This window comes from Xyrauchen texanus, chromosome 36, assembly GCF_025860055.1.
Source record: "Xyrauchen texanus isolate HMW12.3.18 chromosome 36, RBS_HiC_50CHRs, whole genome shotgun sequence".
In the NCBI taxonomy this organism is placed as follows: domain Eukaryota; kingdom Metazoa; phylum Chordata; class Actinopteri; order Cypriniformes; family Catostomidae; genus Xyrauchen; species Xyrauchen texanus.
Genome location: NC_068311.1, coordinates 31692423 through 31764511, shown reverse-complemented (window position 1 = coordinate 31764511; position 72089 = coordinate 31692423). Strand labels below are relative to the sequence as shown.

Here is a 72089-nt window from a genome sequence, read left to right as displayed (position 1 = left end):
ACTGGTTGTTGTGATTTTCTACAGTACATTGTTAGTTACTGTGATTTTCTACAGCACTTAACTGGTTATTGTGATTTTCTACATGACATTGTTAGTTACTGTGATTTTCTACAGCAAATAACTGGTTATTGTGATTTTCTACACTACATTGTTAGTTACTGTGATTTTCTGCAGCAAATAAGTGGTTATTTTGATTTCCTACAGTACATGGTTATTTTCTGTGATTTTCTACATGACATTGTTAGTTACTGTGATTTTCCACAGCTCTCAACTGGTGATTGTGATTTTCTACAGTATATTGTTTGTTACTGTGATTTTCTACAGCAATTAACTGGTTATTGTGATTTTCTACAGCTCTTAGCAGGTTTTTATGATTTTCTACACAACATTGGTAATTACTGTGATTTTCTACCGCAAATAACTGGTTATTGTGATTTTCTACAATACATTGTTAGTTACTGTGATTTACTACAGCACTTAAAATTGGTTATTGTGATTTTCTACACAACATTGTTAGTTACTGTGATTTTCCACAGCTCTCAACTGGTGATTTTAATTTTCTACAGTATATTATTAGTTTATGTTATTTTCTACAGCAATTAACTGATTATTGTGATTTTCTACGGCTCTTAACAGGTTATTGTAATTTTCTACATGACATTGTTAGTTACTGTGATTTTCTACAGCACTTAACAGATTATTGTGATTTTCTACATTTCATTGTTAGTATTTTGATTTTCTACAGTACATTGTTAGTTATTGTGATTTTCTACAGCACTTAACTGGTTATTGTGATTTTCTACACAACATTGTTAGTTACTGTGATTTTCTACAGTATATTGCTAGTTATTGTGATTTTCTACAGCTCTTATAAGGTTATTGTAATTTTCTACATTACATCGTTGTATCTGTGATTTTTTACAGCACTTAACAGGTTATTGTGATTTTCTACACAACATTGTTAGTTACTGTGATTTTCTACAGTACATTGTTAGTTATTGTGATTTTCTACAGCACTTAACTGGTTATTGTGATTTTCTACACAACATTGTTAGTTACTGTGATTTTCTACAGTATATTGATAGTTATTGTGATTTTCTACAGCTCATAAAGGTTATTGTAATTTTCTACATGACATTGATGTATCTGTGATTTTCTACAGCACTTAACAGGTTATTGTGATTTTCTACACAACATTGTTAGTTACTGTGATTTTCTACAGCTCTTAACTGGTTATTGTGATTTTCTACACAACATTGTTAGTTACTGTGATTTTCTACAGAAAATAACTGCTTATTGTGATTTTCTACAGTACATTGTTAGTTACTGTGATTTTCTGCAGCAAATAACTGGTTATTTTGATTTTCTATAGTACATTGTTATTTACTGTGATTTTCTACAGCAATTAACTGGTTATTGTGATTTTCTACGGCTCTTAGCAGGTTTTTGTGATTTTCTACACAACATTGGTAATTACTGTGATTTTCTACAGCAAATAACTGGTTATTGTGATTTTCTACATGATATTGTTAGTTACTGTGATTTTCTACAGCACTTAACTGGTTATTGTGATTTTCTACATGACATTGTTAGTTACTGTGATTTTCCACAGCTCTCAACTGGTGATTGTAATTTTCTACAGTATATTATTAGTTACTGTGATTTTCTACAGCAATTAACTGGTTATTGTTATTTTCTACGGCTCTTAACAGGTTATTGTAATTTTCTACACAACATCGATAGTTACTGTGATTTTCTACAGCACTTAACTGGTTATTGTGATTTTCTACATGACATTGTTAGTTACTGTGATTTTCCACAGCTCTCAACTGGTGATTGTGATTTTCTACACTACATTGTTAGTTACTGTGATTTTCTACAGCACTTAACTGGTTATTGTGATTTTCTACATGACATTGTTAGTTACTGTGATTTTCCACTGCTCTCAACTGGTGAATGTGATTTTCAACAGTATATTGTTAGTTACTGTGATTTTCTACAGCACTTAACAGGTTATTGTAATTTTCTACAGTACATTTTTAGTTACTGTGATTTTCCACAGCACTTAACATATTATTGTAATTTTCTAAGGCTCTTAACAGGTTATTGTAATTTTCTACATGACATTGTTTGTTACTGTGATTTTCTACAGCAAATAACTGGTTATTGTGATTTTCTACACTACATTGTTAGTTACTGTTATTTTCTACAGAAAATAACAGCTTATTTTGATTTTCTACTTGACATTGTTAGTTACTGTGATTTACTACAGCAAATAACTGGTTATTGTGATTTTCTACATTAAATTGTTATTTACTGTGATTTTCTACAGCTTTTTACAGGTTATTGTAATTTCTACACAACATTGATAGTTACTGTGATTTTCTACAGCACTTAACTGGTTATTGTGATTTTCTACAGTACATTGTTAGTTACTGTGATTTTCTGCAGCAAATAACTGGTTATTTTGATTTTCTATAGTACATTGTTATTTACTGTGATTTTCTACAGCAATTAACTGGTTATTGTGATTTTCTACGGCTCTTAGCAGGTTTTTGTGATTTTCTACACAACATTGGTAATTACTGTGATTTTCTACAGCAAATAACTGGTTATTGTGATTTTCTACATGACATTGTTAGTTACTGTGATTTTCTACAGCACTTAACTGGTTATTGTGATTTTCTACATGACATTGTTAGTTACTGTGATTTTCCACAGCTCTCAACTGGTGATTGTAATTTTCTACAGTATATTATTAGTTACTGTGATTTTCTACAGCAATTAACTGGTTATTGTTATTTTCTACGGCTCTTAACCGGTTATTGTAATTTTCTACACAACATCGATAGTTACTGTGATTTTCTACAGCACTTAACTGGTTATTGTGATTTTCTACATGACATTGTTAGTTACTGTGATTTTCCACAGCTCTCAACTGGTGATTGTGATTTTCTACACTACATTGTTAGTTACTGTGATTTTCTACAGCACTTAACTGGTTATTGTGATTTTCTACATGACATTGTTAGTTACTGTGATTTTCCACTGCTCTCAACTGGTGATTGTGATTTTCAACAGTATATTGTTAGTTACTGTGATTTTCTACAGCACTTAACAGGTTATTGTAATTTTCTACAGTACATTTTTAGTTACTGTGATTTTCTACAGCACTTAACATATTATTGTAATTTTCTAAGGCTCTTAACAGGTTATTGTAATTTTCTACATGACATTGTTTGTTACTGTGATTTTCTACAGCAAATAACTGGTTATTGTGATTTTCTACACTACATTGTTAGTTACTGTTATTTTCTACAGAAAATAACAGCTTATTTTGATTTTCTACTTGACATTGTTAGTTACTGTGATTTACTACAGCAAATAACTGGTTATTGTGATTTTCTACATTAAATTGTTATTTACTGTGATTTTCTACAGCTTTTTACAGGTTATTGTAATTTTCTACACAACATTGATAGTTACTGTGATTTTCTACAGCACTTAACTGGTTATTGTGATTTTCTACATGACATTGTTAGTTACTGTGATTTTCCACAGCTCTCAACTGGTGATTGTAATTTTCTACAGTACATTTTTAGTTACTGTGATTTTCTACAGCACTTAACATGTAATTGTAATTTTCTAAGGCTCTTAACAGGTTATTGTAATTTTCTACATGACATTGTTTGTTACTGTGATTTTCTACAGCAAATAACTGGTTATTGTGATTTTCTACACTACATTGTTAGTTACTGTGATTTTCTACAAAAAATAACAGCTTATTTTGATTTTCTACTTGACATTGTTAGTTACTGTGATTTTCTACAGCAAGTAACTGGTTATTGTGATTTTCTACAGTACATTGTTAGTTACTGTGATTTTCTACACGACATTGTTAGTTACTGTGATTTTCTACAGCAAATAACTGGTTATTGTGATTTTCTACACTACATTGTTAGTTACTGTGATTTTCTACAGCAAATAACTGGTTATTGTGATTTTCTACACTACATTGTTAGTTACTGTGATTTTCTGCAGCAAATAACTGTTTATTTTGATTTCCTACAGTACATTGTTATTTACTATGATTTTCTACATGACATTGTTAGTTACTGTGATTTTCTACAGCAAATAACTGGTTATTGTGATTTTCTACAATACATTGTTAGTTACTGTGATTTACTACAGCACTTAAAATTGGTTATTGTGATTTTCTACACAACATTGTTAGTTACTGTGATTTTCCACAGCTCTCAACTGGTGATTTTAATTTTCTACAGTATATTATTATTTTATGTTATTTTCTACAGCAATTAACTGATTATTGTGATTTTCTACGGCTCATAAAGGTTATTGTAATTTTCTACATGACATTGATGTATCTGTGATTTTCTACAGCACTTAACAGGTTATTGTGATTTTCTACACAACATTGTTAGTTACTGTGATTTTCTACAGCTCTTAACTGGTTATTGTGATTTTCTACACAACATTTTTAGTTACTGTGATTTTCTACAGAAAATAACTGCTTATTGTGATTTTCTATAGTACATTGTTATTTACTGTGATTTTCTACAGCAATTAACTGGTTATTGTGATTTTCTACAGCTCTTAGCAGGTTTTTGTGATTTTCTACACAACATTGGTAATTACTGTGATTTTCTACAGCAAATAACTGGTTATTGTGATTTTCTACAATACATTGTTAGTTACTGTGATTTTCTACAGCACTTAAAACTGGTTATTGTGATTTTCTACACAACATTGTTAGTTACTGTGATTTTCTACAGCAAATAACTGGTTATTGTGATTTTCTACAGTACATTGTTATTTACTGTGATTTTCTACAGCTTTTTACAGGTTATTGTAATTTTCTACACAATATTGTTAGTTACTGTGATTTTTTACAGCAATTAACTGGTTATTGTGATTTTCTATGGCTCTTAGCATGTTTTTGTGATTTTCTACACAACATTGGTAATTACTGTGAATTTCTACAGCAAATAACTGGTTATTGTGATTTTCTACATGACATTGTTAGTTAATGTGATTTTCTACAGCACTTAACTGGTTATTGTGATTATCTACATGACATTGTTAGTTACTGTGATTTTCCACAGCTCTCAACTGGTGATTGTGATTTTCTACACTACATTGTTAGTTACTGTGATTTTCTACAGCACTTAACTGGTTATTGTGATTTTCTACATGACATTGTTAGTTACTGTGATTTTCCACAGCTCTCAACTGGTGATTGTGATTTTCTACAGTATATTGTTAGTTACTGTGATTTTCTACAGCACTTAACAGGTTATTGTAATTTTCTACAGTACATTTTTAGTTACTGTGATTTTCTACAGCACTTAACATATTATTGTAATTTTCTAAGGCTCTTAACAGGTTATTGTAATTTTCTACATGACATTGTTACTGTGATTTTCTACAGCAAATAACTGGTTATTGTGATTTTCTACACTACATTGTTAGTTACTGTTATTTTCTACAGAAAATAACAGCTTATTTTGATTTTCTACTTGACATTGTTAGTTACTGTGATTTACTACAGCAAATAACTGGTTATTGTGATTTTCTACAGTAAATTGTTATTTACTGTGATTTTCTACAGCTTTTTACAGGTTATTGTAATTTTCTACACAACATTGATAGTTACTGTGATTTTCTACAGCAAATAACTGGTTATTGTGATTTTCTACACTACATTGTTAGTTACTGTGATTTTCTACATAAAGTAACAGCTTATTTTGATTTTCTACTTGACATTGTTAGTTACTGTGATTTTCTACAGCAAATAACTGTTTATTTTGATTTCCTACAGTACATTGTTATTTACTATGATTTTCTACATGACATTGTTAGTTACTGTGATTTTCTACAGCAAATAACTGGTTATTGTGATTTTCTACAGTAAATTGTTATTTACTGTGATTTTCTACAGCTTTTTACAGGTTATTGTAATTTTCTACACAACATTGATAGTTACTGTGATTTTCTACAGCACTTAACTGGTTATTGTGATTTTCTACATGACATTGTTAGTTACTGTGATTTTCCACAGCTCTCAACTGGTGATTGTAATTTTCTACAGTACATTTTTAGTTACTGTGATTTTCTACAGCACTTAACATGTAATTGTAATTTTCTAAGGCTCTTAACAGGTTATAGTAATTTTCTACATGACATTGTTTGTTACTGTCATTTTCTACAGCAAATAACTGGTTATTGTGATTTTCTACACTACATTGTTAGTTGCTGTTATTTTCTACAGAAAATAACAGCTTATTTTGATTTTTTACATGACATTGTTAGTTACTGTGATTTTCTACAGCAAGTAACTGGTTATTGTGATTTTCTACAGTACATTGTTAGTTACTGTGATTTTCTACAGCACTTAACTGGTTATTGTGATTTTTTACACAACATTGTTAGTTACTGTGATTTTCTACAGCAAATAACTGGTTATTGTGATTTTCTACACTACTTTGTTAGTTACTGTGATTTTCTGCAGCAAATAACTGGTTATTTTGATTTCCTACAGTACATTGTTATTTACTGTGATTTTCTACATGACATTGTTAGTTACTGTGATTTTCTACAGCAAATAACTGGTTATTGTGATTTTCTACAGTAAATTGTTATTTACTGTGATTTTCTACAGCTTTTTACAGGTTATTGTAATTTTCTACACAACATTGATAGTTACTGTGATTTTCTACAGCACTTAACTGGTTATTGTGATTTTCTACAGTACATTTTTAGTTACTGTGATTTTCCACAGCTCTCAACTGGTGATTGTGATTTTCTACAGTATATTTTTTGTTACTGTGATTTTCTACAGTAATTAACTGGTTATTGTGATTTTCTACATCTCTTAGCAGGTTTTTGTGATTTTCTATACAACATTGGTAATTACTGTAATTGTCTACAGCAAATAACTGATTATTGTGATTTTCTACAATACATTGTTAGTTACTGTGATTTTCTACAGCACTTAAAATTGGTTATTGTGATTTTCTACACAACATTGTTAGTTACTGTGATTTGCCACAGCAAATAACTGGTTATTGTGATTTTCTACAGTACATTGTTAGTTACTGTGATTTTCTACAGTACATTGTTAATTACTGTGATTTTCTACAGCAAATAACTGGTTATTGTAATTTTGTACAGTACATCTTTAATTACTGTGATTTTCTACAGCCATTAACATGTTATTGTAATTTTCTACACAACATTGTTAGTTACTGTGATTTTTCTACAGCTGGTTATTGTGATTTTCTACAGCTCTTTAAAGGTTATTTTAATTTTCTACACAACATTGTTAGTTACTGTGATTATCTACAGTACATTGTTAGTTACTGTGATTTTCTACAGTACTTAACAGGTTATTGTAATTTTCTACAGTACATTTTTAGTTACTGTGATTTTCTACAGCACTTAACAGGTTATTGTAATTTTCTACATGACATTGTTTGTTACTGTGATTTTCTACAGCAAATAAGTGGTTATTGTGATTTTCCACACTACATTGTTAGTTACTGTTATTTTCTACAGAAAATAACAGCTTATTTTGATTTTCTACATGACATTGTTAGTTACTGTGATTTTCTACAGCAAGTAACTGGTTATTTTCATTTTCTACAGTACATTGTTAATTACTGTTTTTTTCTACAGCAAATAACTGGTTATTGTGATTTTCTACAGTACATTGTTAGTTACTGTGATTTTCTACAGCACTTAACTGGTTATTGTGATTTTCTACATGACATTGTTAGTTACTGTGATTTTCTACAGCAAATAACTGGTTATTGTGATTTTCTACACTACATTGTTAGTTACTGTGATTTTCTGCAGCAAATAAGTGGTTATTTTGATTTCCTACAGTACATGGTTATTTTCTGTGATTTTCTACATGACATTGTTAGTTACTGTGATTTTCCACAGCTCTCAACTGGTGATTGTGATTTTCTACAGTATATTGTTTGTTACTGTGATTTTCTACAGCAATTAACTGGTTATTGTGATTTTCTACAGCTCTTAGCAGGTTTTTATGATTTTCTACACAACATTGGTAATTACTGTGATTTTCTACCGCAAATAACTGGTTATTGTGATTTTCTACAATACATTGTTAGTTACTGTGATTTACTACAGCACTTAAAATTGGTTATTGTGATTTTCTACACAACATTGTTAGTTACTGTGATTTTCCACAGCTCTCAACTGGTGATTTTAATTTTCTACAGTATATTATTAGTTTATGTTATTTTCTACAGCAATTAACTGATTATTGTGATTTTCTACGGCTCTTAACAGGTTATTGTAATTTTCTACATGACATTGTTAGTTACTGTGATTTTCTACAGCACTTAACAGATTATTGTGATTTTCTACATTTCATTGTTAGTATTTTGATTTTCTACAGTACATTGTTAGTTATTGTGATTTTCTACAGCACTTAACAGATTATTGTGATTTTCTACATTTCATTGTTAGTATTTTGATTTTCTACAGTACATTGTTAGTTACTGTGATTTTCTACAGCACTTAACTGGTTATTGTGATTTTCTACACAACATTGTTAGTTACTGTGATTTTCTACAGTATATTGCTAGTTATTGTGATTTTCTACAGCTCTTATAAGGTTATTGTAATTTTCTACATTACATCGTTGTATCTGTGATTTTTTACAGCACTTAACAGGTTATTGTGATTTTCTACACAACATTGTTAGTTACTGTGATTTTCTACAGTACATTGTTAGTTATTGTGATTTTCTACAGCACTTAACTGGTTATTGTGATTTTCTACACAACATTGTTAGTTACTGTGATTTTCTACAGTATATTGATAGTTATTGTGATTTTCTACAGCTCATAAAGGTTATTGTAATTTTCTACATGACATTGATGTATCTGTGATTTTCTACAGCACTTAACAGGTTATTGTGATTTTCTACACAACATTGTTAGTTACTGTGATTTTCTACAGCTCTTAACTGGTTATTGTGATTTTCTACACAACATTGTTAGTTACTGTGATTTTCTACAGAAAATAACTGCTTATTGTGATTTTCTACATTACATTGTTAGTTAATGTGATTTTCTGCAGCAAATAACTGGTTATTTTGATTTTCTATAGTACATTGTTATTTACTGTGATTTTCTACAGCAATTAACTGGTTATTGTGATTTTCTATGGCTCTTAGCAGGTTTTTGTGATTTTCTACACAACATTGGTAATTACTGTGATTTTCTACAGCAAATAACTGGTTATTGTGATTTTCTACAATACATTGTTAGTTACTGTGATTTTCTACAGCACTTAAAACTGGTTATTGTGATTTTCTACACAACATTATTAGTTACTGTGATTTTCTACAGCAAATAACTGGTTATTGTGATTTTCTACAGTACATTGTTATTTACTGTGATTTTCTACAGCTTTTTACAGGTTATTGTAATTTTCTACACAACATTGTTAGTTACTGTGATTTTTTACAGCAATTAACTGGTTATTGTGATTTTCTACGGCTCTTAGCATGTTTTTGTGATTTTCTACACATCATTGGTAATTACTGTGAATTTCTACAGCAAATAACTGGTTATTGTGATTTTCTACATGACATTGTTAGTTACTGTGATTTTCTACAGCACTTAACTGGTTATTGTGATTTTCTACATGACATTGTTAGTTACTGTGATTTTCCACAGCTCTCAACTGGTGATTGTAATTTTCTACAGTATATTATTAGTTACTGTGATTTTCTACAGCAATTAACTGGTTATTGTTATTTTCTACGGCTCTTAACAGGTTATTGTAATTTTCTACACAACATCGATAGTTACTGTGATTTTCTACAGCACTTAACTGGTTATTGTGATTTTCTACATGACATTGTTAGTTACTGTGATTTTCCACAGCTCTCAACTGGTGATTGTGATTTTCTACACTACATTGTTAGTTACTGTGATTTTCTACAGCACTTAACTGGTTATTGTGATTTTCTACATGACATTGTTAGTTACTGTGATTTTCCACAGCTCTCAACTGGTGATTGAGATTTTCAACAGTATATTGTTAGTTACTGTGATTTTCTACAGCAATTAACAGGTTATTGTAATTTTCTACAGTACATTTTTAGTTACTGTGATTTTCTACAGTACTTAACATATTATTGTAATTTTCTAAGGCTCTTAACAGGTTATTGTAATTTTCTACATGACATTGTTTGTTACTGTGATTTTCTACAGCAGATAACTGGTTATTGTGATTTTCTACACTACATTGTTAGTTACTGTTATTTTCTACAGAAAATAACAGCTTATTTTGATTTTCTGCTTGACATTGTTAGTTACTGTGATTTACTACAGCAAATAACTGGTTATTGTGATTTTCTACATTAAATTGTTATTTACTGTTATTTTCTACAGCTTTTTACAGGTTATTGTAATTTTCTACACAACATTGATAGTTACTGTGATTTTCTACAGCACTTAACTGGTGATTGTGATTTTCTACATGACATTGTTAGTTACTGTGATTTTCCACAGCTCTCAACTGGTGATTGTAATTTTCTACAGTACATTTTTAGTTACTGTGATTTTCTACAGCACTTAACATGTAATTGTAATTTTCTAAGGCTCTTAACAGGTTATTGTAATTTTCTACATGACATTGTTTGTTACTGTGATTTTCTACAGCAAATAACTGGTTATTGTGATTTTCTACACTACATTGTTAGTTACTGTGATTTTCTACATAAAATAACAGCTTATTTTGATTTTCTACTTGACATTGTTAGTTACTGTGATTTTCTACAGCAAGTAACTGGTTATTGTGATTTTCTACAGTACATTGTTAGTTACTGTGATTTTCTACACGACATTGTTAGTTACTGTGATTTTCTACAGCAAATAACTGGTTATTGTGATTTTCCACACTACATTGTTAGTTACTGTTATTTTCTACAGAAAATAACAGCTTATTTTGATTTTCTACATGACATTGTTAGTTACTGTGATTTTCTACAGCAAGTAACTGGTTATTTTCATTTTCTACAGTACATTGTTAATTACTGTTTTTTTCTACAGCAAATAACTGGTTATTGTGATTTTCTACAGTACATTGTTAGTTACTGTGATTTTCTACAGCACTTAACTGGTTATTGTGATTTTCTACACGACATTGTTAGTTACTGTGATTTTCTACAGCAAATAACTGGTTATTGTGATTTTCTACACTACATTGTTAGTTACTGTGATTTTCTGCAGCAAATAAGTGGTTATTTTGATTTCCTACAGTACATGGTTATTTTCTGTGATTTTCTACATGACATTGTTAGTTACTGTGATTTTCCACAGCTCTCAACTGGTGATTGTGATTTTCTACAGTATATTGTTTGTTACTGTGATTTTCTACAGCAATTAACTGGTTATTGTGATTTTCTACAGCTCTTAGCAGGTTTTTATGATTTTCTACACAACATTGGTAATTACTGTGATTTTCTACCGCAAATAACTGGTTATTGTGATTTTCTACAATACATTGTTAGTTACTGTGATTTACTACAGCACTTAAAATTGGTTATTGTGATTTTCTACACAACATTGTTAGTTACTGTGATTTTCCACAGCTCTCAACTGGTGATTTTAATTTTCTACAGTATATTATTAGTTTATGTTATTTTCTACAGCAATTAACTGATTATTGTGATTTTCTACGGCTCTTAACAGGTTATTGTAATTTTCTACATGACATTGTTAGTTACTGTGATTTTCTACAGCACTTAACAGATTATTGTGATTTTCTACATTTCATTGTTAGTATTTTGATTTTCTACAGTACATTGTTAGTTATTGTGATTTTCTACAGCACTTAACTGGTTATTGTGATTTTCTACACAACATTGTTAGTTACTGTGATTTTCTACAGTATATTGCTAGTTATTGTGATTTTCTACAGCTCTTACAAGGTTATTGTAATTTTCTACATTACATCGTTGTATCTGTGATTTTTTACAGCACTTAACAGGTTATTGTGATTTTCTACACAACATTGTTAGTTACTGTGATTTTCTACAGTACATTGTTAGTTATTGTGATTTTCTACAGCACTTAACTGGTTATTGTGATTTTCTACACAACATTGTTAGTTACTGTGATTTTCTACAGTATATTGATAGTTATTGTGATTTTCTACAGCTCATAAAGGTTATTGTAATTTTCTACATGACATTGATGTATCTGTGATTTTCTACAGCACTTAACAGGTTATTGTGATTTTCTACACAACATTGTTAGTTACTGTGATTTTCTACAGCTCTTAACTGGTTATTGTGATTTTCTACACAACATTGTTAGTTACTGTGATTTTCTACAGAAAATAACTGCTTATTGTGATTTTCTACAGTACATTGTTAGTTACTGTGATTTTCTGCAGCAAATAACTGGTTATTTTGATTTTCTATAGTACATTGTTATTTACTGTGATTTTCTACAGCAATTAACTGGTTATTGTGATTTTCTATGGCTCTTAGCAGGTTTTTGTGATTTTCTACACAACATTGGTAATTACTGTGATTTTCTACAGCAAATAACTGGTTATTGTGATTTTCTACAATACATTGTTAGTTACTGTGATTTTCTACAGCACTTAAAACTGGTTATTGTGATTTTCTACACAACATTATTAGTTACTGTGATTTTCTACAGCAAATAACTGGTTATTGTGATTTTCTACAGTACATTGTTATTTACTGTGATTTTCTACAGCTTTTTACAGGTTATTGTAATTTTCTACACAACATTGTTAGTTACTGTGATTTTTTACAGCAATTAACTGGTTATTGTGATTTTCTATGGCTCTTAGCATGTTTTTGTGATTTTCTACACATCATTGGTAATTACTGTGAATTTCTACAGCAAATAACTGGTTATTGTGATTTTCTACATGACATTGTTAGTTACTGTGATTTTCTACAGCACTTAACTGGTTATTGTGATTTTCTACATGACATTGTTAGTTACTGTGATTTTCCACAGCTCTCAACTGGTGATTGTAATTTTCTACAGTATATTATTAGTTACTGTGATTTTCTACAGCAATTAACTGGTTATTGTTATTTTCTACGGCTCTTAACAGGTTATTGTAATTTTCTACACAACATCGATAGTTACTGTGATTTTCTACAGCACTTAACTGGTTATTGTGATTTTCTACATGACATTGTTAGTTACTGTGATTTTCCACAGCTCTCAACTGGTGATTGTGATTTTCTACACTACATTGTTAGTTACTGTGATTTTCTACAGCACTTAACTGGTTATTGTGATTTTCTACATGACATTGTTAGTTACTGTGATTTTCCACAGCTCTCAACTGGTGATTGTGATTTTCAACAGTATATTGTTAGTTACTGTGATTTTCTACAGCAATTAACAGGTTATTGTAATTTTCTACAGTACATTTTTAGTTACTGTGATTTTCTACAGTACTTAACATATTATTGTAATTTTCTAAGGCTCTTAACAGGTTATTGTAATTTTCTACATGACATTGTTTGTTACTGTGATTTTCTACAGCAAATAACTGGTTATTGTGATTTTCTACACTACTTTGTTAGTTACTGTTATTTTCTACAGAAAATAACAGCTTATTTTGATTTTCTACTTGACATTGTTAGTTACTGTGATTTACTACAGCAAATAACTGGTTATTGTGATTTTCTACATTAAATTGTTATTTACTGTTATTTTCTACAGCTTTTTACAGGTTATTGTAATTTTCTACACAACATTGATAGTTACTGTGATTTTCTACAGCACTTAACTGGTGATTGTGATTTTCTACATGACATTGTTAGTTACTGTGATTTTCCACAGCTCTCAACTGGTGATTGTAATTTTCTACAGTACATTTTTAGTTACTGTGATTTTCTACAGCACTTAACATGTAATTGTAATTTTCTAAGGCTCTTAACAGGTTATTGTAATTTTCTACATGACATTGTTTGTTACTGTGATTTTCTACAGCAAATAACTGGTTATTGTGATTTTCTACACTACATTGTTAGTTACTGTGATTTTCTACATAAAATAACAGCTTATTTTGATTTTCTACTTGACATTGTTAGTTACTGTGATTTTCTACAGCAAGTAACTGGTTATTGTGATTTTCTACAGTACATTGTTAGTTACTGTGATTTTCTACACGACATTGTTAGTTACTGTGATTTTCTACAGCAAATAACTGGTTATTGTGATTTTCTACACTACATTGTTAGTTACTGTGATTTTCTACAGCAAATAACTGGTTATTGTGATTTTCTACACTACATTGTTAGTTACTGTGATTTTCTGCAGCAAATAACTGTTTATTTTGATTTCCTACAGTACATTGTTATTTACTATGATTTTCTACATGACATTGTTAGTTACTGTGATTTTCTACAGCAAATAAGTGGTTATTGTGATTTTCTACAGTAAATTGTTATTTACTGTGATTTTCTACAGCTTTTTACAGGTTATTGTAATTTTCTACACAACATTGATAGTTACTGTGATTTTCTACAGCACTTAACTGGTTATTGTGATTTTCTACATGACATTGTTAGTTACTGTGATTTTCCACAGCTCTCAACTGGTGATTGTAATTTTCTACAGTACATTTTTAGTTACTGTGATTTTCTACAGCACTTAACATGTAATTGTAATTTTCTAAGGCTCTTAACAGGTTATAGTAATTTTCTACATGACATTGTTTGTTACTGTGATTTTCTACAGCAAATAACTGGTTATTGTGATTTTCTACACTACATTGTTAGTTACTGTGATTTTCTACATAAAATAACAGCTTATTTTGATTTTCTACTTGACATTGTTAGTTACTGTGATTTTCTACAGCAAGTAACTGGTTATTGTGATTTTCTACAGTACATTGTTAGTTACTGTGATTTTCTACACGACATTGTTAGTTACTGTGATTTTCTACAGCAAATAACTGGTTATTGTGATTTTCTACACTACATTGTTAGTTACTGTGATTTTCTACAGCAAATAACTGGTTATTGTGATTTTCTACACTACATTGTTAGTTACTGTGATTTTCTGCAGCAAATAACTGTTTATTTTGATTTCCTACAGTACATTGTTATTTACTATGATTTTCTACATGACATTGTTAGTTACTGTGATTTTCTACAGCAAATAACTGGTTATTGTGATTTTCTACAGTAAATTGTTATTTACTGTGATTTTCTACAGCTTTTTACAGGTTATTGTAATTTTCTACACAACATTGATAGTTACTGTGATTTTCTACAGCACTTAACTGGTTATTGTGATTTTCTACATGACATTGTTAGTTACTGTGATTTTCCACAGCTCTCAACTGGTGATTGTAATTTTCTACAGTACATTTTTAGTTACTGTGATTTTCTACAGCACTTAACATGTAATTGTAATTTTCTAAGGCTCTTAACAGGTTATAGTAATTTTCTACATGACATTGTTTGTTACTGTGATTTTCTACAGCAAATAACTGGTTATTGTGATTTTCTACACTACATTGTTAGTTGCTGTTATTTTCTACAGAAAATAACAGCTTATTTTGATTTTCTACATGACATTGTTAGTTACTGTGATTTTCTACAGCAAGTCACTGGTTATTGTGATTTTCTACAGTACATTGTTAGTTACTGTGATTTTCTACAGCACTTAACTGGTTATTGTGATTTTTTACACGACATTGTTAGTTACTGTGATTTTCTACAGCAAATAACTGGTTATTGTGATTTTCTACACTACATTGTTAGTTACTGTGATTTTCTGCAGCAAATAACTGGTTATTTTGATTTCCTACAGTACATTGTTATTTACTGTGATTTTCTACATGACATTGTTAGTTACTGTGATTTTCTACAGCAAATAACTGGTTATTGTGATTTTCTACAGTAAATTGTTATTTACTGTGATTTTCTACAGCTTTTTACAGGTTATTGTAATTTTCTACACAACATTGATAGTTACTGTGATTTTCTACAGCACTTAACTGGTTATTGTGATTTTCTACATGACATTGTTAGTTACTGTGATTTTCCACAGCTCTCAACTGGTGATTGTAATTTTCTACAGTACATTTTTAGTTACTGTGATTTTCCACAGCTCTCAACTGGTGATTGTGATTTTCTACAGTATATTGTTTGTTACTGTGATTTTCTACAGCAATTAACTGGTTATTGTGATTTTCTACAGCTCTTAGCAGGTTTTTGTGATTTTCTATACAACATTGATAATTACTGTGATTTTCTACAGCAAATAACTGATTATTGTGATTTTCTACAATACATTGTTAGTTACTGTGATTTTCTACAGCACTTAAAATTGGTTATTGTGATTTTCTACACAACATTGTTAGTTACTGTGATTTTCCACAGCAAATAACTGGTTATTGTGATTTTCCACAGTACATTGTTAGTTACTGTGATTTTCTACAGCAAATAACTGGTTATTGTAATTTTGTACAGTACATTTTTAATTACTGTGATTTTCTACAGCCATTAACATGTTATTGTAATTTTCTACACAACATTGTTAGTTACTGTGATTTTTCTACAGCTGGTTATTGTGATTTTCTACAGGACATTGTTAGTTACTGTGATTTTCTACAGCTCTTTAAAGGTTATTGTAATTTTCTACACAACATTGTTAGTTACTGTGATTTTCTACAGTACTTAACAGGTTATTGTAATTTTCTACAGTACATTTTTAGTTACTGTGATTTTCTACAGCACTTAACAGGTTATTGTAATTTTCTACATGACATTGTTTGTTACTGTGATTTTCTACAGCAAATAACTGGTTATTGTGATTTTCTACACTACATTGTTAGTTACTGTTATTTTCTACAGAAAATAACAGCTTATTTTGATTTTCTACTTGACATTGTTAGTTACTGTGATTTTCTACAGCAAGTAACTGGTTATTTTCATTTTCTACAGTACATTGTTAATTACTGTTTTTTCTACAGCAAATAACTGGTTATTCTGATTTTCTACAGTACATTGTTAGTTACTGTGATTTTCTACAGCACTTAACTGGTTATTGTGATTTTCTACACGACATTGTTAGTTACTGTGATTTTCTACAGTAAATAACTGGTTATTGTGATTTTCTACACTACATTGTTAGTTACTGTGATTTTCTGCAGCAAATAAGTGGTTATTTTCATTTCCTACAGTACATGGTTATTTTCTGTGATTTTCTACATGACATTGTTAGTTACTGTGATTTTCCACAGCTCTCAACTGGTGATTGTGATTTTCTACAGTATATTGTTTGTTACTGTGATTTTCTACAGCAATTAACTGGTTATTGTGATTTTCTACAGCTCTTAGCAGGTTTTTATGATTTTCTACACAACATTGGTAATTACTGTGATTTTCTACCGCAAATAACTGGTTATTGTGATTTTCTACAATACATTGTTAGTTACTGTGATTTACTACAGCACTTAAAATTGGTTATTGTGATTTTCTACACAACATTGTTAGTTACTGTGATTTTCCACAGCTCTCAACTGGTGATTTTAATTTTCTACAGTATATTATTAGTTTATGTTATTTTCTACAGCAATTAACTGATTATTGTGATTTTCTACGGCTCTTAACAGGTTATTGTAATTTTCTACATGACATTGTTAGTTACTGTGATTTTCTACAGCAAATAACTGGTTATTGTGATTTTCTACACTACATTGTTAGTTGCTGTTATTTTCTACAGAAAATAACAGCTTATTTTGATTTTCTACATGACATTGTTAGTTACTGTGATTTTCTACAGCAAATAACTGGTTATTGTGATTTTCTACACTACATTGTTAGTTACTGTGATTTTCTACATAAAATAACAGCTTATTTTGATTTTCTACTTGACATTGTTAGTTACTGTGATTTTCCACAGCTCTCAACTGGTGATTTTAATTTTCTACAGTATATTATTAGTTTATGTTATTTTCTACAGCAATTAACTGATTATTGTGATTTTCTACGGCTCTTAACAGGTTATTGTAATTTTCTACATGACATTGTTAGTTACTGTGATTTTCTACAGCAAATAACTGGTTATTGTGATTTTCTACACTACATTGTTAGTTGCTGTTATTTTCTACAGAAAATAACAGCTTATTTTGATTTTCTACATGACATTGTTAGTTACTGTGATTTTCTACAGCAAATAACTGGTTATTGTGATTTTCTACACTACATTGTTAGTTACTGTGATTTTCTACATAAAATAACAGCTTATTTTGATTTTCTACTTGACATTGTTAGTTACTGTGATTTTCTACAGCAAGTAACTGGTTATTGTGATTTTCTACAGTACATTGTTAGTTACTGTGATTTTCTACACGACATTGTTAGTTACTGTGATTTTCTACAGCAAATAACTGGTTATTGTGATTTTCTACACTACATTGTTAGTTACTGTGATTTTCTACAGCAAATAACTGGTTATTGTGATTTTCTACACTACATTGTTAGTTACTGTGATTTTCTGCAGCAAATAACTGTTTATTTTGATTTCCTACAGTACATTGTTATTTACTATGATTTTCTACATGACATTGTTAGTTACTGTGATTTTCTACAGCAAATAACTGGTTATTGTGATTTTCTACAGTAAATTGTTATTTACTGTGATTTTCTACAGCTTTTTACAGGTTATTGTAATTTTCTACACAACATTGATAGTTACTGTGATTTTCTACAGCACTTAACTGGTTATTGTGATTTTCTACATGACATTGTTAGTTACTGTGATTTTCCACAGCTCTCAACTGGTGATTGTAATTTTCTACAGTACATTTTTAGTTACTGTGATTTTCTACAGCACTTAACATGTAATTGTAATTTTCTAAGGCTCTTAACAGGTTATAGTAATTTTCTACATGACATTGTTTGTTACTGTGATTTTCTACAGCAAATAACTGGTTATTGTGATTTTCTACACTACATTGTTAGTTGCTGTTATTTTCTACAGAAAATAACAGCTTATTTTGATTTTCTACATGACATTGTTAGTTACTGTGATTTTCTACAGCAAGTCACTGGTTATTGTGATTTTCTACAGTACATTGTTAGTTACTGTGATTTTCTACAGCACTTAACTGGTTATTGTGATTTTTTACACGACATTGTTAGTTACTGTGATTTTCTACAGCAAATAACTGGTTATTGTGATTTTCTACACTACATTGTTAGTTACTGTGATTTTCTGCAGCAAATAACTGGTTATTTTGATTTCCTACAGTACATTGTTATTTACTGTGATTTTCTACATGACATTGTTAGTTACTGTGATTTTCTACAGCAAATAACTGGTTATTGTGATTTTCTACAGTAAATTGTTATTTACTGTGATTTTCTACAGCTTTTTACAGGTTATTGTAATTTTCTACACAACATTGATAGTTACTGTGATTTTCTACAGCACTTAACTGGTTATTGTGATTTTCTACATGACATTGTTAGTTACTGTGATTTTCCACAGCTCTCAACTGGTGATTGTAATTTTCTACAGTACATTTTTAGTTACTGTGATTTTCCACAGCTCTCAACTGGTGATTGTGATTTTCTACAGTATATTGTTTGTTACTGTGATTTTCTACAGCAATTAACTGGTTATTGTGATTTTCTACAGCTCTTAGCAGGTTTTTGTGATTTTCTATACAACATTGGTAATTACTGTGATTTTCTACAGCAAATAACTGATTATTGTGATTTTCTACAATACATTGTTAGTTACTGTGATTTTCTACAGCACTTAAAATTGGTTATTGTGATTTTCTACACAACATTGTTAGTTACTGTGATTTTCCACAGCAAATAACTGGTTATTGTGATTTTCTACAGTACATTGTTAGTTACTGTGATTTTCTACAGCAAATAACTGGTTATTGTAATTTTGTACAGTACATTTTTAATTACTGTGATTTTCTACAGCCATTAACATGTTATTGTAATTTTCTACACAACATTGTTAGTTACTGTGATTTTTCTACAGCTGGTTATTGTGATTTTCTACAGGACATTGTTAGTTACTGTGATTTTCTACAGCTCTTTAAAGGTTATTGTAATTTTCTACACAACATTGTTAGTTACTGTGATTTTCTACAGTACTTAACAGGTTATTGTAATTTTCTACAGTACATTTTTAGTTACTGTGATTTTCTACAGCACTTAACAGGTTATTGTAATTTTCTACATGACATTGTTTGTTACTGTGATTTTCTACAGCAAATAACTGGTTATTGTGATTTTCTACACTACATTGTTAGTTACTGTTATTTTCTACAGAAAATAACAGCTTATTTTGATTTTCTACTTGACATTGTTAGTTACTGTGATTTTCTACAGCAAGTAACTGGTTATTTTCATTTTCTACAGTACATTGTTAATTACTGTTTTTTCTACAGCAAATAACTGGTTATTCTGATTTTCTACAGTACATTGTTAGTTACTGTGATTTTCTACAGCACTTAACTGGTTATTGTGATTTTCTACACGACATTGTTAGTTACTGTGATTTTCTACAGTAAATAACTGGTTATTGTGATTTTCTACACTACATTGTTAGTTACTGTGATTTTCTGCAGCAAATAAGTGGTTATTTTCATTTCCTACAGTACATGGTTATTTTCTGTGATTTTCTACATGACATTGTTAGTTACTGTGATTTTCCACAGCTCTCAACTGGTGATTGTGATTTTCTACAGTATATTGTTTGTTACTGTGATTTTCTACAGCAATTAACTGGTTATTGTGATTTTCTACAGCTCTTAGCAGGTTTTTATGATTTTCTACACAACATTGGTAATTACTGTGATTTTCTACCGCAAATAACTGGTTATTGTGATTTTCTACAATACATTGTTAGTTACTGTGATTTACTACAGCACTTAAAATTGGTTATTGTGATTTTCTACACAACATTGTTAGTTACTGTGATTTTCCACAGCTCTCAACTGGTGATTTTAATTTTCTACAGTATATTATTAGTTTATGTTATTTTCTACAGCAATTAACTGATTATTGTGATTTTCTACGGCTCTTAACAGGTTATTGTAATTTTCTACATGACATTGTTAGTTACTGTGATTTTCTACAGCACTTAACAGATTATTGTGATTTTCTACATTTCATTGTTAGTATTTTGATTTTCTACAGTACATTGTTAGTTATTGTGATTTTCTACAGCACTTAATTTGTTTTAGTTATTTACTACAGTACATTGTTAGTTACTGTGATTTTCTACATCAATTAACAGATTATTTTGGTTTTCTACAGTACATTGTTAGTTACTGTGATTTTTGTACAGTACATTGTTAGTTATAGTGATTTTCTACAGCACTTAATTTTTATAGTTATTTTCTACAGTACATTGTTAGTTACTGTGATTTTCTACATCAATTAACAGATTATTTTGATTTTCTACAGTACATTGTTAGTTATTGTGATTTTCTACAGTACATTGCTAGTTACTGTGATTTTCTTCAGCACTTTACTGGTTATTGTGATTTTCTACAATACATTGTTATTTTCTGTGATTTTCTACAGTACATTGTTAGTTATTGTGATTTTCTACAGTACATTGCTAGTTACTGTGATATTCTACAGCACTTCTCTGGTTCTGCAGTACATTGTTATTTACTTTAAATTAATAAAAGTAGATGTAAATAATAGGCAAAGGCTTAAAGGAAAATCAAGTTGCAATATTCAAGTATTGTTTTTACTAGTCAAGTATTTAAAGCTGAACTACTACTCCTGGCCACCTCTAAAAGTGGTTTAAATGATCCGATCACGATCCAATCACAATGGCTACATTAATTTAACATGTGTATGAAAAGATACATCTGTAGATTTCTATAACGTGCTCTTTGGTTGTGCAGTTTCTATATTTCTCAAACTGTACCAAAATATGAATGCAAGACAATGGAAATTTTAAATAAAGGTTGGAAGCTCGTCAAGCCGTGAGCTCCCAGCCATGCCCATCTTTCTTCCCGGAAGTGCATGACAAGTTTTCCTTATTTTCTTTTGGTACCCACACTGTCAATAAAAGAGCAATTACCTCTTTCCCTGGGTCATCTAGCCGGTGCGTGCCATTCTCATGGCACCCCGGCACCAAAATCCTACAGTCCCGGTTCCCCAGATGCAGTTACCTTGCCTCCGGACCCTCAACTGCCCAACCCCGGCAGGCCGGCGATGACGAGTTCCGAAGTCGTCTCTACAGGGCCTCCTCCTCAGTCTCTAACCCAAGCCCCTGCCGGGTGCGCAGGGCAAGGTATGTGCTTTGAGTCTTTTCTCAGCACCCAAGCACGGGACATGCTCTTGCTTCCCAACACGTTATTACCTGCACCCCACCGCTGCGAAGCCCCACCCGGTACGTCAAAAACGATCATCTCTCTAGTGCCCCTCGCACGGAGCTTGGATGCATGACTTTCGCTATCCAACCCGTCGCGTTGGCTGGCCAGGACCATCCGACTCAGCTACGTGATTCAATTCGCCAGGCTCCCGCCTCGTTTCAACTTCGATGCGCGGAGAAAAAGCCAGCACCTTACGGGCAGAGATTACAACTCTGCTACTCAAAGATGAGTAGAGCCTGTCCCTCCAGCCAAGATGAAGAAGGGTTTCTACAGACCTTAATTAATCGTACCCAAAAAAAGATGGTGGGTTGCGGCCAATCTTGGACTTGCAATTTCTCAACCGGGCTTTTCACAAACTCCTATTCAAAATGCTCACGCAGCAACAGATTCTAACCTGTGTTCTGTATCAAGATTGGTTCGTGGTGGTAAACCTGAAGGACGCGTACTTCCACGTCTCCATTTTGCCTCGACACCGACCCTTCCTATGGTTCGCGTTCGACGGCCAGGCGTATCAGTGCAATTGCCTGTCCCTCTCCCCTCGTGTCTTCACGAAGGTCGCAGAGGCAGCCCTTGCCCCACTACAGGAAGAGGGCATCCGCATACTCAACTACCTCAACGACTGGCTCATTCTAGCTCACTCTCGAGAGTCACTATGTGCCCACAGGGACCAGGTGCTCAGGGACCTCAGCCATCTAGGGCTTCAAGTCCACTGGGAAAAGAGCAAGCTCACCCCGGTTCAGAGCATCTCTTTTCTTGACATGGAGTTAGACTCAGTCTCAATGACAGCACACCTCACGGACAAGCGCACGCTGTTGGTGCCTCAAGTGCCTCTCTTCGAGGCCGGCACAGTGGTTCCTCTAAAACAGTTCCAGAGGCTCCTGGGGAATATGGCATCCTCAGCCGCAGTCGCGTCGGTCAGGTTGATGCATATTAGACCGCTTCAGCACTGGCTTCAGACTCGAGTACCGAGATTGGCAGTGGAGAGTGGAGGCTCCACCCCCAGTTGGTCCATCTGATTTGGGGCCGGTTCGGCATGGCATATGTAGATCTCTTTGCCTCCCAAGACAATTCCCACTGCCCGCTCTGGTACTCCCTAACAGAGGCCCCTCTTGGGACAGACGCGGTGGAACACAGCTGGCCCCGGGGGCTGTGCAAGTACACATTTCCCCCAGTGAGCCTTCTTGCACTGGTGCTGTGCAAGGTCAGGGAGGACAAGGAACAAGTCACCTTAGTGGCTCCTCAAGTGGCAAGACTTGATTATCAGGTTCCTTAGAGGCACCCGGTGGCTGAATCCTCCCCAGCCAAGCCTGTTCCCCCCCTGGGATCTTTCAGTGGTCCTCTCGGGCCTTCAGAGACCCCCCTTCGAGCCGCTTCACTCAATTGAGCTCAAAGCCCTCTCCTTGAAGACGGCCCTCCTGATAGCATTAGCTTCCATCAAGAGGGTTGGGGACCTGCAAGTGTTCTCTGTCAGCGACACTAGCCTGGAGTTCGGTCCGGCAGATACTCACGTCATCCTAAGACCGCTACCAGGCTATGTGCCCAAGGTTCCTATGACCCTCTTCAGGGACCAGGTCGACACAGCCTTTTCGTTGCTGTGTCCAGTACGTGCTTTGCATATCTATTTGGACTGCACGTAGAGCTTTAGATGTTCTGAGCAGCTCTTTGTCTTCTTCGGTGGACGGCGGAAAGGGAACACTGTCTCCAAACAGAGGTTAGCTCACTGGGTCGTTGATGCTATCTCCCTGGCCTATCAGACACAGGCCGTGCCCTCCACCTTGCGGGTTCGAGCATCTGCAGAGCATTGAGCCTTATACCTTTGCGAGATTCTACAATCTCAGGGTTGAGTCGGTCTCGTCCTGTGTTTTGTCAGGTCCGAGCCGGTAGAACTCGGTAATATGGAACAGCCAACCAGGTGTTCCGCTTGCACCTAGCGCCCTTCACCAAAGTGATCCAGTGCGCTCTCTCTCCCAGGTTAGCCACTAAGCTCTCAGCTCCTGGATGTTCTTCCTTCCTAGCCTTCTGGCCTGCGAATTCAGCAGAGGAATTTGCAGCCAGACCCACTACGAGCCTCAAGTGCTCTGTTCTGGGGTAGGGCTCTGCAGGCCAAATTCCCTCTTCAGGCAACTCTCTGTGATGTATTTTCCATGGTACGGTCCCCCTGTCGGCAGACCCACATCTCCCTTGGGCAGTCCCTCTGTGTTTGTAGAGCTCCTCCCTCACCAGGTAGGACCTACCACTGAGCCACTTCCATGTGTGGCTTGACAACCCATGTGATGTATTGGCCACATGTTACCTCCCCCCAGTCTGGGCAGGATGTGGTCTCCGCAGGGTCTTTTCCCCCTGAAAGAATAGGAATGGAAAAGATTGCCTTCCCTGATGCATTTCATAGCGTTAAGATAATGTTAAGCCCCAGCCGCTTTATGCTCTATGACGAGAAACATAGAGAGAGAAAAGGCAGTGGCTGGCCGGCTTGCTCCCATGATAGTCATGTAGCCTGTTCCCCCCTTAGGGGTGCTGGTAATCTAAGGTCTGTATATGACACCTTTTTCTGGGGGCATTGGGGAGGGTTAAATCATGGTTACTGTTATAACCATGATTTGGTTACTTCTCTCTTGGCTCTCAACGAAGGCGGTCGCATTTTCTCACCCTCTCCCTACCCTTATCTTCCCTGCTTTGCTCCTCTCGTCATATCTAGTCTACTGTCTTGTACTTGAGAGACTCTCTCAGCACTGCTCTTCAAACTAAGTCATCATGGATTTGATCAACTGGTCTCTCAACGCAATTGACACCATCTTCTCGACGAGAAGCTTGGGTTCGGGGGAACCTGTCTGCCCTGACGGAACGTTCGCAGCTGGCTACACGATGGACGCGTGGGAGAGGTGGCGGGTCGTGTGTCTGGCGGCTCTTTCCGTGGAGGACGTTGAAGATATCTACCTATTCGGTACCATGATAACAGGTCTTCTGCTGATTGGATTAGGCATTGCCCTGGTTTATCGAGGAGTTAAGAAGACGGTGACAGCTGTCCAAAGCCTCACAAGGCTGCCCGTCATGATTGAAACAGTGGGCAGAGCTGTCTGCACTCAGACTGGGTCTATGAACCAAAATACGGATAACATCATGGAGAAGCTCACAGCTTTGCAAAGGCAAATGGATCGTTTCAGAGACCAAAATGGACCAGGAGAATAGCCGTGTAAATTAGAATGCGGCTACTCTCCTTAAGACCAAACAATCCCAATCTTATCTGTTTCGCCACCCTCAACCAGCACTGGCCTTGGCCAAGGCCGCTGTTGGAACAACAACTCCCCGGAAGAGCACTGCAGTGAGCCACTCTGCGTTCCTTCCCGACTCCCCAGACACCTGGTGATTGTTGACTATGTCTGGGACCTGATCAAGGTTGTCTCCATGGCAACTTGCTGTGTATCGCTATGACAACCCTGCGGACTGAGGCACCTAGATTAGATGCTGGCATAGCGACTCTCCAGGCCTACACACACATGAACTCTTACACATATATACAGATATGCAATCATCCGCCCGATACCCTATCCTCGCCTTAGCGCTTTGTACCCCCAGTCTGACAGGCGGGTCTGTGACCAGCGCCGAACATGGCTGCAGGTCCGGATGGCTGCTTGCCTGTGCTGGGCCACCTCCACCCCCAATCCCTCCCCTGTTGCAAGTCTTGTTCATGTTGTAGAGTGTACTGATTATGTGCTAATGTTGCTGAGGTGTTTTTTTCCCTGTTCCCACACTGTACTTCTTAAGGAGCATAGTCTGGGGGCTGCCTTTTTTTTCTCCTCTCCTCTCCTCATGTCATGCTGTATTTCTTCTAATTCCCTGTCTTCCTGTCCTGTCTATCCCCTTGTCATATGTATGTTTGTATGGACAGGTCGATGGCCAATTTCACTGGTTTACTATGTGACAATAAAGGACTACTACTACTACTACCCCCGGTCCCCGAGGGAAGGAACGAGACGTTGTGTCCCTCCTGCCACTAGACCTACCACTGTAAATGGCCGTACCTTATTTTCGGCTCCTCAGAGCAAAAACCTGACTGACAAATGCAGGCCCGCTTCCCTTTATACCCGTATGTCCGGGGGCGCGACATGTAAATTCTGTCTGCCAATATCTCATTGGCCTTTTCTTAAGTTCAGAGGTACACGAGGCTCTGAAGAAAGACCCCTTGTGTCACTACATTAGACACAATGTCTCATTCCCTCCATCAGGGAACAGAGAAAACCATGATGTTTTCAAAAGGTAAAAATCAGCCTGTTCTTTTTTTACTTAATAAAATTTTCTTCCTCAAATTCAGTGGTTCAAATTTGGTTGGAAATTCCACCTTCCACATCCGGGAACAGCAGGAAAAGCAGCAGAGTACTGCAATCTCGCAATCTCAACCTGGTGCTATTCGTTCTCACCAGTTGGTGGTGCAATGCAATCGGCTGTTGACTGCTGAAGACCAAAGCTACAGGTAAAGAGAACAGCCTTGTACATTTTGATAGTTTGTTTTTCAATTTGAAAAGAAATGAGCAGAAACAAGAAAATTTAATAATATAATATATTACAATAAAAATAATAAATGAATTAATGAAAAATATATTAGGCCTAAATCAATAAACACCAACACCAATCAATCAATAACGCAAGTGGGTACAAAGTTGCCGCATGATATTAAATTCAGGAGGAATGATATCAATGTTATACTGTATCAAAGGAAATTGTCTATCTTGGCGTGTCTTCCCACATGCCTTCTCTTTACAAACTTCTCATCTTCCTCTCTGACACCGAAGGACGCTGTCATGCGCACATTGTTATGCATTGATGATTAGTTTGGGCACAAAGCACAGATCTCTGCTTAATCAGTTAATGTTTGTATATTTACCCAATGTTAGTGCTTCCGCCCTATTATGCAAATGAAACACAGGTTTGCCTGCCAACACGTAAACCTCTTTATACATTTTATGTAGTCTTCACAGACACCAAAAGCTTGCACCCCAATAGTCGACCCATAGATGATAAATGAAAGCGCAAGTTTGGGAAACGCACAAGAAAAAGATCAAAGTTTTTCCCCATTCTGATGGTTGATGTGAACATTAACTGAAGCTCCTGACCCATATCTGCATGATTTTATGCACTGCTGCCACACGATTGGCTGATTAGATAATCACATGCATGATTGTTGGAGTCAGACGGGATGGTTTGAGTATTTCTGGGATTTTCACACACAACAGTCTCTAGAATTTACTCCGAATGGAAATAAAACTCATCCAGTGAGGGTCAGTTCTGTGTATGAAACACTTGTTGATGAGAGAGATCAACAGAGAATGGTCAGACTGGTTTGAACTGATAAAGTCAACAGTAACTCAGATAACCACTCTGTACAATTGTGCTGAAGAATATCATCTCTGAATGATCAACAACTTGTGGAAGATGGGCTACAGCAGCAGCCACTTTATTAGGACCACAGTGTTCATAATTAAGTGCTCAGTGAGTGCATATACAGTTTATACACTATATATATATATATATATATATATATATATATATATATATATATATATATATATATATACACATATATATATATATATATATACACATACACACAGAATATATATTATATGAAAGACAAGTGTAAAAAAAGTAATAGGGTTTGGAGCACATTATGGTGAATATATAATGACAGAAATTTCATTTTGGGGATCAGCTTGGGGAAAGCAAATGATCTGCAGAAGCTGTGACTTGATTGGACCGTCCAAGTTTAGACATACAAAGGGTTTTAATACTTTTATTTATTTTTACCTACTATTCTGGTTTGTTTTGAAGTTGCTCAGAAAATCTCAAAAATCTGAGGGTTAGGTCTGTTTCAGCTGCACACTGTGGCGCACCTTACATTCAGATCTGTCAGACAGAGATCTGATCACACTTACTCATGCAAAATACCACAAATATATTTTCCACGTCACTTACATTTTCTGTAAGTTACAGAATTGTAGAAACATTGACATATAATTCAAACTTGAAGTGAAGAAAAGGGGAGAAGATTCAAAGTGTATTTCAGTGGAATAATTAATGGGGTATTGTTTATTAAATAGGGTGACCAGATCTCAACCCCACATTGTCTGTTGTGTTCTTCACATTGCGAAAATAAAAATAAATAAATGGAAAAATCAAGATCCTGCAACACAGCACTTTGACAATAGATAACTGTAGCCACACAACCTCAATTCATAATAAATTACTTGCATATGACAAAATACATTTGCATTTTGAATATGATCGTAATCAATCCCTGACTACCTCTAAAATATAGTTGCACACAATCTGATTACAATACATCTAGGTTGCATGTACACCTGCCATTTTATGTGCTATCTGATTCACCAAAAAGGTGTTAATTACAGGTGTAAAGGAGCCCTTTATGTCTGATATCCGAACAAATTTTCACCTCTCAATCTGTCTCTGTGTGTGTCAGTGTTTTGGCAGGGAATTGGTATGGACCAGTAATGAATGGTGACGTGGCTCCCAGCAGCCCAGATCATTCCTGCTACCTGTTGCCTAACTGAAGGAAGTTCTGCGAACTGCACGCGCAGACTTCTGCCACCGATTTTGTCTACAGGTTCCGCCACTTCATCAGCGAGAATCCATGCTACAACTCACCCGGCGCAGATGCCAGCTTCTCGCAGCACATCACTCAACACTTCTTAACCTGCTGGGTCACCGAGCGACACCTCCACCCTGAAGTACAGCATCGTTCCGTTCGTGGGCAGGGCTGCACGTTGCAATTCACCCACTATGTGTCCAGATTGGCAAGTGTCGCCTTGTTCCCCTGCTTAGGGTAACCAAAAGGGTTCCGACATAACGTTGAAGTGAGCAACAGATGGGGAACGTCTAGGTTACGGATGTAGGATGGAAAGAGAGGACACTTCAGAGATGTTGTGTCCTCCCGGCCACATTGCTGAGCCGAGCCACTGTAGTGGCTGGACCATTTCCGGCTCCTCAGAAAATTCCTGAATGAACTAGACGTATTTGCCCGCTTTTATACCTGTATGTCCGGGGTATGCAAATACTGTCTGCCTAATTCCCATTGGCCTTTTTTCATAGATCAGAGGCATATTCAGCGCTCAAGAGAGACCCCTATAGTCGCTTCTTCGACACAACGTCGAAGTGAACGACAGACGGGGAACTGTGTTCTCAGTGGTCATGTGATTCACAGAACAGTGTGTTTATATCAGGGCTGTCGATAATGCTTTAATGCAATTAATCATGACCCGGACCGTAATAAGGAATATTCCAGCCATAAGAGCAATTCAAATTTGTAGTACCGGCTGTTTTCTCCAAGGGGCAGTAAATGAAACTGCAGCTGTACAGAGAACAAACACACTCAGGCTTGCTGGACACTAGCGACAGCACAAGATGATGACATGTTCTTGCATTCAAACACAGCTGGACCGAACGCAACTCTGAAAATGTCTAAAGACGTGTTTTTCTAAGTTTAGCTTGACACAATGACCTAAGGACACTGTGTTTATGATGCAATGCAACCAAAGTATAAGTCTACAAGTGTCCATCTGATGCGGTGTACCTTGACGCTTTCGTAGACATGCTGTTATAATAAATCTCGACTGATTGACAAATTCAGCGGCAAAATGGATTTCTGTGGACTGTAGGCCAATGATAGGCTTCTGTTCAATAATATGGAAATAAACTTAATATTGTCTTCTAAAGCTAATTATAATTTTTTTTTAAAACATATTATATTTATAATTATTAGAATAAAATAATTATTTAATCATGTATGTTAAACTATTTTAGGGCCTTTCTCAGCAAATATAATGAATTTGATGAATTTATCGGCATATCATTAAAAATGGATTGACAGCCCTATTTTAAGTTATTAGTGTTGGTGGTTTTGTTTTGTTGTGTTATAGTCATCCAAACCCAAAGTGAGTGTTCCTCTGTCTGCCATTGTGGAGGTGAGGACCACAATGCCACTAGAGATGCCTGATAAAGACAACACATTTGTGCTCAAGGTACTTTATTATTTTATTTTATACTCTACATAAAGAGTCACTCATCTTCTCAAATACATATCATATACATATTTTCATACATTTATATCAAGATGGTTATTATTAAGATTTTGTTGTTGACTATGTTGTAGAAATTTTGATACTCATTTATCAGTGATAGTCATTGCAAGGGAATGCCCCTGTGTCCGAGGAATACAGAGGGGGAGGATCTGCTTCTGTCAGAAACCTTGGGATAAAAGAGGTATAAAATACATGTCAGCCCTCCCCTTCTCATCTCACTCATGGCACAGATTAACTCCTGTGTAATGACTGGGTCCTTCTTGCAAGAATAAATTCTTTTAAAAGACTGTTTGATTCAGAGTGTCTCTTACGCAGTGATAATGGTTGGTTAATAATTTTTTTGCCACAACAACTACAAAGACCATGCATCCAATCAAACAGTATACATCACAGTATTTTGGTGTAAAGTCATCTGTCACTTGGCAGAAGCTCTTCAAATTAGACAGATGTCAACATGGATAGATTATGTGACATGAAGTCATCCTTAAGATCCATCAATGTCCCAGACTACATTAAATACGTGTTAACACCTAAGTGAATTATTGGCTGTCAAATGTGGTTCCTGAAGCAAAACCAGTTGAGAAGCAGTGAACTAAGAGTCTATGAAGTGTGCTGCACTGTAGAATCATTTGTGTTGGCTAGTTGATATAAAACAGTGCTGTACGATGTATACAGTACATTTGTGGTTTTGTGTATTACAGGTAGAAAATGGTGCTGAATACATCTTGGAGACCATTGACTCCCTGTAGAAGAACTCTTGGGTAGCTGATATCCAAGACTGTCTAGACCTGTAAACTGAGCCATCAACACCTGCACTGAAACTGTGTTCACATGCATTTACTTAGTACTAGGGCTGTCAAGATGAATGTGATAATGCATGCAATTAATTAAACGTGTTCATTTTTAGCTCGTAATTAATTTAATTTAATGCTCTTTAAGCATTTATTCAATCTGCTATCACAATAACCTGATGTTGCCAACCCAACGGCAGCAAACCATCATTCTGTCTTGCTCCCTGGACTCTCTTCCTTTGTGTTTTAGAGCTGCATTTTACATTAATTGTGGTTTAAATTTGCAATTGGTTGTCAGACCTAGTTTTCACATGTGTCATTATTTGAGCTCTGAGGTGTGAATCAGAGTTGTTATGTGTCCTGATATGTTCAGCGTTTGCTCAACAGTGTTTTGATGTCTGTGTTTAAATGTGCACAGGGACAATGGAGACGATATTGAGCTCTCATCAAGTGCTCACAGTCAAGCGCTCAAAGACTTCTCACTGGTGTCGTCGTGTAGCTGTGTGCAACTCTGTGACGGTATGTCATGAACGGGACACAACACATGCCACATTCTGTTTACACATGCTTAAATCCCATCGTTTAAACTCGGTCTGTTCACAAACAGTTCATTTATTTACTGAAGTGACAAATCTCTCCTGAAACATTCAGGTGCTGATATATGCAGATAATGCAGTGACACTGACAGCTTGTCAGTTACTAAGTCTTAATAAACATTGACATTAATATGGCCAATATTAAAACATCAAACACCAAAAGTGTTAAACCATTCATGTTTACCGGCAGGAGAGGCCAAACGGTGATCCATCATGAGTTCAGCAGTGAGCACATGGACTGAATGTGTTATTTTGTGATATTGTGTTCAGTTTCACAGCAGCCGTCTGAGCGCTTGCAGTGCAGGAATGCAGCTGATCACACTACAGCTCACTGTGAAGAGACACCGGTTACAGAACACCCTTTACACATGCCCTTAGAGCAGGGGTGCCCAATACGTCGATCGCGATCTACCAGTCGATTGCAAAGGCAATACTGGTAGATCGCATGAAATTTAAATGTGCTTTAGTTCAATTTTAATTAAAAAAAAATATATATATAATGTCTTTCCTTCTTTTAGTTTCTGTCTGACTTGCACTTGACGAGTAAATTTTGACCAGGCGAGATTTTTGTTTATTCAGTTGCCATGACAACTAGGTTCGGGGCTTCTGAGAACAGAGCACGAAATTGCGAAGCAAGCAGTGTTTGAGACCTGCTACCAGCAGCTACTGCCCGGATTATGCAAAACTGTCTGATTCCATTCAGTGCAAGTCATCAGAATAAGGTAAATGCCCTGGCTATTGTAATCTATTGTGCTGTAGGTGTTTTGGGTTCAGTGTTAAAACTGAATGGTATCAACATTGAACATTATTACATATATTTTTTTTTTATTAATTACAAGATTAATTCCATGTAAGGATACATACAGTAGTCACAACAAGCATTTAAAAAAAATTAAACTGTGTTTTTTTTAGTTGGTAGATCTTATTGAGTTGGCCATTTAAAAGTAGATCATCATGCAAAAAAGTGTGGGCACACCTGCCTTAAAGCAATTCCTGCAGACGCCCGATGCCCACAATATTGCAGGTACACACACTTCTGAGTGTTGTGTCACACACACACACACACTCACACTATCTGTCTGTTAGTTTACTCTGTTCTCATTGCTTGTGTCCTTCAGGAAGTCCAGCTGAAGCTCAAAGAGAAACAGAAGCTTATATCAGTTTGGCAGGTTACCTGTGGTTTCACGGGACATTGACACGGGTGTGTGCGGCGCAACTCGTTCTCACTGGTGGCACTCGCAGTCACGGCCTCTTTGTGATCCGTCAGAGCGAGACACGACCTGGAGAATACGTGCTCACATTTAATTTCCAGGGAAAATGTGTTTTTATTAATTAATTGACACTCAGAGGGGTAGGAAAACAATAATACATAAACATAAAAACATGATCAAAAAAGCAGATTTATAGGAGACACATTTAATGTATTCCTGATTACATCCCCTCAACTTATAGATGACAATTTCTTTGCACACACATTAAACACCATGTATTACATTGTGTCATAAAGCTTAAATTTGGGATAATTCATAAGGTCTTGATGGGTTATCAAGTTATCATAATCTTGATGAGTCATTAGGTCTGAACGGTTGTCAGTGAAGTCTGTTTTTGCTCCGCTTTGTTGATCCTTGCTGTTTTGTTCATATGAGCATGAGCGACATCTCATTGACACATTTGTAGAAACACACAGTTTTTAAAGAGTTATTAACATGGAGGGGATCTCGTAGCAGGTGTTTAACAAGCCACTGCCCCACTGTCGTGTGGGTGAACCAGGGGTGGAACGATGGTTAGGGGAGCAAACCCCGACCACAAATCTACAGTTGAGGACAGGCAGGGTTCAGCAGACCGAACCTCTGGCATTCCCTTGCAGCTCTCGCTAGACAAAAGACGTCTTAAGCATCTAATGTCTGGCAAAGCAAAGATGGTGGGAGTATGGATTGCGTTCCAGACCCTCACCTTAATCTCCTCTTTTGCATGAGCTCATATTGCCAACCCCATCTTCTAGATGGAAAATAATTTCAAGACCACCTGGCTGCACCCCCCACTCAAAGCACTGGCATCTGCTGGATCACATTGTTGTTCGGCTGACAGGATATTCTTTCTACTCACATTTTGTTAGGGTCCAAGTGTTGGACTGACTATCGTATGGTCAAATCCAAGGTCTGCATGGAATTGTAACCTCGTTACCCAAAGAAAGCTCCCAGTACAACACTGAACTGCACTTGACAATACCATTACCAAAGATAAGCTTCTGGCAGACAGGTTAGTCTAGATTTGATTTTTCAGATTCCTGAGAAATCCATGTACTGGTCATTTCTGAGCTCAGAAGTTCATAGTGCAGTTTCAGATGCACTTGGATTTTTAAAGAAATTGCACCAGGTCTGGTTTGACTGTAATTGCCACAAAATGCAAACACTCCTGGAAGTAAAACATAGTGCCTACCAGAGTTTGACATTAACACCCTCTAACCTGCCAAATGCGGGTAGAAATCGGGTTTGGCAGGAAACTCAGTTACTCTTACTCGCCACTATGGCGGGTGGCCGCAGACAAAGCAAATTTAATTGTATTCATCTCGTGTTCAGTGCCTTATAATCAGTAGCCTAAATATGTCTCTCACATCTGACATGCGCATATTCGTGGGGCAAATGAAGCATGCTATCCGCCACAGCACAAATCAGTATGCTCCAGAGATAGAGCCAGAACTCAGCGCAGAGCAAAACTTGTGTGATTCAGTCGAGCTTTAATATCGCGGCAGCCGGCAGAGACCACAAAACTAATGTCACACATTTTAATTCTACTGAGAGAAGTTGAACCTCTCAAACTGACATTAAACAGTACTGACGAGGTAAAGAGACCTAACCTAACCCTAACCCAGAGTGTGATTACAAGGTTGTTTCCATGAATGGAAAAAAGATTAATATATAATATCTAACATCTCTTTTTGTACTCAATGGCATTATTACAGAGAAAGTTGTAGTTAAAGGTTTCTAAATTTCAAGGCTATTAGTCTTTTCAAATACTATAGTTTTAGGTCAAAACTTCAAGAAGTTTTAGGATATAGTTCTTTTTTAAAGAAAGACTATCTAGCTTAACCACGGTAATAATGTGGATCCATGGTCTGATTATTGCTTTATTACAAATGCCACTGTTAATAAATGTTAGACCCAATGATACATTTTCATAAAGGCCAGTACAATTTAGAGTGGTTAAATGGGTCACCATCTGGACTTCCATGGACAAATGGACAAATTATTGACAGTGTTCCTCCTGTTCTATCCTACTACTGTCCTAACTGGCCATGTTTGCCTTCAGATATAAAGGTGATGTCAATCATTAGCCCTTTGTCCTGCTGAACTCATATAATTCTTGTTCAAATAAAATGCCCAAACAAATGCAGTTACCTTTATCACTTTTTGTGGGGCTGGGGATTTTGGCTAGTAAAAATGCTGAGTGGCTAGTGACTTTGGAATAACACTAGCCACAGTGTCCAGTGAGCAAAAAAGTTAATGTCCAGCCCCGGTGCCTACAAAGCTTTCTGGTCCAATCCGTGTCACGCTTGCTGAAAGGCACCTTCACTGCAGCTAGAGCAGAAACCCAGCGTGCTCCCTGGAAAATGCAGGACAAGGTAATGCAAAACCTCCAGATCCTGAACCAATAAGCAGAGCATTTCAAGAGCCTTCTCAATCATAAAAACCTAATTGATCCACAAATCCTCTGGACCTGATGTGGTTTGTAGTGACTGGGGGAATCAATGAAGGATAATCATTGATTCGGCGGGTTCCGAACAAACAAGAACTTACTGTTAAAAACTCCCCTAATTACTGAAATAGCGCCAACCAGTCTCCACAAGCACAATAAATGTATTGACAAAGAGACAAGGAACCATTGACAGAGGGTCCTCGTGGTGCTTTCTAAAAACCCCCGCACATATGAGACTCTATGCTTCACCACGTGAGAAAAGGGCACGTGAAAAGTTGGCAACAGAGAATGTGTGTGTTTTCAGTTTTAAACTTAGAAATGTATTTTCTAGTGAAATATGTTTTAATCCCCGTATGTTTTGTGTGTCTGATGTTAGATCAAACTAGTAAGACTGTCTAGTAGTGTAGTAAAACTAGTTATAGTTAATAAGAGGCCTTATATTTAATAGCCTAACAGTGTAAACCCATTTTTAAGGGTACCAAATATACTTTTCTTGGTATCAAATTAAACCTTACGATTTGTCCTAGCCGAATTCGAATATAAGATCTCCGTAGAATGATATTTCGGCTATGTTTACCATCTTTTGAGTCATTCAGCCCAAAATCTCTTACCGTCATAAACACAGTCATAAAAATGCAAATGAGTGAGACGGGACAAAGGAATCATTCTCCTGCCCAAAGAAAGGAGAATTTTACGACCTCCAAAGGAATGCTCAGACAGGGCTGATCACTTTTTAATCCTATATATTCCATATACATATATATATATATATAATCCATGTGATAAAAATATTGACATGTATCTAATGTGCCATCTCACATTTTCCCTTAAATGTCCTTGATCTATGTTTTCTTGCAAACTCTAATGGGTTAATGTTTCAGACTTTGCATACCATGGTTACCCGAAAGCATATGTGTGGCATATTTGGTCTCTATAACTTGGTATTTCGAAGATTGAAATGACTGTGTACATGATATGTCGATAACAACAACATATTAGTATTACAAGTATATTTCCTAGTTTTCTTTCTTGCACATGCAATGAGAAATGTGAGAACAAAAGAGCAATAAACCAAATTCCCGCCTGGAACCCAAACCCTTCTCATTGGTCGAGCCAATGAGAGGTGGGACATGTTTTCTAAGGGTATAAAATTGCTGCGCCCACTTCCTCTCACTCTCTTAGTCCTCTTATCTCTTAGCTCTCTTATTCCTCTTACTTCCCTTATCTCCTCTTATCTTCGAAAGCTCTTATCTTCTTCCTCTCTCTCTTGCTTCCAACTCCCAACTTACTTCATCTCTCCTTGGACTTCCCCCGGCACCCCTCTCTCTCCTCTTCTGCTGAACATTTGCAACTGCTTGGAACAACCCCTCAACTCTCTCTTCAAGAGAGTCTCAACTCCACGCTCTGGAAACACCGAACCGAAATCCTCCGCCTCAAGAAAGCCCCGAGGACGCGACATCCACGCAGCCTTGCTCAGCCACACATAGGCCCATTTTGCAAGTATCATTTCATCTGAAATCCAAACGCGTTAAAGTGTGTAATTCCATTTGCTGGCTCTTAAGGGTTAACTGTTGTAATAAGTTGCTATCCTTAATAATCTCTTTATTTTCCTTATTGCTTCTGCTCTGTTTATTTTATGTTTATTTTATGTTACATGTTGAGTGTCTGTTTGTCAAGTGTAGTGATATATTCTAGTTCCTTGTATTAAACCCAATTATATGCTTGATTGTCTGTGTGTGTTGATCATAAGACAAAGCCTCTTTAATGTGCGATTTTAAGCTACGAGCTGATATTATCAAAGTAAGTTAACGTGCTTTGATGAGTAAGCTTATAACTAAGAATAAACCTTCAAGGGAATTGATCAGGAATATTTAGCAAAGCTGTTCGCTGGACGAACTGACTGGTTGCGGTAGCCTACGGGTCAATTCCATTGAGGGTTTAATTAAATTAATATAGCCTGTCTGCATATAATGTATATTCCTAATTAATTATAATTTGTGGTGTTTAATTATCTATATATATTTGAAGCAGACTCCTAGACTACTATAAGCCCCTTTTGGGGCATTTTTACAATGTGTATGGGTATCCGGGTCAAATCGTCTGATTAATCATTGATTACGATCATTGAAATTAATTATACATTTCCCCAAACCTGACCTGCATACCCTACATATTAATGGTGGAGAATGATGCGGGCACATTTTAAGCTTTGTTTTGTGAACGAATGCATTGTCAATTTTGTGTATTTTTGTTGTTAATTTTGTACGCGAACGCGCCGAACTGAAAGGCACAAAAAGCCCGTCTCAGTTCAGCACGATTAACAAGTTGCTAAATAATGTCTAAACATTTGGTGCCACTGTTGAGTGATAAAGTAAACTGCAGTTCATAATATTAAAATTGCTTCTGTGAAGACGCGCTATATTTTAATATTACAAACCAGCCCTGTTCAGAACGATGCTCTTCTGTCAGGGCGATAGAAGATTGGGTGAAGCGATGCTCCTTCTCTCACCTTAGTAAGGCCTGAGATTATAAACGTTATAAAAATTACTCCTGGTTTACATTGACGTAGCTAATCAATCGAAAACCTAATACATTTTGAATAAGTGCTATATTTCTAATGTGTATGGGAGCCGAACACAGACGTACAATTCCTGTTGTCCACATTTACTCGTAGTGCAGGAAAAAAGAATCTGCCACGCCATTTATGTAAAGCATAGCACCAGAAAGAAAGAAAAAAACAGACCCGCCGAGGTCTCAATTGAATAATTGTGATTTTGCAGAAAATCACAGCGTAACACGCCCCAGATTTGAGTCACACTGAAATATAGGGTGTTATTTTACTAACAAACAATAGAGGGCAGCCTGTAAAAGCTTGACTAGTTTTCAAGTTACTCCCACCCCATGACGTCATCTTGCGCGTGCGCAAGTACGCCATCGTGTGGGCATTAGCAGACAGGTCATATATATTTATTTAATTTGCTTTTTCAAATTACTCCCACCCCATGACGTCATCTTGCGCGAGCGCAAGTACGCCATCGTGTGGACATTAACAGACAGGTCATATATATTTATTTAATTTAGTTCCCAAATTACTCCCACCCCATGACGTCATTGTGCGTGAGCACAAGTACGCCATCGTGTGGACATTCATTGTAGGTCATTTTTTTTTTTTTCCTCAAACCCTTTCTCCTTGTGAAGATTTACAGGGTGGTTTTGACTGTCAATCCATGTTTGCAGTTACAAGCTTTGCTTGTACTAATATTATTGGATGTTAAACAATTCTTCTACCTCCGAATGTTACACTTAATTGGTTTCAAACAAAATTTGAATTTAAAATTTAAAGTTAAGTCTCATTCCAGTTGGGTCATTTCAGATACCATCACTGATATCTTACAGCAATCTGATTATCATCGGACACAATTCTGATCTCTAACTTTTCTTACACTTAATCAAATTTGGTTTGAAACAAACAAATTTCGAATGTAAATTTGAATTAAGTCTCTCATTTCAATTATTATTAATTAATGTGATTTAATTATTATTAATTATTATTAATATTATTTTTAATTTTTTTTTAATTTAAAAAAAAAATAAAAAAATTTTTCCTTTATTTCTTTTTTTCCTCTCCCTCTTTGATACTTTATTACGACTGTATCCTTACTATCTTAGATGCTACTTGACATCCTTTTACATGCTTATTTAAATTGAGTTTAACAAGTTTAAATTTAATTTAAATTAAGTTTGTCTGTCCATTGTTTACTTCTGTCTTTTCTTGTGGTTGGATTGGTCTGATAATTAACATCATTATCAAATTTCCCCTTTATTTATCATTATTTGGTAAAGCTTTTGCCTGTTATTTCTACGCACATAATTACTCAATTTGGTTTAAACAAGAAAGCCTTAATTCACTTTAAGACTTTCACTGGCTAAATCCTGTTCTGTATTTGCATGTAGAATTCCCTAGTGTGCTGTGGTGATTCGACAGTCATCTCTGGTGGTTCCCAGCAAGCTGGTTTGTCCGACCGGCGTTACCGACGCTGGCTGTATGTGAATCTCGGACTCTTCTGTCTCTTTTCATTGGTGCGGCACGCAACGACATCAGCAATTTGGCACTCCAAAGAGAGTCAACCCCATCAGTCGACACACACGGCAAGTTGGAATAATTACCTAAACCAGGGCCTAAAGAGGGGCCACTCTTACGAGGGTTCTAGGGAAATTCCAATCTTGTTGTGCCGTCTGACAGTTGACACCTTGGTGTTGCCGGTTGTGTTTAAAGTCAAGTTGTTTGAGAGGGCGCACCGTGATAGTAGCAGAGGGTCCGGGGACACTGCGGTCCAGTGTTCGGGACCGTTGGAAAGATTGACCACACGCTGGTCCCCAGCAGAGTGACACCGATTCACCCCAGGCAAACTAAAAGAAGGTAAAATCCATCCACCAGTATAGGCCGCATAATAGTAGACATTCCCCCGGTCATTTAAGCATTCGGCCCATTTCTTTTCTTTCTCTCCCCTAAGTCACACCATCTTCCTAGAGTTTATACCTCGATAGCACCCCACCCTGTTGGTCCTATCATAAACCCTAGCAGGGGTGGTAGACTTAGGCCCTTTTTCTCCTGCCTATCTATTCCTAACATAATTGTGTTCTATTTTATTCTGCTGTTCTGTTCTGTCGTAGTGTGTACTTCCAGTTCACATTAAGACAGAGCCTACAAGAGCCATCAAGGAAAACTGAATAAAGAGACAAACAGGCAGCCCGCATCCTCAGATAACCTTGTGGGCTGCCGCCTTGTCAAATTCTTTATTTAGACCTGCACTGACCCGCGAAATTCGGCCCACTTAACTGTCTAACTGTCTACCCCAGTTAGTCAAAATTACGGCTGATAATAGCCACCTCATTGTAACTCGCTAACCCTACGCGTACTTGCATTGGCCTCTTTGTGTGTGCTGTTCTTTTCTCTCGCCTACAGTAAGCCAGTATGTCCCGTTCAGTCCAGTCCCGCGAGCCCACTGGGATCACCTCAAGGCCTGGTTGAGTGCAATGACGGACACCGCCCTACCCAAGGATGCCAGGGACCTACAGCCCCTAGGTCGAGAGCAACTGGACGCTGAATTGGACAACCTAATGGCCCACGATCCAACACAGAGCTACAACCACAAAGAATGGACCAAGATCATCGGAAGTCTTGCCCACAATCTCATCGCTCAGGCACGGATAAATGAGCAAAGCAACCTCGACCTGGAGCAGGAGGGTCGCAGCTTAAAACTCCAAGCTGAGGAGGCCCATAGGAACCAAGCCAAAACTCAGAATCATCTAGATCAGCTACGCCTCGAGACCAAGGAACAGCAAGAGGAAGTAGAGAGACTTCAAAATGCCCTGGAAAATCTTCTCCTGGATACAGACCAAAGAGAACAGATGGAGAGAACAGCCAGAGAGGAACTCGATGAAAAGCTGCAACAAGGCGAGTCTCTCCTTGCAAGAGCAGAGACTGCACTAAAAGACAGAGATGCTAAAGCCAGAGCCTGTGAAAAACACCTGAACATGGCCCGAGCTGAAATCCATGAACTTATTCAGCACAGAGACCATCTCCAATATGAACTTGACACTGTTCACAGAGAACTGAAACATTCTTACAGACTGCAAAGCGAACAGAAAAGGGAAACGCACACCACAGAGTTTCCCCTGACCAGTAAGACCAAGCTTTTCAGCCAAGAGCTCAGAGCTGAAAAGGGGGGTGAAAGCCCACTGTTCAACATGTCACCAACCAGCCTCCAAGAACCCCCGTCAGCAACAAAAGGGTGGGAGCCCGCACACCAAAGCCTGGTCACTAACCACGGCATGGCTCCCAAAGAACTTGACAAGCTGGCCAGAAACATCCCTACTTTCACCCCAAATCCTGCAGGAGGCCACGACGTGCACGCCTACCTGCAAGACATAGACTTTCACTTGCACACTGTTCCCCACGTGGCCATGCGGGACAGATTGTACCTGCTCAGAATTACGTCTAGCCGTGACGTATGCAGCTTCCTAGACCATCAACCAGAGACTGTCAAAACAAACTACCAACAACTGCGAGACTTGGCCCATAAAGCTTTCATCAAGCAGAAAATTGCTTCTGAAAAGACTGTAAAAATTCCATCCATTTGCCCTGTCACTGATCAGCGCTCTGAGCAAACACTAGAGGGCGCCCAACAGCACCACAGTAACAGACCTTTTAACAACGAGTCAAGACTGTTGCAAGCCGGCAGAGGGCAGCGCAGCTGTGATGGTGCTCGTCCTAAGCACCAGAGCGGGCGCTTTGAAAGATCCTACGGCAGCCCATGGCCCCCCCACAACCAAAAGGGTGGAGCTACGTGGGAAGCCAGCCGAAGGCCCAGAAAGAGCCGAGCTCAATCCACTAAAACGTCCAGCCCAGACAGCCCGCAGCGGAACACCTCGTGGCATGCCTCCGGCAAGTCCGAGCCTACCCCACAGAAAAACAGTGAGGCCACGGCGGAGACCGCAGAGATCCTGAAGGTTCTGAAAGAGCTTCTTCATAGAACACCTCACAAGAAAGACAAAGAAGGCAGGCCAGACACCTCATGACTAAGTGTGAGGCCTGAAACCAACACCCTGCCTGACTGCCCTCCTACTGAACCAAGCACCCAAATCACCGCTCTTCAGAAACAGACTACCGAACCAGCTATCACATCACCAAGTGACAGCGACACCAACTCACTGCAGTTGACAACCACACATCCTGCAGCTGACAACCCAATCCGTCACACCAGTGACCAAGCCCCTAAGATACCAGAAAGTGCTGTTTTGGTTGTGTGTCTATGCACCGAATCACCCGAGACCGACCCTAACTACTTATCGATCACCACGCAAGCCCCAACACCAAAACTCCTGGGGAATCTGATCGAAAAGGGGGTAGCACGAAAACTCTATCTCGCCATCACGTGAGGTGAGACTCGAAGCCCTGGTAGACACTGGAACAGATCTCATTTTGATATCAGCTGAACTTTTTGAAAGACTCAAATTTGAAGCTAAGAGGCAAAATCGAACTCTAAAATCTCAAAATTGGGTGCTAAATGTACAGTCATACAGCCAAGATGACGTCCGGCTTGAACAGGTAGCTCCCATTCACTTGACAATTGGTCCTTTGAGTGGGGTACACCCTGTGTACATCTCGTGGATGAACACATATCCCCTCCTTATCGGAAAAGATCTACTAGACCGCTTCGAGCCCCTGCATGGACTTCAGACAGCTGAAGATGTGGGCTCAAGTGCGAGAACCTCTCCCCCTGCAGTCACTCCGAACACCTGAACAAGACTGTCAGGTCACAAAGGTCACGGGAACTCTCACAGCCAACCACAGTGACACAGCATCAGCACCAGAGCGAGATTCAAGTTCGCTACTCTGCACATTTCAACTCACCCAAGACTTTGACTCCTTCTGCCCCAAGGTCACAGCTGACCTGCACTTGAATTGTGTAACTGCCACTGATATCATACTTGCACTATGGGCAGACAACTCAGCCATCAGCCTCTCATTATACAATGCTCTCATTGAAGACGCACCGGACCTTCCATCTGCCAGCAAGCGCACCCGCTCTCCTTTGAACTCATGCCCATCAACAATGGTGACCGCCAAAAGGATCTGCGCCTTGAACGTGAACTGGAACTACCGGTGTCTGACCCACTACTTCTTGATCCTTCCAGACCTGCCCCATGATGTCCACATTGGAGCAGACATTCTGATTCACCTCAACGCTCATGTAGACATTATTAATGAGGTCTTGTGGGCCCCACTGACTTTACAGCCTCCTGTGATTCCAACCAACACTGCTAACCTCCGGTCAGGGCAGACCATTCCAGAGGTCTGCACCTTGGTCAACGAACAGGAAACTGTAGTACCAGCATACACCAAAGGGTGCGCTGTGGTCAAACCCTAAACCACACGCTGGGTTTCTTTCAACCTTCACCCGAATGCGTTGAACTTGGACTCACGCTGGAAGCGACGCCCCTCACTGAAGTGTCATCCCGTGCTGTTTACATCCTCTTCAACAACTGCATGGCAATGGACATCACAATTCCAAAAGCCTACCGGGCAGGATGGCTAGTGAGCCACGACTTTCATGACTTTGAACTAACAATACCAATTATTGGGCCCATCCCAGCTTCAATGATACCCGAAGGGCACACAGACAACACCGTGCTCACAACCCCCTTCAAGATCATCTCCATAACTTCAGTCATGCCAGTGGACAAAGACCAGGTATGCAGAACAGAACTGACAAAGGACCAACACCTTGCAGTATACACAGTCTCCAAACAGCCTACGTCGATGGATGTTCCTACAACCAAGAGGGCATTCGTCAAGCAGGAGCAGGTGTATTATGGGTAAATGACCTGCCGTGCCCACCACAACCCTTCAAGCTGGGCCCGCAGTCATCACAGTATGCGGAGGTTGCAGCCATTCTCATAACTCTGCAAATCGCATCGACCCATAACATCACAGAACTCCTGATCTGCACAGACTCCAACTACGCCAGACACAGTTTCACATGCCACCTTCCAAACTGGAAACAAAATGGCTTTAAAACTTCGAACGGCAAGCCTATCAAACACCAACACCTGTTCCAAGAATGTGATGACATCACAAGAAATTACAACATAATTGTCTACTGGAAGAAAGTGAAAGGACACTCAGGGCAACCAGGCCTCGACAAAGACTTGAATGACCAAACCGATGCACTTGCCAGGACTGGTGCACTGCACGGTACTCTATGGTCACCTCCAACCCTCCCGACCACCTTGAACATTGCAGTGATAACCCGTAGCAAAAGAACTTTTCCTGCAACAGTACCACCCTCACAGCCTCTAACGCTGGCTCCGCAGATGTCAAACAATGACATAGCGGACATGCAAGCCTCTGACCCATCCATAAAGACTTTCCTAAACCACCTCTCTGACCCCACCAACCACCCTCTACCGCCGTCTGACCTCACTGACAACCCGTGCCTCAGACGATTACATGACATAAAGCACATGCTGCGTGTGATACACAACATCTTGTGGTATGCACCTGATGACATCACAGCGCCACGGCTTGTGGTGCCACAGTGCCTAAGGGGGGTCATGCTAAGTTATGCCCACAACGCACCATGTGCTGGGCACCACGGCGCCAGAGCCACTTATGAGACACTGAAGCAAGTGGCATACTGGCCCCACATGCAGGAACATGTGACAGAATATGTCAGAGAATGCGGGTTTGCTGCCAGTTTCAACTGGCAAACCCAAACCACAGAGCTCCACTGCAACGCAGGAGAGTCACATTCCCATGGTCAGACCTCCAAATCGACTGGGTAGGACCTCTGCCCAGGTCGACGAGGGGCAACAAATACTTCCTCACAGTTGTGTGCCAGTTCACAAATTGGGTAGAGTGTCTTCCAGCACCCAACGAAACTGCCCAGACCACGGCATACCTCCTGATGAACTACATCTTCTCCAGGTTCGGACTGCCCCTGAGAGTCAACTCAGACAGAGGCATTCACTTTACGGCCGAAATTCAGACTGCGATACCACAGCTAAAAGAGCAACTCACCACACAAAGTGCATCCCTGCAGACCATCGGCAAGACCTTGAGAGGAACTGTGGTAATTCTCAACACTCACAGCGTTATGCTGAACCAGACAGTGAACTCCATGAAACAGCTGTTTACTGTCTTCCAGAACGACTTTGCTCAAACGCAGCTGGTCACAGCCCTGGTGACAGACATGCTGCGGGAGGTGAGCTCCTCCATTGACAGCCTAGCCATGGGTAGCATTCCACCGTACCTGATACCCTTAAGCCTTGTACAAACCGTGCTGGCTTCCGCCATCACCACGACAACTGACCCGTTACAACTACACCTTGCCTACTCTCTGGGTAGCACCATCCCACTCTACATCGACCCCGAGCAGAGGGAAGTGGGTTTTCTCCTGAACCTACCCATCATAGAGTCAAGCCAAATCTACCGGCTCAAGGACATTGTCAACATCGGGTATTGGAAAAGTAACACACACATCAAGATCCACACCCCAGACGTGGTGGCCTACCACGACAGCGACCCACGGCTGTACCTGGCCCCAAAACTGCACATGTGCACGTTGACCAAAGACATTCACTACCTCTGCCCCAGTAAACCCTTCCTCAGAGACAACACTGACGGAATCTGTGGGCTGCAACACCTGGGCAGCGATACCCGCTGCCCCGCCGATGCCAAGCCTCGCACTCAAGTCACCGAGACCCAAGCCGAGATCGTAGGCGACAGGTGGCTCGTTAACACTCCGGTGCGCACAGCTACACTCACCTTGCCCAACCAGAGCATGTGGATTCAAGTCCCGAAAGGTGCCATCCTCCACCTCGATGACCTGGCACTATACCATCTCCCAGGTGAAGAGTACGAAACAGAACTGGAAATCCCATTTTTTTTTTCCAGAATCAAAACCTCACCCTAGATCCAGAACTTGAACTATGGATCGAAAGGGAGGGCTCCCAGTTAATTGACATTGCTCCTATCGACACAGCCCTCCAAGCCTTGTCTCGAATGCCCATCTTGACCACCTCACCTGTTGCCCGAGCCTGGACCGCAGCGGACACTGCGCTGTGCATCTCTATGGGAATCAGCCACCTCCTGACACTTGGCCCGGCCTTCATCCTGTACCGGGGGCCCAACAAGATGCAAAACATCCACAGCCAAGGTCACGAAAGCCATGTCCGTAGGTTTCCGACGGAACCCCCGGAAAGAGGGGACCACGACAGAGACCACCTTGAACCTCATCGAATTGAACCCTCCGTCCGAATAACCACCTGCTACAAAACCCTCATGATTCACCTGCCATCCGCCATTGTGATGATTGTCGCCCGATGATGTCTCCAACAGGGACATCACCTGGCGAAAAGGGGGGACTGTAGTGACTGGAGGAATCAATGAAGGATAATCATTGATTCGGCGGGTTCCGAGCAAACAAGAACTTACTGTTAAAAACTCCCCTAATTACTGAAATAGCGCCAACCAGTCTCCACAAGCACAATAAATGTATTGACAAAGAGACAAGGAACCATTGACAGAGGGTCCTCGTGGTGCTTTCTAAAAACCCCCGCACATGTGAGACTCTATGCTTCACCACATGAGAAAAGGGCACGTGAAAAGTTGGCAACAGAGAATGTGTGTGTTTTCAGTTTTAAACTTTGAAATGTATTTTCTAGTGAAATATGTTTTAATCCCCGTATGTTTTGTGTGTCTGATGTTAGATCAAACTAGTAAGACTGTCTAGTAGTGTAGTAAAACTAGTTATAGTTAATAAGAGGCCTTATATTTAATAGCCTAACAGTGTAAACCCATTTTTAAGGGTACCAAATATACTTTTCTTGGTATCAAATTAAACCTTACGATTTGTCCTAGCCGAATTCGAATATAAGATCTCCGTAGAATGATATTTCGGCTATGTTTACCATCTTTTGAGTCATTCAGCCCAAAATCTCTTACCGTCATAAACACAGTCATAAACATGCAAATGAGTGAGACGGGACAAAGGAATCATTCTCCTGCCCAAAGAAAGTAGAATTTTACGACCTCCAAAGGAATGCTCAGACAGGGCTGATTCTCACTCAGTTCTTACTGAGAAGGAGAAATGAACACTTTTTAATCCTATATATTCCATATACATATATATATATATAATCCATGTGATAAAAATATTGACATGTATCTAATGTGCCATCTCACATTTTCCCTTAAATGTCCTTGATCTATGTTTTCTTGCAAACTCTAATGGGTTAATGTTTCAGACTTTGCATACCATGGTTACCCGAAAGCATATGTGTGGCATATTTGGTCTCTATAACTTGGTATTTCGAAGATTGAAATGACTGTGTACATGATATGTCGATAACAACAACATATTAGTATTACAAGTATATTTCCTAGTTTTCTTTCTTGCACATGCAATGAGAAATGTGAGAACAAAAGAGCAATAAACCAAATTCCGCCTGGAACCCAAACCCTTCTCATTGGTCGAGCCAATGAGAGGTGGGACATGTTTTCTAAGGGTATAAAATTGCTGCGCCCACTTCCTCTCACTCTTTTAGTCCTCTTATCTCTTAGCTCTCTTATTCCTCTTACTTCCCTTATCTCCTCTTATCTTCGAAAGCTCTTATCTTCTTCCTCTCTCTCTTGCTTCCAACTCCCAACTTACTTCATCTCTCCTTGGACTTCCCCCGGCACCCCTCTCTCTCCTCTTCTGCTGAACATTTGCAACTGCTTGGAACAACCCCTCAACTCTCTCTTCAAGAGAGTCTCAACTCCACGCTCTGGAAACACCGAACCGAAATCCTCCGCCTCAAGAAAGCCCCGAGGACGCGACATCCACGCAGCCTTGCTCAGCCACACATAGGCCCATTTTGCAAGTATCATTTCATCTGAAATCCAAAAGCGTTAAAGTGTGTAATTCCATTTTCTGGCTCTTAAGGGTTAACTGTTGTAATAAGTTGCTATCCTTAATAATCTCTTTATTTTCCTTATTGCTTCTACTCTGTTTATTTTATGTTTATTTTATGTTACATGTTGAGTGTCTGTTTGTCAAGTGTAGTGATATATTCTAGTTCCTTGTATTAAACCCAATTATATGCTTGATTGTCTGTGTGTGTTGATCATAAGACAAAGCCTCTTTAATGTGTGATTTTAAGCTACGAGCTGATATTATCAAAGTAAGTTAACGTGCTTTGATGAGTAAGCTTATAACTAAGAATAAACCTTCAAGGGAATTGATCAGAAATATTTAGCAAAGCTGTTCGCTGGATGAACTGACTGGTTGCGGTAGCCTACGGGTCAATTCCATTGAGGGTTTAATTAAATTAATATAGCCTGTCTGCATATAATGTATATTCCTAATTAATTATAATTCGTGGTGTTTAATTATCTATATATATTTGAAGCAGACTCCTAGACTACTATAAGCCCCTTTTGGGGCGTTTTTACAATGTGTATGGGTATCCGGGTCAAATCGTCTGATTAATCATTGATTACGATCATTGAAATTAATTATACATTTCCCCAAACCTGACCTGCATACCCTACAGGTTCCTGCTGAGATATTTAAATATGGTGGATCTCCTCACATAGCACCTTCACCTCTTCATCGTATCAGTCTGGCAGTCGAACTCTTCCTCAGGAGAAGAAAGATGCCGATATTGTAGTGATCTACAAACAGCCAGGGATTCTGCCTCCTCTCTGTTGCAGAAAAGGTGACACTCAATAGGTTAATAGAGCACAACTCACTATGCATCCTTCCAGAAACACAATGTGGTCTCAGGTAAGGAAGATGCTCCGGTGACATGATCATTGTCATACAGCAGCTACAGGAATAAAGTAGAGAGCAGCAAAAAGACCTTTACATGGCCATTATTGACCTATCAAAAGCCTTTAGAAAAAATATCAAAATAACGTTGAGTTCAGAAAGTGAAAGAATGTTCATCATAGTAGTGTATTTAAAGTAATTATGCACAAGTCAGCCAATCAGATTGGAGCTTGAAGTTTTGAGAAAACTCTTTGTGTATGCAGTCAGTGTGTGTCTGACTTTGAACAGACCGTCTTCAAACTAGCAGTAAATTCAGCAGCTGTGAAGATCAACACATTCACATAAATCCATTCAGTGATGTTATCTAATTGAATAAATACACTTTATGATGCCTCACAACACTTTCCAAACAACAACCCATAGACTTGCATTAAAGGATGTACACTCAACGATGTGCAAAACAATACACGAAAATCTATTTTTACATTCGATTCAATTTCATTGTTTCATTGTGTGTTAATTGTAATTTTATATTTGTGGAATAATTAATGCTTCTCAACAACTTCTCTGGTGATGTAATGTGGAATAATGAAGGCCTCTTTTATGTATCTCTTGTTGGGGGTAGCTACAGCTGCTCCCTGCTCTAAAGATGTTCTAAGGAATGTGTTTTTGTCTCACGTTTCGCACGTAGCTCAAACATGTATGTCACCCCCATATAAGGTAAAGAACTATTTCATTGGTGAGGGTCCAGTGGAATGTGGTTTTCTGGACCATAAAACAGAGTGTTGGGACAATAAACGTTGAAGAAGGATTTGATAGCATTGGTTCTCTGTGTCAGTAATTTCTTCCCTCAGCTGAGCCGTATCGAGACGGGGATTGCAGATCAACAAATAAATTAAATACATTGGATGACAAAATTATCTAACAGTTTGGGGGCTCGTCCGGGATCTCTCCAGACAGGTAAGACTGATTTAAGTATCAGGTATTCCTGTCTGATGAGAGATTGAATAAAATTGAATAAAACTTAGTTTAATTTGGCTCGATATTAACTCCGTTAATAACTCTGCTCGGGGGCCCCTTCAGAGGGATGAATTTGCCTTATTATAAATAGGAAGGAGGGTTTTTGTTCTATTATAAATAGGAAAAACCCCACGACCAGCAGCAGCAGTTTTAAGGATATCCTTATTCTGGTATGAATAGGAAGAGGACGGTAATTGTCCTAAGGAAAAGACGGAGAGAATTTGATCTGCATTATTGATCTGCAGGAACCGTGTCGATCGGGAAATTGTTTGTATTATTATTATTATTATTAAAAGGGTGACATTATGGGACAGGAAATAAGCCGCCCGTTATCTAAGTAAAATCCAAATAATGGATGTTTTGAAATAAATAATATTATAATACTGAGCCATCAGCAATTTGGCTGGGTGGTCAGAGAAAGGAAAAAGGAGGAAAAAAGAAAAACGTAGTTAGATCAATTCAGAAGTAAATCCAAAATCTATGGTTAAAAAGGGTGAACGGACCCTCAGTGAGATTATAAATATATAGTAATAGTATATATAGAATCATACGATGAGTGGAAGAAAATAAAACTATTCTGGGACATAGGTCCTGAACAAAAAGAGACTAATTAAATGCATGCAGCGGTCTCTGTTTCAAAACAAGCCACCTAAACATGATATTATAGTGAACAAAGCTTTAACCCCTAGCTAACCAAAGACACCATGCACTGTTGTATCCCGATTTAACACAATTTAAAGGGTAACTCATTCAGCTGCAGCCATGGACGTATTCGATTCAGATTCAAAGAAAAATACGAGCAAAGATACAACAGCTGCATTTCTTTAATCAAGTGCCCAAACGGATATAAAATCGTTTCAATAACATTGTCAGAGACGCTGAATAAATGCAAAGAATTACTATATAAAACCGCATACCTTTATCATCGAAACTGGCGCATCTAAAAGATCATTTACAGCGCATTGCTATGAGGGCTCTATTACAGGACGCACTCTGAACTCTGTGGGAATGAATGGCATTCCTGTAAAGTGTAATATGACACCAAAATTCCCCGTAACATCTCCAGATAACACAAACTTGTTTAAAATGCATGATTTTGCCTGACTCGCCTGTAATCCGATGCATAAAATTGGGAAAAATAACTTTTGATTCTAACTAATTACAATTACTGTTTCCCTCAGTATATTTTCAGTCTGTGTATACAGGACATTACGGAGAAGTTTGCAGCTCAACGTCTGACAACACTTCTGCTGCTAAACAGGAAATGCTCAACGTAGACCCAGCGCTATGGGCCGCCCACAAAGATGAGGCGGGCTTTATTGATGTAAGACCATATGTTGCCAAACTCTCTTTAACTTACCAGTATAGCAAACTGCAAACAGTATCCATTTTTCAAAGAAAAGAACAAGGCATTGGCCCAATAATATAGCAATGCCTGTCACAAGGTATTTTGAAACACATTCACTCATCATAAAAATCATCAATTAATCCTATGAAGAAAGCTAATAATACATGGAAATTAACACAAGATTTGAAAATTAATGACATTGTGACCAGTGGTGCCGGATGTGTGCACTACTATTAACTAAATTCCAGCAGACCACACTCATTTTATTATTAGTAATTTGTGTTAATTCAGTGTCAGTTATGCCAATTACACAGCCGCTGTTCACATTCACATATGGAGGCCAATAGTAACAGAATTTAGAGACTCGCCTGCTGTGTTCTCTGCTGTAGTACACGCTACTTTGAAGGACACCAAGCTGCCACCTGTCTATTGCAGTATGCTGACGACATCCTGCTTTCCGGCCCGGACATCATGTCATGCACAGCCACTTCAACTACAGTGTGCAATATATTAGTGAAGGCTGGCTTCAAGACATCAAAAGAAAAAATGCAATGGGTGAAACTGAACTTTCAATCTGGGTCATGAACTACAGAAAGGAACAATATGTCTCTCCACAGACAGAGTGAAGATGATTAATACCTTCCAACACCCTAAAACATAGACTCAAATGCAAAGCTTATTGGGCTTAGTAAACTATTGTCGAGCATGGGTGCCAAACTGCTCGGTATATGACAAAATCCTGAGAGAAGCAACACTCTCAAGGGCTGAGGAACCTATCAAATGGACTGCTGAAATGAACATTACTACCAACTCATGATGAACCCTTTCATCTGTACGTGCACGAGGCGACAGGCACAGCAGCAGCGATCCTCGCTCAGTCCCATGGCGGAACATATAGACCAGTGGCGTACTTGTCAAAAAAATTTTAGAGGCAGTTGCCAAAACCTCCCTGCATGTTTGTGAGCAGTGACTGCTGAGGCGTTGATGGTACAACATGCAGAACGCATTGTACTCTCACATCCATTAGTTGTGCACACCTCTCACCAGATAGGAACAATCCTGCACAACATTACCACGTGACAGCATAACATTGATCGGGGTATCAATTACTAACTAAAGGTGAATTTTCTGACGACACATATAATTGATTCAATCGCCTAAAACATGTACTTTATACAGGCCGGATGTTTCATCATCCGCCCTGGAGGAGGGGAACCATTGGAACGTTGATGGGTCCTGTTTGGTTAAGCTGTAATGGAACTTCCAAATCGAATTATTGAAGATTATTCGCTCCCATATAAATCTACACAAGCTGCTGAGTTGTTTGCGTTGATCAGAGCATGCCATTTGGCTAAAGGTAAATCAATCGATATATACACAGACTCGAAGTATGCTGATGAGGTAGCAAAGTGGGCTGCAAGGGAAGTTGTGGTAAGCCTAGAGCTGAATCAAGCTGAAGAGACTTTTTCCATGATACAATCAACACTGTGGTAAAAGACAATGACATTAAATTGTTATAGGTAAATCCATCTGAATCTGACAACATTGGGCCTCAGATTAAGTGAAATCAAACTTATTGCATAAATGGGGTACAAAATGCAGTAAAATGTATGTCTTGTGTCTTAATGTGCGCACAGAACAACAGACACAAGCCTACGAAGCACGACTCAATACCACACTCGGAACTGCAATTCTAAATGGACAGAAGCTTTCCTGTGAGGTAAAATTATAAAATGGTGAAAATTTGGCAAAATAAATAATACAGAGATTCGGCTGACTGAGCTCAGAATGTCACCGTCCTCTGTTGTTAATCCCTGCATTTGAAATACTAATGGGTAAGCCTTTCCCGACCCCTTGGGGTCAAAGGCAGCTTAGCTTTCTCTCCACAGGTGACACGGAGGTGGTGATTGCAGAATATCTGGATTCCCTCATTAAATATTAAATGGCATAAATGATGATATCTCTCTCCCTCTGCCTGCAGAAAGCCCTATTCATTTGTTCCAAATCAGCAGGTTCTGGTGAAGTGTCTGAAACCAATGAAGTTAGGTGAACCAAAGTGGGCCAATCTGTACTGCCGGTGACCAGAACGGGGGTGCTAACTGACCTTCAACCACAGTGGATCCACGCAAGCCGTGTGAAGCTTGCTCCAGAGGAGGGCCTTACTGATTCGAGGTGAACGGTGAAAGCACTGGAGGAGCTGAACACGCAGCGCCAGTGCCCAACCGGGAATCTGTGAATTAGGAGGACCTGAGGAGGGACCCGGAACAGTCAACATGAAGACATTCCTACTGACACTTTGCATATGGCAGGTGTTCGTGCTTGCCTATGACCATTCAGTATCAACACAACAGCAAGGAGTCGCAAGTGTAATTCCAGTTCCTAGAAATAATGTATGATAGTTTATGTTTTATGGTAATGTTACAGGAAGAGGTTTCTGTTATGAAGGTACGGGTAAACACCCGGAAACGAAGGTACATAGAATGTGATGCCTCAAGTGACCCTGAAGTATATCTAGACAGTGTTGGACAGCCAAGAGGTATTAAATGTTTGGATTAATTCTTGGCTAAAGATGGAGGAGGAATATGTAAAATATTTGGTGACAAATGCTATACATACATCCTGGGTCACATTGATGATGATGGTGAATTCATGAAGGTATGAAAGGAAATGGATAAGTTGAATAAAGGATTAGCTGCTGATAACATCAGGGAAGATGGGGAAATTTTCAATGTGTTTGGGTGATTCGCACCCTGGATGTTTTCCATTATATCGATTGCCATATGCATTCTACTTATGTTATTATTTGGCCCATGTTTGCTACAATTACTAATGCAAAAGATGAATGTAATGATAAACAGGCATAATATCGCCATGCTGCATTATATGCGTGTACCTAACACTGAAGTTGGTTGAGAAGGCTATGTGATCCTTTCAGGATCAAAGTGGGCATTGTGGAATAATTAATGCTTCTCAACAACTTCTCTGGTGATGTAATGTGGAATAATGAAGGCCTCTTTTATGTATCTCTTGTTGGGGGTAGCTACAGCTGCTCCCTGCTCTAAAGATGTTCTAAGGAATGTGTTTTTGTCTCACGTTTCGCACGTAGCTCAAACATGTATGTCACCCCCATATAAGGTAAAGAACTATTTCATTGGTGAGGGTCCAGTGGAATGTGGTTTTCTGGACCATAAAACAGAGTGTTGGGACAATAAACGTTGAAGAAGGATTTGATAGCATTGGTTCTCTGTGTCAGTTCTTTCTTCCCTCAGCTGAGCCGTATCGAGACGGGGATTGCAGATCAACAAATAAATTAAATACATTGGATGACAAAATTATCTAACAATATTGAAATGCATCAATTAGTCTTGAGGACAGTGTGTTATTTCCTCTTTAACAGTGGTGTGTGTGTGTGTGTGTGCAGAGCCGGCCCAAGGCATAAGCGAACTAAGCGGCTGCTTAGGGCCCCGGTGGCCACCAGGGGGCCCCCAAGAGCACATGAAATGACTCTTTTTTTTTGTTTTTTTTGTGATTATACTGTCAATTGACAATGGTAATTATACAAAAACGCAATATTAAATGCAATATTATGTTAACGGGCTGCAGGATGCAAGCACATTCAGACAGCAAAACAGCAATGTCACAAAAAAGGAAATATCCTCTGGTGCAAAGAAGAAAACAGAGGAAGAGAAAAACAGCAAGATAAAGATATGTTAAGTAGCTGGCTAAGTTACGAGCTAACATCAGCTGGCTAGTTAGTTAACATAGCATATGTAGCATATATTCTCTTTTAGGAAAGTTTGATTAAACATCCGTAAATAGCCTTGACATCTTAATATATTATTAGTACAACATATTACTTTCCTGGGTATATATTCTTTGTAATAAAAATAAGCTTCTGTTCCATAAACTTGGTACTGATAACAACTTAACATTATTTACATTAGTCTACCATTTTGGGGTCTTTGCTATTATATTCCAATATCATTATGCCTCAGTTAGCTGTTATAGATTAAGAGTTGTTGTTTAGGTGTACAGATGGCTTGCTGCTGTGTATAATAATTTGTGTTGAGAAAATAACATATTTTGTCAAATATTCTGTCAAATATGTACTCTTATGAAACTTCCCTAGGAGCACTGTTGAAATAGTTTGGACGTGGGACACAACCAACGCCACCTGCCCCAAGTGCCAGTGCTACAGCTGATGATGATTTTTCAACAATCCCAGATCATTATATTTATATGGATAAACCATGCCTTTGTTTTTGACAGACTAATATGCATTACCTTCTAATATGACATCTAACATGGCTAGCTTTTATTTTTATTTTCATCTTTCATCAGATCCATCCTCGGCAGGCGAGGAGCACTTCCCAGCACGTACATCCACTGATGTGGTCATCTATCCTGTCCGACTCAGAAAGGACTGATATGGTAAGCAGAGGGCCACTGCCTATAAAGGAAAACTTCACATTCCCTGAAAAACCTGATGGCCGAAGCTTCCACTACACCTACAGAAAGTCAATTAATGGGGAAATAATGTAAGTGGAGCTGCTCACTTATTCAAAAATAAATGATGCAGTCTACAGCTTCTGCTGCAAATTGTTCTCTAGGAAGTCCACAAAACTGGTAACAGAGGATCAACAGGATTGGGTAAATATAGGTGTGCTACTGATGAGATTTCCTGCTCAGCTTCTGTTCGGACGCTCTTGCTTACTGCTCCGCGCTTTTGCTCTATCGCTTTTATATTTTCATATTTTATCTCCTTTTATCAACTAATTTTAACTAATTTTAACTTAAACAAATGAGCACAGTGCTCAAAAGCTTGGATTACTACAAAAAAAAAAAAAAAAAAAGCAGAATTCTTTTATCCGACCAGCCTCCCACTGAAAGTTTTCATTCCAGGGAAGGGAAAACACAACTGCCTACATTCAAAAGGATAAGAGAAAATGCCTCTTCTGGAATCTACTTGCTGCGCTAACTGCCACAGACTTTTACAAAGGATTGCAGTTCTTGAAACAAAGTTATTTACAGGACCACCAAACCAGACGGAACACACAACAGAGCTTCGTCATGGACGCCCTCAGCATACAGCCGGTGAGTCCCATGAATCTAGTGCTCCTCGACAGGCCATACTGAGTGTAGAGAAACAAACCGATCGACTTACAAATCGATGGCAAAAACAGGGAGCGAGACCAAAAGGCACTCGAGACATCAGATTGTCACGAGAATCTCATATTGCCGCAGTAGCATCCTCTACCCCAGATACGGCTCTGACAAGGAATGCAAACACTGGTTTCCTACCACCGCCTATACATCTTGAGAACAGATTTGAAGTATTAATGAATGAGGAATCCCCAAATGTGATGAATGTGATCGAACACAGACTGAATCAGCCAGTAGCTAACATTGATGTGAACTGGCGCTCAAGGTCGAGCAGACAGCGGCATTCAGCTCAGAGCGCAGCCGGGCCCAGGACTCTGATAGTGGGTGACTCCATAATCAGAAACTTTAGCAGCAGGGATACAACTACATGCTGCCTTCCACAAGCAACAACCTCGGCTGTAAACAGGGAACTTCAGAACATTCTGATGAAACATAAGACTGCAAATCGACTCATCATTCATGTGGGGAAGAATGATATTCATAAAGAGCAGTCAGAACTCCTTAAAAAGGATTTCAATGAACTTTTTGAAACACTTAAAAGACTGAAAGTTCAAACATTCATCAGTGGACCACTTCCAGCAAGAGGAACAAACAGGTTTTCACGGTTGCTTGGGCTTAATACATGGCTGCAAAAACCTGCAATATAAAAGGAGTGAACTTCATTGACAACTTCAATCTTTTCTGGAGTCAGAGGCAACTGTTTCGACAGGATGGCCACCACCCAAACAAACTTGGTTCAAGAGTGCTAAAGGACAATATCTACTTCTCCCTCAATCATCCTTCTGCAGTGTGTGCCAATCCACTCAATCTGAATGGCACACACACACCTGGACACAGTATGAATGATCACAGGACTTCACTTCAGCACCTGAATGGACATGCAGTTGACAAATCACACAAGGACAATGATAACACCACTCAGCCACAACAATTTCTGCTCATGGACACAATCTCATCTGAGCCCTGCCCACAAAGTTCACCACAGACAGACTGTGACATATTAGAACTGCTCCAAGATTCAGCACCCAAGGACGACTTTCTGGAAAACATCCAGGGAAACCAGGACAGCATATTACAGCCCCTCTCACCAGACACGTTATCCCTCTCTCCAGCATCTCCACATCTGTGTTTCTCAGAGAAAATGGAAGAACTGGTGTATGTCAGGCCCCTCAACCACCTGCGGGCCCAGCTCGCCCTCCCCCTCCTCCTGTGAGAGCTCTTTGACCTCTGCCACAACGCCAGGGCTCACACCCTCCTCCATCTGCTCGAGGTGAACCAAAAACAACTGATACCAGCTCTCAGTGATATGTGTTGGGTCCCCGCTATGATAACAGTAACTTTCTCAAATGTTTACAAAACAAGCGGGAACCCAGTGTGCCTGTATCTTTCTCTATTGCTGTTCGATTACATCATAGAAAGTATAAGGCCTTCAAAAGCCGTACAGCAAACCCATCTAATCTGGTGCCTATTACATGCCAAACTAAGATTGCTGTGGGGACAAAAACTGTTAAGTTAGCACTTTTAAACATCCGCTCACTTAAAAATAAATCACTTCTAGTCAACGACTTAATAAGCACATACAACCTGGATTTTATGTTTCTAAATGAAACTTGGCTAGAAGACAGCTGTAGTGCAACAGTCCTTAATGAAACATCCCCTCCTAACTTTACTTATTTGAGTGTCTGCAGAGAAGGTAGACGAGGTGGGGGTTTAGCTGCTCTTTTTAAAGATGTCTATCAATGTAAGCAAACATCATTTGGGAATTACCCGTCTTTCGAATATCTGGGTAGTGTGTTAAAAGGTGCTCCACGCATTTTACTTAGCATTATTTACAGGCCTCCAAAATACTCTCCAGCCTTCGCTGAGGACTTTACAGAACTGTTATCAACAATTACCTCAGAGTTTGACTGTTTTGCCATTGCTGGAGACTTTAACATTCACATAGATAATGCAGAAAACAATATGACAAAAGAAATCAAAACTGTTTTAAAAACTTTTGATCTGACTCAGCATGTACATGGACCCACACACAATCATGGACACACTCTAGATTTACTTATCAGTAAGGGTCTAAACATTTCATCGATTGTTATTAAGGATGTAGCACTATCTGATCATTTCTGTGTTTTCTTTGATATATTGATCTCTCCTGCCATTGAAGCTAGATCTGTGTCTGTCAAGAAGAGATGCTTAAATGAGAACACTAGTGTACTATTTATGAAGGCTATATCTTTAACACCAAGTATATCTGCTGACTCTGTTGATATTCTTCTTGATTCTTTTAACTCAAAAGTTAAAAGTGTAATTGATGATATTGCTCCTGTGAAAGTCAGGAAGAAGAGTGGAAGACAAAAAGCACCTTGGAGAAACTCAACAACAGTGCAAAATATGAAAAGACAATGCAGAAAAGCAGAGCGCATGTGGCGGAAGACAAAACTTGTAGTCCATTATAACATCTACAAAGACAGCATCCATGCTTTTAATATGGAACTAGGCAAAGCTAGACAGAATTTCTTCTCGAATATTATAAACAGCAACTTAAACAACACACGCACTCTTTTTGCGACTGTAGAGAGACTGACAAACCCCCCAAGCCAGATTCCCAGTGAAATGCTCTCAGACAGCAAGTGCAGTGAGTTTGCTTCTTTCTTCTCTGAAAAATCAATAATATCAGAAAGGTGATCAGCACATCCTTGAGTTGTGCTGGGGTCAGACAAATCAAACCACAACCTGAGAAAGTAGTTACTATGTCTGATCTCAAAGAAATTGATGGCAAAATTTTGGAAGAAACCGTACAGCACCTTAAAACATCAACCTACGCCCTTGATGCACTTCCCACATCTTTTTTCAAAAGTGTGTTCAACTGTTTAGAAGCAGATCTCCTAGAAGTGATAAACTCCTCACTTGTCTCTGGGAGTTTTCCAAACTCCTGAAAACTGCAGTTGTCAAGCCCCTCTTGAAAAAGAGCAATCTGGATAAGACCATATTAAGCAACTATAGACCGATCTCAAATCTTCCTTTCATAGGCAAGATCATTGAAAAAGTTGTCTTCAATCAGCTGAACAAATTCTTGAACTCAAATGGATACTTTGACAATTTTCAGTCTGGTTTCCGATCGCATCACAGCACAGAGACAGCGCTCATAAAGATAATAAACGATATTCGCTTAAATACTGATACAGGCAAATTATCAGTACTGGTACTACTCGACCTCAGTGCTGCATTTGACACTGTTGATCACAACATACTTCTTGACAGGCTGGAAAACTGGGTGGGGCTTTCTGGGATGGTCCTAAAATGGTTCAGGTCATACTTAGAAGGGAGAGGTTATTATGTGAGTATAGGAGACCATAAGTCTGAGTGGACGTCCATGACATGCGGAGTCCCTCAAGGCTCAATTCTTGCGCCACTCCTGTTCAACCTGTATATGCTCCCAATGAGCCAAATAATGAGAAAGAACCAAATTGCTTACCACAGCTATGCAGACGACACACAGATCTACTTAGCCCTATCACCTAACGATTACAGCCCCATTGACTCCCTGTGCCAATGCATTGATGAAGTTAACAGTTGGATGTGCCAAAACTTTCTTCAGTTAAACAAAGACAAAACTGAAGTCATTGTGTTTGGAAACAAAGATGACGTTCTCAAGGTGAATGCATACCTTGACGCTTAGGGGTCAAACAACTAAAAATCAAGTCAGGAATCTTGGTGTGTCTCTAGAGTCAGACCTTAGTTTCAGTAGTCATGTCAAAGCAATAACTAAATCAGCATACTATCATCTGAAAAATATTGCAAGAATTAGATGCTTTGTTTCCAGTCAAGACCTAGAGAAACTTGTGCATGCTTTCATCACCAGCAGGGTGGATTATTGTAATGGACTCCTCACTGGCCTTCCCAAAAGACCATAAGACAGTTGCAGCTCATACAGAACGCTGCTGCCAGGATTCTGAGCAGAACCAGAAAATATGAACATATCACACCAGTCCTCAGGTCTTTACACTGGCTCCCAGTTACATTTAGGATTGATTTTAAAGTATTATTACTGGTATATAAATCACTCAATGGGCTAGAACCTCAATATATTGCAGATATGCTCACTGAATATAAACCCAACAGATCACTCAGATCATTAGGATCACATCAGCTAGAAATACCAAGGGTTCACTCTAAGCAAGGAGAGTCTGCTTTTAGCTTTTATGCCAGCCGCAGCTGGAACCAGCTTCCAGAAGAGATCAGATGTGCTCCTACAGTAGTCACATTCAAATCCAGACTCGAAACACATCTGTTTAGCTGTGCATTTACTGAATGAGCACTGTGCCACTGTGTGTCCGACTGTTTGTACTGTATTTTATTTTATTCTAAACTGTTTCAATTATTCTTATTTTTTTATTCTTATTTTAATCTCTTCTATGTAAAGCACTTTGAATTACCATTGTGTATGAAATGTGCTATATAAATAAACTTGCCTTGCCTTGCCTTACTGTTACAATTAAAACCGAAGAAGGGTAAAATCATGCCAGGCAGACATTGGTATGTTGTAAGCAACACAGCTACAACTCATACAATTGATTAGGGGTGTGTTAGATTTATAGTGTGTGAATAATCAAGCATTGACAATATTCAATCATATTGGCGGCACCGAGGGGCCCCAAATCAAATTCTGCTTAGGGCCCCATAAAGGCTTGGGCCGGCCCTGTGTGTGTGTGTGTGTGTGTGTGTGTGTGTGTGTGTGTGTGTGTGTGTGTGTGTGTGTGTGTGTGTGTGTGTGTGTGCAGATGTTTCGTCTCATGTGTCGCCACCCCGCCTGCGGGATGTTGCCGTGGTCTGAAGTCACTGTATCCTCAGACATGACCCTGTCGTCCAGTGCGTCATCATCACCGATGGCTCCGCCCCCACCAGACTGCACAGCCGCAGCAACATCACAGAGAGACTGCTCGAACCCGCCGCCAATAGCGCAGATGATTACCATGACAACGACGGCTCGCGGCGGAATCGTGCAGTGGAGAACCAGTACTCCTTCTACTGACGTCACAGCTGTCAATCAAACTGTCCATGGAGCCCAGTGATTATTAGTCTTATGAAACACATTGTGCGGTTTGTTTCTTGTTTATTTAAAGCGTCACATCAAACTCTGAACTAGTAGCAGAAACGGCACACTTTGACTGTTTTTAATTCCTTTGTGTTGTTGTTATGAGTGTAGGAATGCAGGAGAAGGCAGACGGGAGGTTTGGATCTAAACGCGGCTTTTATTGCAAACAATAATCAGGCAAACACAGGAACAAAAGAAAAGTCCACGATGGGAAAATTAAACTAAAACACGAAATAACATCCAGAAGTACACGGGTAGAGAACATCCACGAAGGGCAGGGAAACCTCGAACAAACATCCACGAAGGGCAAGGTAACCACGAACAAACATTCAGATGAACAGGAGCAAACATGAACAGACATCAGCAAACATTAGAAAACATCAAGGAACATGAACGATCGACCAACAAAAGGAGAAACAGCAGGGTTTAAATAAACAGACACGATAATGACAAAATAATAATCAGGTGTGGACAATAACTCAGTGCTGGCAGTGATGAGGGCCGGGAAAGATGGGAAATGTAGTTTTTTGACAAAGACTAGTGAAAACACGGGGCAGATAACAAGGAATCGTGACCTAAAATGTGGTTCGTGACAAGTGAAACAAGAAACACGGGGCAGACAACAAGGGATCGTGACAGTTGTATGTGATTTGATGCGCGTGAATATGCTTTAATGTTAATGTTTAATAAAACATCCCATGAAATTTCTTGTTTTTTAACATATTTGCACATAAAACTTCAATTATATTTATTGCCTAATTTAACAAGTCATCTATCAACAAAAATAATTCATAAAACGTCTAAAAAAAAGTCAAATTCTGCTTTGTAAAAAGTAAGTGCACTCAGCAGATTTGCGGAACCAGAGGAACTTGTTATTTGCTCAGAAGTTTCTCCTAACAATCTGAGCACAGTTTGAGACATTTTTGAGATCTCTTGTGAAACTCTAGAGGACACACATGTGAGATCGCCTGGAGACTTTTTCTCAATAGAAACATCTTGAGAAGCAGGAGACTTCAGCAAATGTCTTGGTTTGCCCTCCATTTAGCCTCATTGCAGTCTAAGAAACTGTTGAGATATTGAGATTAATATTTTTTTTTATCAATCTGTCCATCTTGTGGTGGTTTGAGGTTCTCCAGCTCTCATTCTCACAAATGTCTCACAGATGTCTTCATGTTCTCACGTGTCTCTGGTACAGCGGTTGAAATGACTGATGACAAACACTTTCACCGCCGTCAATGTACAGTTTTTGAGCAGAATTGTTCCATCTTTTCAGATCTCATCATTCCTGTTGTCCTGATCCAGACGTTTGCTGGTAAACTTTATGGATGTGGATTCATGATGAAAAGTGAAATCTTCCTCACCTCGTGTGATCGACCAGTAGATCTGACAGACGTTGGTCCTGAAGCATCTTGTGCTGCTCTGGATTATTGTCAATGGTCTGACATGAGGAAATGATGTCGTGGACAGTATTGTTATTGACTGCACTTTCAAGCACTTCTTTCTCTAAAAGCTCTTCTGCGTCATGCACACCTGAAGAACAAAGATCAGACCTGACCGCACCTGTCTGATGTGTCTACTAACACTTCATTAGACATTTCAGATGTAAATGATTTAAGGGGTGTAATAACTTGTCATGTGGTACATTTATTGAAGCCCTTAATCTTGATCTTCATCCTTCATAAAAATCAACACATTCACAACATTTTACTATTAACGGTCAACATCACTGACAGATTATGTTTGTCAAGACTGTTGTGATAGGATGGACAGGAAGTGAGGTGGAGCATGTTTCCTGTGCTGCTGTGTGATGCTCATCATCTGCTCATGTGTGTTAAGATGCTCAGTTGGTTCTCTGTCGGTCATTTGGACGTTGCTTTTGTCTCGTGGTATTTTGAGGACATTTCTCAGAAGCTCATAACCCAAATGAATAAAATGACCTTTTTAGTATTCGCACAGTTTATATACAGTGACAATATGTATTGTGTCTGCTTCATTATATCACATTTATGATGTCCTTTCCTCAACATGTTTCATCTCTCTGAATGATATCCAGATGTACACATGAACATCTCATTCACAGCCTGTCACATGTGTTTGCGGTGTTGAATAAAATGTATTTTTGATGCCTCCCTTCCATAAGCTTTTACAGCTCATTAAAGTCTGGAATGACTTGGTAAATAACTAGTTGAATATCTCTGATTCTGTAATGATTTATTCATTTAGCAGATTATGTGGTTTAAACTATGTCATATGTGTGTTCAGGGAGTTATTTTGTGTTGAGTATCTTGTGTACATTCATTAATACATTTGACCATTGTGACCCTCTTTTTACATAAGTTACGTGCAAATTCACATCATAACTACATAAACTGTATTTAATGATGAATTCCACATAGTTCCATTCCAAATAAATTGGTTAACTATTCTAACCAAGTTTCTAAAAAATGATTTATTAATGCAAACTGGGATACACTGGAAAATGAATAAATATTTAGGCAAAATGCAAATTTTCACCATATTAATACGACCCGCTAAAGAGATAGGGAGATTGTATAATTAGTTAATTTTGTGCCATAATTAAACAAACAAATGCAGCATTTTGCAAACAAACTCAATCTGCTTTGCAAAGGAAAACTCGACTCGCAAACAAACAGAAAGCAATGTGCAAATACAAAGGTCAATTTGAGTGAAAATGAGCAGAGGAGTAACAAATATGTATAGTGTTTTACAAATATAAATAAACGAGCCAAGATCATATTTTACAAATAAATACAAACCATCCTACAAATTGCTTGTAACCTTTGAACAAATACCAAACCTATTGAATACAAATGCATACCTGTCTGTTACGACTGTGCAGATGGCTTTTTATGAGATCCCTCGGCTCGATTTTCTCACAAATGCGTCCAGGCAGATTTTCTCACAAATGCAGTAGATCCTCTTCCAAAACAGTAGATGGTGCTAAGCTATGCGATTAATTTAGAGTTAGTCTCCCGGGAGAAGGACTGGTTTGGAAACGCGTGCTTGACTTTGCCTACTACAGCTGTGGAAAATGAGCGGTGAACAGGTGAGTTTCTGTCTCTATAATTAACCTTTTGCGGTTTTCACAATGCCATCCCGACTTGAATATAAAAAAAATAGTAATTTAAAGATATTACTGTAACCGATCAGTGCAAAATCAGTGACAAACATGGCTGAAAACATTTAAGATAAGGAGGTTTTTCTCCATAAAAATGGATCTATCCATCCCTTATATCCACTTAGGGTCACAGGGATATAAAAATGATATACTTTTATATTATTATGATGATGAAATTGTTGTTGCAGAGAACATTTTATATAATGCAGGGGTATCAGTATTTCATGTCAATACAAAAATGTAACAATATTGTGGATAGCAGCAATATGAAGTAAGAGACACACACACATATATATAAATATATACATAATTTAAAATATGTAGACAGGAACCGAGTGCAAGCTAATTTCTGTATTTTAGCTAAGCAGAATGCTTATCACCCTTTCCATGTGAATGGGAGGAGGACCGACCAAGTACAGCCTAAGTTTACCTGAAATATAGCACTTTAATAAGCAGTATTGATGTTTTGCCATATGTGTTAAAAGTAATAATAACAAAATACCATTTTAACTCTATTTTGGATTTGTTCAAAGTATTGTCAGTGCATTGTACTGCAAGATCAGTATTGTGTTGTTACAGTACATGCCTGAAATAATCACATTATTATTGTTTAATTTCTTTTCTTTTTTATTAACAGCCAGAGTATGCACTCATTGAAAGTGCAGCAAGAAACTTGCTGTCACTCATAACGGCAACAGCTGGTCAGGAACAGGTTCAGGGTCAGAGCCAATCCCGAGGTCTGACTCTAAATCTGCCTGGCAGTCAAAATCTGGGATTGAGGCAGCAAAATCCGGAATTGAGGCCCAGCATTCATCAAGAGATGACTAGGTTACATATAATTTCTTAAATTATATTATTGTGTTTGCATACAAATACACATTTTTTTTTAAATCCTGAAAATATTGCATCTCTTTCTTTGAAAACTTTCAACAGGTCCTTTCCTTGTATGTTTAGAAAAGAAAGAACCAGCGGCAAACACAGATTTCCTACTCCAGTGACAAAAGCTGTTGTAGCCCCCACAAAGCATACTAGTCTGCAGTTTTACTTACTCCCAGCACCAACAGATAGGACCCCACAAGGATCTCACAAACTTAAATTGTTAATGGCAGGGTTAGGTAAACGCCATATTTCTTTACCTGATAACAGCAACCATGCAGAGGTGAGCGTTTTTAAATACAGTATTTGTAAGCAGGAACTATTTGATATGTGCATTAATTAAATTTTGTTTCTGTAGATTACAGCATCTCTGGCAGTTGAGTATCCTAAATTGGAGAACTTAATGGGTGGATGGCTTTTATACAAGGCGTCAGGTCAGTAGTTATAATCTTTTATCCCCTTTAACTCTTTCATGTCTTTGATGTTTAACTCTTTCGTGTCTCTTAATATATCTCCATTGTTTGTATAATTTTTGTTAGCCAGTACTACTGCTGCTAGCTTAGTGCATGCACTAAAAAACATAGACAATGCACATTATTCCAAATGTTATTCATTTATTGAAGGTGGAAGTGGCCAGAGGAAATTGACAGTGATCCCACCAGAATCAGAGGGATACACAGCAAAGCTACTAAAGAGCTCATCTAATAATGGAAGGCATATGCTTTTCATTGTTCCACTTCAGGATGAAATCGATATTTCACCACTTCCTTTTGATGCCCCAGAGTTCAGCAAAATGCCAAAATCACAGTGCAAGACATGTGGTGAAACTTTGCCATTACAAGCTCTGGCTTTGCATGTAGAGTCGTGTAGTAAGCCAGACAGTGACCAAGTAAGTTTGAAATGTTCATTAAACTGTTTTGAACTTGCATTGTTTTTGTTGTTATTATTATTATTATTATTATTATTATTATAGAAAATATACGCTTTGATTTATTTTTTATATTTTTTTTATATTCTCTGTTTAGGAGGCAGAAGAAGAATCAAGTGATTGCTTGGAAGCAAGTACTCAGATTGTCTGTAAGTCTTAACGATCACATTTAGTTCTTCATTATAATTGCATTGATTAAAGGCCATTGCACACTGAGTCCGAAATTCGCATCCGAAATTTTCGCACGTTAAAAAATAAATACGACCTCACGTTATGTCAATCACGCTTGCACACTGCCTCCAAAACTTTCGTCCGTCATAAAAAAAAACGGATTGGGTTCGATTTTCTGCGTTTTTCGCATCCGTAGCAAGCAGTTTGAATGGTGTTTTGACACCGAATCACGAATACAAAAAAACGCATCCGAAAATTTCGGACTCAGTGTGCAATGGCCTTAACACCAAGTTTAAAGTAGTTATTCTTACTTTAACTGTTTTTTTATGGTTTGGTTGTGCGCTTCTGTTGAGTTGACCCTTGACCAGTTTGTTTGTTTTTATTTTAGCTTCCCCTGAAACATCTATTAAAAGTGATCCCACCAATAAAGAAGACCAATCCGCCACAAGTAAAAGGTGCCCAGTATGCCAAGTCATGTTCCCTCCTGATTATATCGAGATTCATGCCAGTGCTTGTGGAGAAAGGTTTGTACTGGAGCACAAAGAGTTTGCTAACATTCAACCAATACTGATTAGTGTTATTTCCAAAGTGGCTATATTTATGCTGGTATAAATTCTGCATTTGGATATTTATTTATTTCTAAATTTATTCTGTTACTGGCAGTTGTGACCTAATGGTTAGAGAGTCGGACTTGTAACCTGAGGGGCGCAGGTTCGAGACTCAGTAGCAGCAGGAAATGTAGGTGGGGGTGGGGAGTGAATGAACAGCGCTCTCTTCCACTCTCATTACCCGGCCACAACTGGTAAACCCAAACTTAAGCAAGGCACCTAACCCCCCAATCACTCCCTGGGCACCACTGCTTACTGCTGTGTGTGTGTGTGTGTGTGTGTGTGTGTGTGTGTGTGTGTGTGTGTGTGTGTGTGTGTGTGTGTGTGTGTGTGCGCGTGTGCATGTTCAATACTCACTGCTGTGTGTGTGCACATGAATGGGTGAAATGCAGAGCACAAATTCCAGATATGGGACACCATACTTGGCTAGACGTCACATCACTCTTTCACTTTCATGTTATTTAGATGGCAAAATTAGTATCTTTGCCAAAAACATGCTTCCACCAATGTATTTTTGTTGTACAAAATTGAATTACTTTTGTCTTTCAGCCAGTGTCCTGTTTGGGATTTGTCAGACATTGAGACAGTGGATGTTGACACCGCGGAAGAGGCTGGCCCATCAGGCATAGCTTCCCAGACTACATCCAACCAAAATCTACCATCTACTTCGTCAGCATCACTGTCTGATTTTACTGATGAAGCAAAGGGTTTGTAGCATATTACATACAATTTTCTTTCTCTATGATCTTCATAATGTTTTCATACAGGCAATCCTTGAAATCTTATGCTGGAAAGCATACAGGTCAAATGGTCTTGTGATTTTTTTTTTCATTTTTTATTACAACCCTTCCCTAACTTTTTAAAACCACTAATTGTTTTTCTTTTTTTGTAGATTGGAAAACTGTACCAGGCCCCATTAAGGCAGCTGATTTGTACAGGCAATCTGTAATCCAAGTTCATGCATCTGAGAAACCTCTGTATATGCATCTTGACCTTACAAGCAGCATCTCCGACCAAGAAGGCTCTCTCATTGCTTTTTACAAAGCATGTCATGCGAAATGGGCATGTCCTCTGAAAACCAGGCTTGAAGGTGGTTTCCTAAATTTTGTATGTATTTTGTGCAAACAATAGCTGAAGTAAATAACAACATTCACACTTTTTTTTAAATTTCCTAGGGGATCCTGCTGTTGGAGTGGGTGTAAACCGTTTTTTATTTTCAATGACTACACAGAAACTGAAATGTGGTTTTCACCTTAACTTTGGTATGCCCTTACTTCGTCTATTTCGTCTAGTTAGCAGTGCCTAACTTTTGTCTCCTTCAGTGTCTGACCACAAAATATCTTGTTTTCTTGTTTTTCAGGAAATGCTCATATTACAAGGATTTTTGATGGAGAGTCAGATCATCTCGTACCATCTTCATCTGCACATCTAGTGGATAGTGACCTGTTTCTGATGGCTGGTAGAATGATCGGTCACTGCTTTCTTCATGGAGGGCCACCCTTGTCAGGACTTAGCCCTGCTGTTGTCCATGTCATTTCTGGCGGCAGTGCTGAAACAGCTGTTGTACAGATTTCAGACTGTCCAGATTTTGATTTGCGTCAGAAAATTATGCTGGTATATATTCTGCATTTGGATATTTATTGTGTTACTGTTGTTATGTAGCAAATGTTAATAATTGAGAGCATTTGCTTATTTAATACTAAATATAAATTAAACCATTTTATTAAAACATTTGTGACTTTCAGCTTGAAGGACAATCTGAACTAACACCTGACGAGCAGGAGAGCATTAATGATTTGTGCTTTTCGTGGGACCTTCCTCCAGTGAACAATGCTAATCGACGATGGCTTTATGAGAGGCTTCTACATCATGCGGTAGTATGCATTTTAACACAGGTGGAACATTTTTTACTCTTAACCCGTTCTGTAATGTTATTTAATGTTTAGTTTTTTCTTACTAGGTTATCGGACGAACTATGAGGCAAATCAAGCAACTTCGAAAAGGACTTAAGGAGACCATGCTGTGGCCACTACTTTGTCAGCGTCCGGATGTGCTTTCAGTCATTTTCCCACGAGAGAAAAATGATGTGTTGACCCCAGTGGTACGTAATTTTGGTAATAATCTCAGAGAAGTGTAAATCTGAATTAATGTATGTATATGTGTATATATAGAGAATGCCGTGCACAAGACGTTTGCACAGTAGTGTGTAAATATATACACACACATGCATATAAATGTGTTATAAACTTTTGTTAGATATGATTAATCGATTTGACAGTGCACATATATATATATATATATATATATATATATATATATATATATGCACTGTCAAATCGATTAATCATATCTAACAAATGTTTATAACACATTATATATATATATATATGTTACATATTTAGATGCATGTGCAGGATAAAAATACATCAGCCAATGTGCTATTAATGGAAATAAATAGAAACAGTTGGATATCCTTATTTTTCTTTTTTTTTAAATTGTCACTATAATATATTCACAGCCTCCAGTCATGAGCTGAAGGCCCTCGTTAAGTTCTGGGTCGGTTGGGAGGTTCCCACTGCTTCCCTCAAACTGGAAGTAACCAACTGTAACCTACCTAAGGCATCCACATGCTTTGAGACCCTACGGCTTCCATCACGGTATCTTGATTACCCAGCATTCAAGAAAGAATTACTTGCCTGCATCAGTACTGTGGATACAGGATTTGTGTAATTAGGATTTGTGTAGCTGGTGTAATTACTGTTCTTTAACAGTACTAGGCCTATTTCTTGTTTTATGAATCAGAATTAATGGATATAGATATCTAATCCTTGTTCATGGATAGTGAGGTGGAATTGTTTATATAATTTCAAATTTTTTTTTTACTTGATTTATTTGAAAAAATAAAAGCACTACAGAGGTTGAAAAGAATAACCTAACTGTTCTTCACTGTCTATGCAGTGATATGTGCTATACAACCTGTTCATATAATGTAACTGTAGCTTTTGTATTTTTACATACAGTCAGTCTTTTCATTTTGTTTACTGAAAGTTCAACATGGACAAAAAGTTGAAAAGAATAACAATAAAACTGTTCTTTACTGTTTGCCCAGTATGTGCTGTATGTAGTGAGTGGTTGCCAGATAAATATCTGTGCCATATGACGTTGAGGGTCCCATGGGATCAATGGCTGCCTGAAGTCCTGCTAGCTCTTCTGGGCTCAATAGGCGGTCAGCCATGGGAACAATGACTCCATGTTGTGAATCATAAGGCAGGCCACAATCTTCCCAGTCAAGGTGTTGAAGGTACAGTTCCTAAAACGAATTAATCAGTATTTTATTTATAAATTGTAATATTCAATTTCTTTATATCAGCAAGTTATATAACATGGCTTAACTAAATATTTGAATAACATTAGCTGGGTCAGCAAGGTCAAGTTTCTATCTTCTACAAAAGAAAGCTTACACTTCCTAATGTTGCTGCAATTTGTTTGATGACATTTTATTACCTCAGTGTTTTCAAACTCTGGCTCTGCCACCGCATGCTGAATGTTTCCCATCTCCCAGAGCTGATTGGGTGTCATGTTCCCCTCGGTTCGAATTGGGTGGTTATCCCATCCATCATGAAATGCATCCAGGCTAGCTTGTATTCTGGGCAAGAACACATAATGGCAACTAAAAAGATGCATGTTGTTAGATAGGTCAAAGAACCCATCATCTTCCAGTGAGTGCAGCACACTGTAGTATATGGTGGTTACTGCACACCACACGTCTCTCCACAGCCTCTCAATCCTGAAAAAGTGATATTTTATAAATAATTATTTTCAATGTATATATATATTTTTTTAATGAAGTTAGTCTCATTCCAAACATAGTTTCATGTAGATACATTACTTTTTTCTACGAAACCAAAGGCAAATAATTAACACTACAGGTTTTAGAGCGCCACTATAATTATTTTTTTAAGTGATTAATGTACAATTATACATTTACTAGTCTCATTAGAATTATGTTTTTAACACTGTAATTTAATGTAAGGAAACTTGATACATCTGCCATTTAAAAGCAACAGATCTTTAAACCAAATGCATCCTGTAGACAACCAAAGTCCTACAAACATATAAAGCAACAAAAAAAAAAAAATACCATAACAATACATTTGAAGAGAAGAGAAAAACTACCTGCCTCTGATTGTGGACACTATTTCCAGCAATAAAGCTGGACCTTCCTGTGCCCGTACGGTGAACATCAGGCGTGCTATGTCGAGCATTCTCTACACCATGGTCACCTCTTACTCTAAAGAAGAACTGATCAACAGTAATCATGCTAAAAATAAATATAAGTGAATACATGCAGCATTTACATCAATTTCCTGTCAAAGCCTTATTTTTTATGTAGCTTCATATAAAAATAGTCAGGATAGTTAACCCAAAAATGATATTCTTTCATCATTTACTAAAACCTGCATGACTGTCTTTCTTCTGTGGAATACAAAAGAAGAATCTTGAAGAATCAGTAAGAAAACAGTTTAAATTCCCAGTGACTTTCTGGTCCATAAATGGGAATCGAAACTGTTTTATTGGTAACACATTGTTAATATTCCACAGAAGAAAGTAAGTCATACAGTTTGGAAAGATATGAGGGTGAGTAAATGATGAATAAATGATAATTTGTGGGTGAACTAACCCTTTAACATCATGCATGGAGGTTTTATTTAGACACCCAATTAAAACTGAAAACTGCAGAATGTGAAATTTCAGCTCAATACTGTTTAATGCTAGAATTAGCAGGGTTAACCGGAAAACTAAACG

General features: G+C 38.1%; 2 protein-coding genes and 1 pseudogene across 4 annotated transcripts in view; 2 read left to right on the top strand and 1 right to left on the bottom strand.

The window, feature by feature from the left end:
• Positions 1–28946: 28946 nt before the first annotated feature.
• Positions 28947–61498, top strand: LOC127629719 (SH2B adapter protein 2-like; annotated as a pseudogene).
• A 3057-nt stretch (positions 61499–64555) lies between these two features.
• On the top strand, positions 64556–70358 carry LOC127629422 (uncharacterized). 3 transcript variants are annotated; one of them, XM_052106508.1, is made up of 14 exons: positions 64556–64628; positions 65338–65528; positions 65655–65859; positions 65935–66010; positions 66200–66465; positions 66602–66653; positions 67064–67199; positions 67833–67990; positions 68176–68373; positions 68459–68545; positions 68644–68897; positions 69029–69157; positions 69244–69384; positions 69802–70358. In XM_052106508.1, exons 1-14 carry the CDS (start codon positions 64614–64616, stop codon positions 69817–69819), a joined length of 1926 nt encoding a protein of 641 aa, XP_051962468.1. In that variant the 5' UTR covers positions 64556–64613; the 3' UTR covers positions 69820–70358. The 3 variants fall into 3 exon arrangements, with proteins under 3 accessions (XP_051962468.1, XP_051962469.1, XP_051962466.1); XM_052106509.1 differs by having other exon boundaries at positions 65634–65859; positions 67064–67130; XM_052106506.1 differs by having other exon boundaries at positions 65634–65859.
• Positions 70359–70377: 19 nt separating this feature from the next.
• The window catches only part of LOC127629718 (uncharacterized), a 3641-nt gene continuing 1929 nt past the window's right edge, over positions 70378–72089 (bottom strand). The window contains exons 4-5 of the mRNA XM_052106936.1: positions 70788–71070; positions 70378–70593 (exon numbers count right to left, since the gene is read on the bottom strand). Of these exons, the coding sequence (XP_051962896.1) occupies positions 70378–70593; positions 70788–71070 (499 nt within the window). The remainder of the gene's footprint in view (positions 70594–70787; positions 71071–72089) is intronic.

Bases quoted from the DNA above. Each gene is read 5' to 3' on its own strand.
- LOC127629422 (XM_052106506.1), top strand. The intron at 66,466-66,601 runs GTAAGTTTGAAA...TTCTCTGTTTAG, and splicing joins GTAAGCCAGACAGTGACCAA to GAGGCAGAAGAAGAATCAAG. The intron at 67,200-67,832 runs GTTTGTACTGGA...TTTGTCTTTCAG, and splicing joins GCCAGTGCTTGTGGAGAAAG to CCAGTGTCCTGTTTGGGATT.